Here is a 72,089-nt window from a genome sequence, read left to right on the forward strand (position 1 = left end):
GACCTTTTCTTCTTCTTTGTTTCTCCGGCATGATAATTTTACTTCAAGGATGATAAACAGTATCTGTAAAAAATAAGCATAAATAAGCATTTATTAACAACTCAAAAAAATTATACTTTTTTATTACTATACAAACACTTTTCATTTAAATTCTGACAAAAGAATTGTAGGCCTGAAGCACAACTGCGAAGGTTATAAGAGCACTGCATACATAGTGCATAGCAGTTTGAAGCACTCCATAACACTAAAACATGAAGCACTGTATGAGTACATGCATATTTACTAAATGATCACAATACTATAAGGAAAGACACTGAGTGAATTCATATTATTTTATTAAATACATTACTACATGGTACATAAACAGTCACTATGGTTTTGCAACAATATAGATTTAGAATTTAGAGTAGTGCAGTGTTGTTTGTCTTGTGTAGGGAGTCGTGCTGAGGTACTGTTCTAGGGTAGTGCAGTGGTATTTCAGTAGTATAGGAAGTCGTGCTGGTGTAAATTTAAGGTTAAGGATAGTGTAATCATGTTTAAATAGTGTAGGGGATCATGCTAAGGTAGTGTTTTAGAGTTTAGGATACTACCCTGTGTTTTGGTAGTGTAACAGGTTGTGCTGGGACAGAATTAAGGTTTAGGGTACTGCAATGGTGTTTGGATAGTATAGGGGGTCATGCTGGGATACTCTTCTAGGATAGTGCTGTGGTGTTTATGTAGTGTACCGGGTCATGCTACGGATAGTGTTTTAGGGTTTAAGGCAGTGCAGTGGTGTTTGTGTAGTGTAGAGGGTCATGCTGGGGGTAGTGCAATGGTGTTTGAGTAGGGTAGTAGGTTGTGCTGGGGTAGAGTTCTAGGGTAGTGCATAGGTGTTTATGTAGTGTATGGGGACATAATAGGGATAGTGTTTTAGGGTTTAAGGTACTGCAGTGGTCTTTGTGTAGTGTATCAGGTCGTGCTGGGATAGTGTTTTAGGGTAGTTCAGTAGTGTTTGGATAGTGTAGGGAGTCATGCTGGGGTAGTGTTCTAGAATACTACAGTCATATTTGGGTAGTGTAGGTGTGCTGAGGTAGATTTAAAGTTTATGGTAGTACAATGGTGTTTGAGTAGTGTGAAGGGTCATGCTGGGTAGTGTTTTAGTGTTTAGGGTAGTACAGTGATGTTTATGTTGTGTAGTAGGTCGTTCTATGGGTACATTTAGAGGTTAGAGTAGTGCACTGGTCTTTGTGTAGTGTAGAGGGTCGTGTTGTCGTAGTGTTTTAGGGTAGTGCAGTAGTGTTTGGATAGTGTAGGGGGTCATGCTAGTGTAGATTTAAGGTTTAGGGTCGTGTATTGGTGTTTGGGTACTGTAGTGGCTCGTGCTGGTATAATGTTTTAGAATTTAGGGTAGTATAGTGGCGAATAGGTAGTGTAGGAGGTTGTGCTGGGGTAGTGTTCTAGGGTAGTGTGGTGGTGTTTATGTAGTGTACAGTATCATAGTAGGGATAGAGTTTTAGGTTTTAACACAGTGCAGTGGCGTTTCTGTAATGTAGGCGATCGTGCTGTGGTAGCGTTCTAGGAAAGTACAGTGGTGTTTGGGTATTGTAGGAGGTTGTGCAGAGGTAGATTTAAGGTAGTGCAATCGTGTTTGGGTAGTGTAGTGAGTCATGCTGGTATAGTGTTTTAGAATGTAGGGTAGTGCAGTGGTTAATGGGTACTGTAGGTAATCATGCTGGAGGTAGATTAAGGGTATAGGCTAGTACACTGGTATTTCTATAGTGTAGGGAATGATCCTTGGGATAGTGTCACTGCAAGAGTACATGTATTTATTTATCTGCAAACATATAAAGTAACAAAATCATTCTCTCAATTTTCCCAAATGGACACTGACTCACAGTGTGATTCAAGACAAATAACAATATTTCTTATAAATGGAGTAGTAGGGTAGTACAGTGGGGTTTGGGTAGTGTAGGACATTGTACTGGGTTAGTGTTCTAGGGTAGTATAGTGGTGTTTATGTAATGTACAGGGTAATGATACGGATAGTGTTTAGGGCTTAAGGTAGAGCAGTGGTGTTTGTGAAGTCTTTTGAGGTCTTACCAGAAATCTTTCTCTTTTTAGCCACATTATGTTGGTCTTCCAATACTTGTGGTTGAGTTTTTTTAAAGTAAGTATCCTTTTTTCGACCTTTTCTTCTTCTTTGTTTCTCCGGCATGATAATTTTACTTCAAGGATGATAAACAGTATCTGTAAAAAATAAGCATAAATAAGCATTTATTAACAACTCAAAAAAATTATACTTTTTTATTACTATACAAACACTTTTCATTTAAATTCTGACAAAAGAATTGTAGGCCTGAAGCACAACTGCGAAGGTTATAAGAGCACTGCATACATAGTGCATAGCAGTTTGAAGCACTCCATAACACTAAAACATGAAGCACTGTATGAGTACATGCATATTTACTAAATGATCACAATACTATAAGGAAAGACACTGAGTGAATTCATACTATTTTATTAAATACATTACTACATGGTACATAAACAGTCACTATGGTTTTGCAACAATATAGATTTAGAATTTAGAGTAGTGCAGTGTTGTTTGTCTTGTGTAGGGAGTCGTGCTGAGGTACTGTTCTAGGGTAGTGCAGTGGTATTTCAGTAGTATAGGAAGTCGTGCTGGTGTAAATTTAAGGTTAAGGATAGTGTAATCATGTTTAAATAGTGTAGGGGATCATGCTAAGGTAGTGTTTTAGAGTTTAGGATACTACCCTGTGTTTTGGTAGTGTAACAGGTTGTGCTGGGACAGAATTAAGGTTTAGGGTACTGCAATGGTGTTTGGATAGTATAGGGGGTCATGCTGGGATACTCTTCTAGGATAGTGCAGTGGTGTTTATGTAGTGTACGGGGTCATGCTACGGATAGTGTTTTAGGGTTTAAGGCAGTGCAGTGGTGTTTGTGTAGTGTAGAGGGTCATGCTGGGGGTAGTGCAATGGTGTTTGAGTAGGGTAGTAGGTTGTGCTGGGGTAGAGTTCTAGGGTAGTGCATAGGTGTTTATGTAGTGTATGGGGACATAATAGGGATAGTGTTTTAGGGTTTAAAGTACTGCAGTGGTCTTTGTGTAGTGTATCAGGTCGTGCTGGGATAGTGTTTTAGGGTAGTTCAGTAGTGTTTGGATAGTGTAGGGAGTCATGCTGGGGTAGTGTTCTAGAATACTACAGTCATATTTGGGTAGTGTAGGTGTGCTGAGGTAGATTTAAAGTTTATGGTAGTACAATGGTGTTTGAGTAGTGTGAAGGGTCATGCTGGGTAGTGTTTTAGTGTTTAGGGTAGTACAGTGATGTTTATGTTGTGTAGTAGGTCGTTCTATGGGTACATTTAGAGGTTAGAGTAGTGCACTGGTCTTTGTGTAGTGTAGAGGGTCGTGTTGTCGTAGTGTTTTAGGGTAGTGCAGTAGTGTTTGGATAGTGTAGGGGGTCATGCTAGTGTAGATTTAAGGTTTAGGGTCGTGTATTGGTGTTTGGGTACTGTAGTGGCTCGTGCTGGTATAATGTTTTAGAATTTAGGGTAGTATAGTGGCGAATAGGTAGTGTAGGAGGTTGTGCTGGGGTAGTGTTCTAGGGTAGTGTGGTGGTGTTTATGTAGTGTACAGTATCATAGTAGGGATAGAGTTTTAGGTTTTAACACAGTGCAGTGGCGTTTCTGTAATGTAGGCGATCGTGCTGTGGTAGCGTTCTAGGAAAGTACAGTGGTGTTTGGGTATTGTAGGAGGTTGTGCAGAGGTAGATTTAAGGTAGTGCAATCGTGTTTGGGTAGTGTAGTGAGTCATGCTGGTATAGTGTTTTAGAATGTAGGGTAGTGCAGTGGTTAATGGGTACTGTAGGTAATCATGCTGGAGGTAGATTAAGGGTATAGGCTAGTACACTGGTATTTCTATAGTGTAGGGAATGATCCTTGGGATAGTGTCACTGCAAGAGTACATGTATTTATTTATCTGCAAACATATAAAGTAACAAAATCATTCTCTCAATTTTCCCAAATGGACACTGACTCACAGTGTGATTCAAGACAAATAACAATATTTCTTATAAATGGAGTAGTAGGGTAGTACAGTGGGGTTTGGGTAGTGTAGGACATTGTACTGGGTTAGTGTTCTAGGGTAGTATAGTGGTGTTTATGTAATGTACAGGGTAATGATACGGATAGTGTTTAGGGCTTAAGGTAGAGCAGTGGTGTTTGTGAAGTCTTTTGAGGTCTTACCAGAAATCTTTCTCTTTTTAGCCACATTATGTTGGTCTTCCAATACTTGTGGTTGAGTTTTTTTAAAGTAAGTATCCTTTTTTCGACCTTTTCTTCTTCTTTGTTTCTCCGGCATGATAATTTTACTTCAAGGATGATAAACAGTATCTGTAAAAAATAAGCATAAATAAGCATTTATTAACAACTCAAAAAAATTATACTTTTTTATTACTATACAAACACTTTTCATTTAAATTCTGACAAAAGAATTGTAGGCCTGAAGCACAACTGCGAAGGTTATAAGAGCACTGCATACATAGTGCATAGCAGTTTGAAGCACTCCATAACACTAAAACATGAAGCACTGTATGAGTACATGCATATTTACTAAATGATCACAATACTATAAGGAAAGACACTGAGTGAATTCATACTATTTTATTAAATACATTACTACATGGTACATAAACAGTCACTATGGTTTTGCAACAATATAGATTTAGAATTTAGAGTAGTGCAGTGTTGTTTGTCTTGTGTAGGGAGTCGTGCTGAGGTACTGTTCTAGGGTAGTGCAGTGGTATTTCAGTAGTATAGGAAGTCGTGCTGGTGTAAATTTAAGGTTAAGGATAGTGTAATCATGTTTAAATAGTGTAGGGGATCATGCTAAGGTAGTGTTTTAGAGTTTAGGATACTACCCTGTGTTTTGGTAGTGTAACAGGTTGTGCTGGGACAGAATTAAGGTTTAGGGTACTGCAATGGTGTTTGGATAGTATAGGGGGTCATGCTGGGATACTCTTCTAGGATAGTGCAGTGGTGTTTATGTAGTGTACGGGGTCATGCTACGGATAGTGTTTTAGGGTTTAAGGCAGTGCAGTGGTGTTTGTGTAGTGTAGAGGGTCATGCTGGGGGTAGTGCAATGGTGTTTGAGTAGGGTAGTAGGTTGTGCTGGGGTAGAGTTCTAGGGTAGTGCATAGGTGTTTATGTAGTGTATGGGGACATAATAGGGATAGTGTTTTAGGGTTTAAAGTACTGCAGTGGTCTTTGTGTAGTGTATCAGGTCGTGCTGGGATAGTGTTTTAGGGTAGTTCAGTAGTGTTTGGATAGTGTAGGGAGTCATGCTGGGGTAGTGTTCTAGAATACTACAGTCATATTTGGGTAGTGTAGGTGTGCTGAGGTAGATTTAAAGTTTATGGTAGTACAATGGTGTTTGAGTAGTGTGAAGGGTCATGCTGGGTAGTGTTTTAGTGTTTAGGGTAGTACAGTGATGTTTATGTTGTGTAGTAGGTCGTTCTATGGGTACATTTAGAGGTTAGAGTAGTGCACTGGTCTTTGTGTAGTGTAGAGGGTCGTGTTGTCGTAGTGTTTTAGGGTAGTGCAGTAGTGTTTGGATAGTGTAGGGGGTCATGCTAGTGTAGATTTAAGGTTTAGGGTCGTGTATTGGTGTTTGGGTACTGTAGTGGCTCGTGCTGGTATAATGTTTTAGAATTTAGGGTAGTATAGTGGCGAATAGGTAGTGTAGGAGGTTGTGCTTGGGTAGTGTTCTAGGGTAGTGTGGTGGTGTTTATGTAGTGTACAGTATCATAGTAGGGATAGAGTTTTAGGTTTTAACACAGTGCAGTGGCGTTTCTGTAATGTAGGCGATCGTGCTGTGGTAGCGTTCTAGGAAAGTACAGTGGTGTTTGGGTATTGTAGGAGGTTGTGCAGAGGTAGATTTAAGGTAGTGCAATCGTGTTTGGGTAGTGTAGTGAGTCATGCTGGTATAGTGTTTTAGAATGTAGGGTAGTGCAGTGGTTAATGGGTACTGTAGGTAATCATGCTGGAGGTAGATTAAGGGTATAGGCTAGTACACTGGTATTTCTATAGTGTAGGGAATGATCCTAGGGATAGTGTCACTGCAAGAGTACATGTATTTATTTATCTGCAAACATATAAAGTAACAAAATCATTCTCTCAATTTTCCCAAATGGACCCTGACTCACAGTGTGATTCAAGACAAATAACAATATTTCTTATAAATGGAATAGTAGGGTAGTACAGTGGGGTTTGGGTAGTGTAGGACATTGTACTGGGTTAGTGTTCTAGGGTAGTATAGTGGTGTTTATGTAATGTACAGGGTAATGATACGGATAGTGTTTAGGGCTTAAGGTAGAGCAGTGGTGTTTGTGTAGTACAAAGTGTCGTGCTGGGGTAGTGTTCTAGGAAAGTACAGTGTGGTTTGGGTAGTGTAAGGGATTGTTCTTGGGTAGGTTTAAGGTTTAGGGTAGTGCACTGGTGTTTGGGTAGTATAGGAGGGCAAACTGGGATAGTGTTCTAAGGTAGTTCAGTAGTGTTTCAGTAGTGTAGACTGTCATGCTGTGGTAGATTTAACGTTTAAGATATTTCAATGGTGTTTGGGAATTGTAGGTGATTGTGCTGCGGTAGTGTTTTACTATTTAGTTTAGAGCAGTAGTGAATGGGTAGTGTAGGAGGTCGTGCTGGGGTAGATTTAGGGTTTAGGGTTGTGTTTATGTATTGTAGGAGATTGTGCTGAATAAGTCTTTTAAGGTAGTACAGTGGTATTTGTCTAGTGTAGAGGGTTGTGCTAGAGCAATGTTCTAGGAAAGTACAGTGGTGTTTGAGTAGTGTAGGAGGTTCTGCTGGGGTAGATTTAAAGTTTAGGGTAGTAAAGTTGTGAATTGGAAGTGTAGGTGGTCATGCTGGAAGTAGATTAAGGGTTTACAAAAGTGCAGTGGTGATTGGGTAGTGTAGGAAATCATACCGGGGTAGTGTCACTACAAGACTACATGTACCTATTTGTCTGCCAACATATCAAGCATGCATTCCATATATTTCAGAACTGCAATTACTATTAATATTAAACTCATTTTAAAAACACATAACCAATGACTATTTTCTAATTCTACCAAAATGTGAGAACACAATATGTTTTTAACCAATTACATGTCAGGAAACACATGCATGACCAAACTGCTTCTCTCAGAGTGATTCCTAATTGCACAGATTCAATGTGTGATTCTAGAAAAATAACAATATTTCTTATAAATGCCGTAGTAGGATACTATATTCGTGTTTGGGTAGTGTAAGGGATGCTGCTGTGATAGATTTAAGCTATAGAGTAGTGAAATGGTGTTTAGATACTATAGGGAGTCATACTGGGGCAGTGCTCTAGCATAGTGCAGTGGTGTGTATGTACCGTAGGAGATCATGCTAGGGATAGCGTTTTAAGGTTTAAGGTAGTGCAGTGGTGTTTGTGTTGGGGGTCGTGGTAGGGTACTGCTCTAGTAAATAAAGTAGTGTTTGGGTAGAGTAGCAGGTTGTGGTGGGGTAGATTTAAGGTTTAGTGTAGTAATGTGGTGAATAGGCAGTGTAGGTGGTCACACTGGAGGTAGATTAAGGGTTTACAGTAGTGCAGTGGTGTTTGGGTAATGTGGGAAATCATACTGGTAAAAGTGTCACTACAAGACTACATGTACCTATTTGTCTGCACAAATATCAAGCATGCATTCCATACATTTCAGAATTGCATTTTACTATTAATATTAAACTCATTTTGGAAACACATAACCAATGACTATTTTCTAATTCTACCAAAATGTGAGAACACAATATGTTTTTAACAAATTACATGTCGGGAAGCACATGAATTACCAAAATGCTTCTCTCAGAGTGATTCCTAAATGCACAGACTCACTGTGTGATTCTAGAAAAATAACAATATTTTTTATAAATGCAGTAGTAGGATACTATATTGGTGTTTGGGTAGTGTAAGGGATCCTGCTGTGATAGATTTAAGCTATAGAGTAGTGAAATGGTGTTTAGGTACTATATGGAGTCATACTGGGGTAGTGCTCTAGCATAGTGCAGTGGTGTTTATGTACCATAGGAGATCATGCTAGGGATAGCGTTTTAAGGTTTAAGGTAGTGCAGTGGTGGTTGTGTAGTGTAGGGGGTCGTGGTAGGGTAGTGCTCTAGTAAATAAAGTGTTGTTTGGGTAGAGTAGCAGGTTGTGCTGGGGTAGATTTAAGGTTTAGCATAGTAATGTGGTGAATAGGCAGTGTAGGTGGTCATGCTGGAGGTAGATTAAGGGTTTACAGTAGTGCATGGAGTTGGGGTAATGTAGAAAATCATACTGGTGGAAGTGTCACTTCAAGACTACATGTACCTATTTGTCTGCAAAAATATCAAGCATGCGCATATATTTCAGAACTGCATTTTACTATTAATATTAAACTCATTTTTGAAACACATAACCAATGACTATTTTCTTATTCTACCAAAATGTGAGAACACAATTTGTTTTTAACGAATTACATGTCGGGAAACACATAAATTACCAAAATGCTTTTCTCAGAGTGATTCCTAAAAGGACAGACTCACTGTGTGATTGTAAACAAATAACAATATTATAAAAGCAGTAGTAGGATACAATAGTGGTGTTTGGGTAGTGTAAGGGGTTCTGCTGTGATAGATTTAAGCTTTAGAGTAGTGAAATACTGTTTAGGTACATTAGGGAGTCATACTGTGGTAGTGCTCTAGCATAGTGCAGTGGTGTTTTCTGTACCGTAGGTGATCATGCTAGGGATAGCGTTTTAGAGTTTAAGGTAGTGCAGTGGTGTTTGTGTAGTGTAGGGGGTCATGGTAGGGTACGTATCTAGTACATAAAGTGGTGTTTGGGTAGAGTAGCAGGTTGTGCTGGGGTAGTTTTAAGGTTTAGGGTAGTAAAGTGGTGAATAGGTAGTGTAGGTGGTCACACTGGAGGTTGATTAAGGGTAGCGGGTTCTGTTGGGGTAGTGTAAAGATGAGTCCAATACAGTATAGAAGATGGAAAAGCTTGATTTTAATAGGCATACATGAAGAGACCTCCAGCTCCTTCTCCAGCTTCTTCTTACTGGTCTTTACTTCACAACATAACATTCTGATATCCCAGCAACCCGCTCACTGTTCCATTAAGCATAGATCTTTACACATCTCCCCCATTACAAATACTAATAAAAATACAACATAACATAAACAAATTAGATTGCACTTTATATACACAATGAAAAAGAAGTCAAATAAGTAAGATGTAAACCATTAAGGAGCAGGACACTTTGCAACAATGCCACTACTCCAAGCAGAACCATCACTTAAGATAAGTACATTTCTTTTGACACATTTCACTTGTTTTGGTTGTGAGAATTTACTCTCCCCTTTAATCACTATACCACCCTTCCTAGTCACAACCCAATCCCCTTCCTTAATGTCACTCTCACGCACCCTCATTCTCAAATTATATGTCTGAGCAGAATCACTTTGCCGTTTGTCAACACCACATTTCACACCGAAACGATCAACCCAAACACACTCCTTGTTCCTCAGCCAACCCGGAACCTCCTTCACACCAGGTTCACGCCCCTTAAGAGAAAAAAAAGACGTGACACCTGTAACTGAATGTGGCGTGACTCTATAAGACCACACCATTTTTTTGAGTTTATCAGACCATGCTAAACCATTAGCAAGAGATAATTGAATATTTTCCATCAGCAATCTGTTAACTCTTTCCACAAGACCATTAGCCTGTGGCCTGAATAACGCAACTCTCTCATGACAAATTCCCATACCATCCAAAAATTCTTTCATCTCCCTTGAAACCAACTGTACTCCATTGTCCGATACCAAAGTTTTCGGAATACCTTCATTTAGAAATGCTCTTTCCATAAAACTAATCACTCTTCTGGTATCAATATTCTCAGTAGACTCTACCACAAACCATTTCGAGTGATAATCCACCAGAACCATTAAAAATGTATTACGAGCACCCAATTTAGAGATTGGGCCTAAAAAATCAATTGCCAATTTTTCCCAGGGACATGCCGGAAAATCGACACACGCAAGGGGAGGCTGCCTGACTACTTTTGTTTTATCACTACCAGCACACGCATAGCAATTCCTAACCAAATCATCAATTTCCCCATCCATGCCTGGCCACCAGTACGACTCACGAATCCTCCTCTTTGTCATGTTCCTACCCAAATGACCTTCATGCGCCAAACTCATAATCTTGGACCTAAGATTGCATGGTGGCACCAATCTGTTTCTTCTACACAATTTGCCTACCGAAACACTCAATTCACCCTCTACATGATGAAAACCCCTCAACCGAATGTCAGCACAAGACTCCTTAGAACACAACTCAGAGAAATTTTTTATAACCAATGATATCACCTGATCTTCAGACATGGCACATTCCCACTCTGCTTTGTCAAATGCTAAAATTTCATTGCAACTGATTCCTATGTCATCATTCTCCAACTCCTCAACTACTGATTCAACCGGCATTCTTGACAAATAGTCTGCAACTACATTTTTCTCTCCTTTGACATATTCCATATCAAAATGATACTCAAGTACAGACATGATCCTCTTAGATATTCTGGGAGTTACATTTCCTTCTAAACCTCTTCCCCCCTTAAACAAATGTACTAGGGGCTTGTGATCCGTCCTCACCCTGAAAGGCAAACCCCAAAGAAAATATCTGAAATGTTTGATTCCCCAGGTACAAGCGAGAGCTTCCCTCTCAATAACAGAATAAGAAATTCAGCTCCCTGAAGTCTCCTTGAGGCAAATCCTGTGATCCTCTCCACACCCTCACAAATCTGGGATAAAACTGCACCAATTCCCACAGCACTTGCATATGTGGTAACTAAAGTCTTAGCTTTGACATCAAAATGACCTAGTGTCGGTGCATGCAAAATTCCTTATTTAATACACTTGAACGCTTCATCACAAGCCTCATTCCATTTAAAGGTAACATCATTCTTCATCAACACCCTTAAAGGTTCCACTACATCGGAAAACCCCTTTATAAACTTTGAGCAATACTCGGCTAAGCCCAAAAGGGATCTAAGCTGATCTTTGTTGGATGGTGTAGGAGCATTGTTAATTGCAGAAATTATACTTTTCTTAGGCTTGATGCCAAGACCAGATATCTCATGGCCCAGATAAGTCACACTGTCTCGCTTCAACTGGCACTTTTCCTTCTTTATGGTCAAACCATTACTTTCCATACGCTCTAACACTTCTGTCAAGACCTTATCATGATGCTCACAATTCTTCTCAACTATCAATACGTCATCTTGGAAGCATAAGACATTCCGTATCCCAACTAAAACTTGTTGCATCACTCTCTAAAACACCGCCGAGGCAGACGCCAACCCAAAAGGCATCCTGCAATACCTAAACTCCCCCAGCAGAGTCACAAATGAAGTGAGATGTCAAGATTGTTCATCTAAGTCTATTTGGTGATAAGCTGCAGACATGTCGATCACGCTAAAAATCACACCACCACCCTTCGCACTCAACATCTCAGAAATGTTTGGTAATGGCTGCCTATCCACCCAAATGTTTCTGTTTAAGTCGCGCAAGTCCACACAGAGCCGAATCTTAGCTCCACCATCTTTGGGTGCGACTACAATGGGCGCGAGCCATTCTGAGGCTTCAATGGGCTCAATTATTCTCAAATCTAACAATTTATCCAACTCATCTTTGAGAGGGGCCCTCATTAAATGCGGTACATTTCTAACCTTATGAACTACTGGCACCGCATTCTTCTTGAGTATGATTTTGTGCGAAAACCCCTTTAGTTTCCCCAAATTCTCAGAGAAGACATTAGGAAATCTTCTCATAATGTCAATATCAAAACTGTCTACATTAAGGACAGAAAGTGAAGAAAGTGGTTCAGCAGCATTAGGATTTAACAAAATACCTAAATCCTTGTGATGACGCCAACCAAGTAAGTTAGAACCTTGTTTCTTCAAGTAAACTCGTCCAAATACCTTCCTGTTTGAGAAACTTATCACCATCCATTTGAGCCTGAGAATATCTATAGTCTTACCACTATAACCTACTGCTTTAATATCTGGCGCCCCCAGGAAGTAACATCACCATCTTCCCCCAAACTTCAATGTACATATCTTTGGATAATAATGTATAAAGGCTTCCAGACTCAATTAACATTTTAACATCTCTGGTTTAAGGATGCTTCTCATCACTGCTACCAAAATTAATCAAACGGTGCGGTTTTTCTAATTTATCTGTACTTTCGGTGGGTATATCAACAAAACATACAGGGTCCTGGATACCAACACAATTCTCATCATTGGCTAACCCATCAACACATAGTATCAATTCTTGAACACTTTCGCAACAATCGTCAACCTCATTGACATATTGTGTTTTAGCATTACAAACTTTTTCTAAGTGACCCCTTCTACCACACCCCCTACAAATAGCATTCCTGGCCATACAACGTGTGCTCGACGCGATATGCCTGGAGCTCCTCTCCTGTAACATTTCACTTGACGAAAATTCCCTTGTTGTCCAACATTACTTGGACGATAGCCAGGAAATGTATTAATAGATTTAAAAGCACATTTTCCAGCAGACTTAACCACTTTAGTCTCATCAACACTAGCTTGAACTTGAGTACACTTTTCAGTAGGTTCAGTCACTTTTACAGTATTATCTTTGGATACCACCAAATTAGTTCACTTGTCCATTTCTTTAATCCATAGGTCAGTATTCTCAAGACCTTTAGCAATTTGTATTGCTTCTTCTAAAGTACAGTCTTTTATAAGCAACTTCTCCTTTACTCTTTTGTTATTGGTGCATCTTACTATCTGGTCCCGAATTAGAGAATCACTTAAATCTTTAAATTGACAATTTAAAGATAGTCCCCTTAAGGCTGCTACGTAGCTTGCTATGTCCTCATCATTCTTTTGTACGCGACAAAAGAATGTGTGTCTTTCTAAAACAGTATTGATTTTAGCTACAAACCTCTTCTCTTTGCATACTCATCTCGTACACATTAGTGGGTTGACCATTTCCTATACCCAAAGATATCTCTGGTAAATCCTCGTAAAGTCTCCTACCTTCTTCTCCTAAGTTATGAAGTAAAATCGCCTGTTTGCGAATTGGTCCATATTTGTCTGCACCAGTAGCAAGAATATATGTTAAGAATAACTTTTTCCACTCTTTCAATGGCACAGTGGGCTCACCGGGTGTAGGTAGGAAGAAAGGAGGAGCAGCCAATGTTTGATCAGCCATATCTAGGGAAGGAAATACAATAACTAAGAAACCACAGCACTCACACCTCTGGTTATAAACAATATGTATCAGAAACCAGAAATATCATAAAAATTTAAGCACAAATAAATGAACAAGTTTTGCCGACTATTTCTTCACTCGATCGCTTCTCATGCTGATCCATTCCATTCAAGATCCATGCTGATGACAAAACGAAGCTGCTAGTCCGTAATTTGGGGAAGCTATCGCCTCTGTGAATCGCTGTGAAGAGTGGTCCCGCTGTCTGGAGTTACATTTCCCAGCTGTCTACCCACTGTTATACCTTGCTTAACATGCGGTAAACCCAGGGAGTTTCCGGACCAAAAGCTAAGATGGCCGCCAAGTACGGGTCACGTTTCCTACGCTCATGACCTCTCGTAAGTGATGATGATGACGCAAGAGGCTTCTCTCATGCGCATAGATCACACGGGTAACTTCTAGGAATCTCTCAGTGAGAAAGGATCTCCTGATGACGGTGGAATCCAGAGTTCGGAAACAGCACGCTCACATGGTTAGAAAGCGGTTTAAGATTTTAAAGAATGCGCATAGGTTGCGCAAATGACATTTTCATAAAAATCGGCAAAAACGAGATAAAGAAATCCATGAGTGGTTCCTTACAAGGAAGTAAAAGAGACAAACAATTCCACAATATAGAGTGTGAAGCGGCACAGTTCTTGGAAATTTTGTCTGTTTCTCGAAAATTCTCTTGTGAATGGGTAAATTGAAGAAGTAGTTCCAAATCCTCAGGACAGCAGAATAAATAAATGTACATTAAGAATGAATCCATATCCAAATCCAATGGAATTTCAATTGAAAGAGTAAATGTATACTACCAACTCCAAGTAGTATAATCCAGGGGTGGAGGTCAAAGGCAATCTGTCCCCTGCCAGAGTTTCTTGACCCTTGTCGCAAGTGTAAAGATGAGTGCAATACAGTATAGTAGATTGAAAAGCTTGATTTTAATAGGCATACATGAAGAGACCTCCAGCTCCTTCTCCAGCTTCTTCTTACTGGTCTTTACTTCTCAACATAACATTCTGAGCTCCTAGCAACCCGCTCACTGTTCCATTAAGCATAGATCCTTACAGGTAGATTTAAAGTTTAGGGTAGTAAAGTGGTAATAGGTAGTGTAGGTGGTCATGCTGGAGGTAGATTAAGGGGTTACTGTAGTGCAGTGGTGTTTGGGTAATGTAGGAAATCATACTGGTGAAAGTGTCACTACAAGACTATATGTACCTATTTGTAAGCATGGGCAAATTTTGCGGATCTCGCGTTCGCGAATTTTGCGGATTTGCGGATTCGCAATCCGCAAAATCCGCGAATTCCCGCGAATTTGCGGATTTTTTTTTGTGTTCGCCCGTGTTTCTGCCAGTTCGCGAGGGTTTTTACAATTTCACAATTTGCGAACTTACCTGTCGGGTCGCAAGTTTTGCGAACTTGTTGTTTCTACGTGTCCAGCCTGTTTGGGACACTCTTCTTCATCACTGCCACTCTCTGTCACCACTGCCACTCTCTGACTACTCATGCCACCCTCTGGCCCACCCATGCCACCCTCTGTTTCATCACCACACCCTCTGGTTGTCCAGTGTACATTATTTTCGGCAAAGCAAAGCACACCTTCCCTGCCTCAAGTGACCTGAATTAATTTGGGGCTGATTAATGTGTCACAGAATATTTTTTTAGCAGGCACCTGCTTCCTTAGTGCGCCCTGATTAGTGATCTTTTGCACTTGCTAAGTGCTTTCATTGTTGCAAAATTAGTTACAACACCTGCCCTGCCCCAACTGACAATAATGAATTAGGGGCTGATTAATGGATTTTAACTTCCAGCCTGGCTCCTGCTTGTCTCCCTTAGCTGTAATTCAGGACCTTTGTGGCATATGTGTAACTATTCTGAGGTTCAGAGCAGGGTCACATAATAGTTTCAACTGGCAACTGAACTCTGGAGGGGCCCCTCAGGAAGCACTACAGGAAATGGCTACTAATGATGAGCCTGAACTTTTGAACCTGGTAAGTAGTTACTTTCAGTTTTGCTAAGATCGTATTTCTGCAATTTTGCACTTATTCGCGGGGCGCAAACTCACGCGAACAGTGCGAGCAGTGCGAGCAAAATCCGCTGCTCGCGGATTTGCGGATTTTGCGGGAAATTCGCAAATCTCGCGGATTGCGGATTTCCCGAAAATCCGCAAAATCCGCGAGCGGAACGGATTTTCCGCCCATGCCTACCTATTTGTCTGCACACATATCAAGCATGCATAACATCTATATAACAGAACTGCATTTTACTATTAATATTAAACTCATTTTGTAAACATATAACCAATGACTATTTTCTAATCTACCAAAATGTGAGAACACAATATGTTTTTAATGAATTACATGTCGGGAAACACATGAATTACCAAAATGCTTCTCTCAGAGTGATTCCTAAATGCACAGACTCACTGTGTGATTCTAGACAAATAACAATATTTCTTATAAATGCAGTAGTAGTTTACTATAGCGGTGTTTGGGTAGTGTAAGGGGTCCTGCTGTGATAGATTTAAGCTTAGGAGTAGTGAAATGGTGTTTAGATACTATAGGGAGTCATACTGGGGTTTTGCTCTAGCATAGTGCAATGGTGTTTATGTACTGTAAGTGATCATGCTAGGGATAGTGTTTTAAAATTTAAGGTAGTGCAGTGGTGTTTGTGTAGTGTAGGGGGTCGTGGTAGGTTACTGTTCTAGGAAATATTGTGGTGTTTCGGTAGAGTAGCAGGTTGTGCTGGGGTATATTTAAGGTTTAGGATAGTAAGGTGGTGAATAGGTAGTGTAGGTGGTCATGCTAGAGGTAGATTAAGGGTTTTCAGTAGCACAGTGGTGTTTATGTAGTGTAGGAAATCATACTGGGGTACTATCACTGCAAGACTACATGTACTTATTTGTCTGCAAAACCATCAAGCATGCATTCCATATATTTCAGAACTGCATTTTACTGTTCATGCTAAACTCATTTTGGAAACACATAACCACATAACCACTTAACCACATAACCACATAACCTGACAGCCATCTTACTGCACCCTGATAACCATTCACTTGGGAAAGCTGATTTGGAGACTGAGAGCGCCACCCTATTGTCCAAACTTAGAGATGCCATTGAGGTGGTGGCACCGACCCACAATATCAGACTGGTAGACAAGGGTAAGGGGACACCCTGGTTCAATACTACACACAGGGAACAAAAACAAGCTTTTCGCCAATGTGAGAGAGCATGGCACAAATCGCATGAACCCAGTGCCCATTCCGCTTATGTACGGAAGTTCGCCGCATATAAAAAAGCCATCGGATTACAGAAGGCCGATTTTTATGAGGCTGCGATCGCGGAGGCTGCTAACCCTCACAAAGAAGTGTTTAGGATCCTAAACAAATTGAGGTTGGTTAGGGTGCAAAAATCTGCCTTTAGTCTAAAGGATTGTCATGATTTCCAATCCTTTTCCTGGGAAAGATATAGGATTTGATGACAGAAATCCGTCACACCCGAACTTTCACTGCTCAATTGAGCCTCCTCACCTTCCCCATAGGCTGACGACGAACTTTTTGACCACCTTGCCCTTTCTCACCAAGGAGCTTCTGTCCATCTTAGTGGGACGTGTGAAATTGGGCTCCCCAGATGACCCATGCCCTCCTAAAATCTTTAGGTTAGCAGGGCCGGGTATTGAGGACAAATTGCTCTCCCTTTTGAACCGCTCTTTGGAAATGGGGCTCATTCCCTCCAATTTCAAGGAAGCCTGGGTGACTCCACTTTTAAAGAAACCAGGCGAAGATCCTAAAAATTTAAAGAACTTTAGGCCAATTTCTCAGTTGTCTTTTTTGGCACAAATTCTAGAACAGCATGTTCTACATTCCCTTACATGCCATCTAGAGTCTAATCAACTCCTCGAGTCCAATCAGGCTCGTTTCTGAGCCCATCACAGCACGGAATTGGTCATGCTCTCCGTGCTGGATGGCCTGAGACTTAGGGATGACAGGAAAATTCTGTGCGCACTGGTACTATTGGACTTATCCGCGGCATTTGATACCGTTGATCATGGCCAATTACTATCACGGATGGGGATCTAGGGATTCAGGGTACAAAACACATTTACCACTCAACAAGACTTTAGGTGACTCTACATATTGCACAACATTTTCTACTACACATTAGTATAGAGTGCTTCTATCAGAATTATTCCTAAATGCACACAAGACTCAATGTGGGATTCTGGACAAATAACACTATCCGTTGCATTTTACAAATACACATTTCCTAGTCTAGAATGAATACTGCATTTGAATGTAGAAACTTGAGTCATTTTTGCAAATAAATAAAAAATAACTGGTTTCTAATTCTACCAAAACATGAGAACAACATAGTTATCCGTCTGCAAGCACATAAAATACACAAATGCTTATCTCAGAATGCTTTTTAAATGCACACACACACTCACAATAAAATTCTAGAGAAAAAAACTGTTTCCTGTACTTTAGCAGGACAAACACATTAGTCTGATTAAAATTAAAATGCACCACATACATTCCCTCACAAATTAATAACTCACCTTTCAAATTGTTTTGTAGAATAAGAAGTGTATCAGTCACAGATAAGATTTTCTTGTACAGAATCTCTGTTTTAAACACCTCTGAAGAGAACCAAATAATGGCACAGTTTCCCTCTCATTTTGAACACATATACACCTTCACATCAAATCACATTGCTTCCCTCATTAATTCAAAAGCAAACACACATTTCTATTGGTTACAGATTTCAACCCTTTCCAAATGACATACATTTCAACCCTACCCCCAATCTGCCTTCTGTCTGTTACCATAGAAACAGTTCATGGAACACTGAACTGAGCACACAGGTCAAAAGTTCATCATACAATGTTGCTAATGAAAACAGCAAGTGTGCTTGACTTCTCAATATACCAGCTTATCCTACTAATGTTCTTTTCAATCACTTTCTGATAACCAATAAGAATCATGCTTTTAAAAAACAGAAACATGCACCCTAGTTTTCAGTGTAGAATGTTGTCAAATGTTTTTCAACACTACATATTATCCACCATTTTAGAAAAATCTTAGGGGCATATTACCAAGCAATAGTGATAATTATCGCTATTGCTTGGTTAGAGACAAAAATTTACCGCTGAGCTGCGGCGATTTTTATCGCAGATAAACCTTGGTATTACCAAGGTTTATCAAATGCATGAATATCGCTGAAAAGTCAGCGATATTCATGCATTACCGAGCTAATGCTCTTAGCCATGTTATCCACCTCCCATTGGATAACATGGCTAAGAACTGCTCAGGGCAGGTGTTAGCTTTTGGAGATATTCGCGCTTAGCGCGAATATCTCCAAAAGTTGGTAATAGGAGATAAGGATGTTAGCGATTGTTTCCAGTCGCTAACATCTTGGCACGCCCACTTTGCATGTCATTAGTGATAAATATCACTGACATGCAAAGTGGGGCCCAAGATGGTTGCTATCTCCTACTAGCTGTCACTAACTGGTGTTAGCGACAGCTAGGTAATAGGTAGATAATTTTATCTCCGCTTTTTTGACTTTTAAAGCCAAAAAAGCAGAGATAAACCACCTTGATAATATGCCCCTTAGTTTTCAAACTGCCACTTCATTTACAGACACCATCTGAGTGCATCCAGACTTCCCTTCAAGATGCTTAGAGTGTGGATTGAGGGACACAGCTTTATTTTCTGGAGCCAAAGGTACACAGAACGGAAAGTAATTCACAAAGACCTAGGTTTACCAAATGTAGACATTAAATAGATTGGACAGAGAGGGTTAAAGTGGAACCAATTGATGCCATTAGTTAAATCATTTTTGAATCTCCAACACCCTTACCTCATAATTGTGCATTGTGGTGGCAATGACCTAGGCACTTTGACTGGGGTAGGTCTGGAAATGCTTATGAACGACACCTTAGGAAAATTGATGTCACTTTTCCCCCAAACGGCCTTTGTCTATTCTAACATATGCCAAATGCAGAAATGGAACTGGTCCAATCAATTTTGTCCACAAATTGAGAAAGCTAGAAAACATGTGAATAAATCTGTTTCTGCTTTTCTCCGAGACTATAGAATGAGGTCCATATACCACAACAATCTGCGTTTCAATATGCATGGCATCTATAGGAGAGATGGTGTACATTTTACAGATGAAGGGAACAGAGTCTTCTTCTTGAACTTCAGACTCTGCATCTGTATTTTTTGCTTGGAGTCGCGCACCCAACGCACTATAGTCATGCAGCCAACACGTACAAGTTGTGCACCATACGAGCTAGAGACGTGTACCTTATGGGTTAGACGCCGTGCTTCCAAAGCGTGCACAACAGGGGCCGCACTGAGCGCTGCGCTGGGTGTGCTACTCCTAATTTAATTGTAAAAAAAAAGAAATTGCCCCAATCAGTAATTTTTATTATCCCCATGGACCCCATCCCCCGGGGCTTATATAATACATTGAGGACTGTGAGGGGAGCCCCAATGCCCACACAGTCCAAGCCAGCTCTCCGCATCCTTCGGGAGCCGCCATCACTTTTCCTCAGGGGGGCAGCTAAGGTGCTGCTCCCCCTGAGGAAAATCAATCTGCTTTCTCTCTTCCAAATAGAAAAGCAGTTTGCAATAACAGTGTGGGAGCCGCGAGGCTCCCGCCCTGCCATTGCAAACAGCAGTGTCCCGGGGTTGAGCACCCCGGGACACTGCAGGAGCTGGCTCTGGGGTGTGGCAGTCCCCAGGGCCTTCTTGGATTCCAAGAGGGGGCCACGTGGCCCCCTCCCACATTTTTGAAAAGCCCCTGGGGTGATGATCCCCAGGGCTAGGGGGCCTCAGAGCCCCCCCTCAAAGAATGTTTTGAAGACCCGGGGGGGTAGCAGTCCCTGGGGCTGGGGGTGGCCTAAAAGCTCCCCCACCCTTTTTAAACAAGCCCCAGAGGGTCGTGGTCCCCGGGGCTGCAGGGGGGGACTGTGAGCCCCCCTGCATATATTAAGTTACAGCCCCAGGAGGTGGCGGTCCCCTGAGCAGTGCAGTATCTATATGTACTTTTAAATGTAATTTTCCCAGAAACTACAGAAAAGATCTACACCAAATAAACACAAGGCACGCGTTTGAACCAAGGACTACCTCTTTGCCAAATGTGGTGTAATTCCGTTCAGCAGTTCGGGTTGTAGCTGAGGCTAAAGGTCCCATGGGAAATTGCATGGGGAAAACGTGTTTTGGGACCCCCCTTTTTTTCGGCCCCCGCTTGACCAATCAGACCCAAACTTTCAGGGAAGGAGCAGAACTGAGCTGGCCAAAAGTTTGGAAAATTTCACATACATTCATCAACCGGCGCTAACGTTATTCCAAATAGAATGTTGCAGATTTCCTATGGCTAATAGGTCCTAACTATAACTACCTACTTGTGGCCGCCAGTAGGTAATATGTAGATTTCTTTCTGCAGCCACATGTAAATAGTTTGCCGTCTTACCTCAAAGACACTACAGACTTTGTAACAAGATCAATGATGTCATTTGGTGTTCAAATTATCATCTAGTTGAAATGGATATTGAATCCCTTTATACTAGTATCAATCATTGTCACAGTATTAGTGCCACCAAACATTTTCTAGATAATCGTGATCTGTCTATGAGAGAACATATCAAAATGTTGTTGGAAATCATTGAAGTATGCCTCACCACCAACTTCTTTCATTTAACAATGAGATTTACCAGCAGCTGATGTGGCAATGGGTTTGTGCTTCTCCCCCAGCTATTCATGTTTACATTTTGGCTGGTGGGAGAAGCATCTCCTCAAAACTGCCCACCAGTGCTGCTGGAACCTCACAGCACACTATTGGCGTTACATTGATGATGTTTGTCTCATATGGAAGGGGTCCAAGGACGAAGCCTTGAAATTTGTTGATGAAATCAATGCAAACAATTTAAATATCAGGTTTACTGCCACCATTGACAAATCCATGGTTGAATTCTTGGATGTATTGTTATATGTTACTGGAGGTGTCCTACAGACCATGTTGCATAGGAAATCTACTGCCGGAAATTCAATTCTGCATGCCCACAGTACACATCCTAGGCACTTGATTAATAGCATTCCGTATGGCGAGTTTTTTCACATACGTCATATTTGTAGCTCTGAACTAATATCTAGAAAGTGTCAGATGGAGGCATTCCAAAGATTTCTGACCAGAGGTTATACTAAAAACCAATTGACTATCTCTTTAAATAAAGCTAATGCCAGACAAAGGGAGACTCTACTTCAGCCTAAGTCTGATAAAAAGGTTGATATAACTGTTTCTGATAATATTGTACAGTCTATTCGGCTTATAACTACTTTTAATATTCAAGAGCAGGCAATCCGTAGAATTATTTATTCTGAATGGCCTATTGTTTTAACTGATAACATTCTGGGACCAATCCTGCCACACTTGCCAGTCATTACCTTTAGACGGGCTCCCTCTAAGAGGGATGCTTTAGTCAAATCAATGCCAGAGATAAATGCTAAAGGTACTTGGCTTATGAAAACTGTTTTTTTTAAGTGTAGTTCCTGCAGAGCCTGTACATTTGCTAAAAATTCTACTCACTAAGCTACAGCTTTCAGTGATAAGAAAATTGCTACTCAGGAACACCTAACATGCCGCTCAGAATACGCAATCTACAAACTGAAGTGCACTTGCAATTTAGAATATATTGGTAGCACGAAGCTTCCTGTGCACAAGCACATCCTTCAGCATGTTAGGGCAATTGTCAACTCAGACCATAACTATCCAGTGGTGAGACACTTCAGGTCAGTACACAATAATAAACGTAAAGACCTGGAGTACACAGTCTTGGGATCTGTCCCCATCCCCGGACGGGGAGGGAATCATGATAAGCTGCTTAGACAAAAGGAATTCCAATTTATTTTAGCTCTCGACACAAGAGTCCCTAATGGCCTGAATATGAATGAAGATCTTCATAATTTTCTGTAGAGTCTTTAGTAGAGCCCACTACATCTGTGCACATATACTGTGGCTTTTATTAGATTAGAATAATGACATAATCTACCACTGTTCTGATGTCATTCTTATTGAGTACCGTATTAACTTTGATACATGACTGTAGGCACATTCACACTTTAGGATTGCTTCGGCTTAAGCAATCCAGGAAGTTTTTTTTCTCTGCTGCTAAAATGAATATTTATTTGTTGCACATTATACACTTTTTTGTACAGCACTGTTTTGCACACATCAGACGTTTGGCACTTTCTGATCATTTTTTTATATTTGTTGGATAATTGTAAATAAGGCATTTTAACTATTTATTGTGGTCTTTTATCAGCAGATATTTCCGTTTTTAACATCAGTGATGTTATCTCCAGACATATATGAATTAATTATTGACATGATTGTCTGGAATCTGCACTTGCAGCTTATATATATATATATATATATATATATATATATATATATATATATATATATATATATATATATATATATATATATATATATATATATATATATATATATATATATATATATATATGTATGTATGTATGTATGTATGTATGTATGTATACACGCACACTAGGACCATTCAGGTAAAGGCTTCTTTATTGAATAAAGCACCGCAAGATCAAATCCATAATAAACAAACATTGGGCAGTCTTAAAAACTGATGGAGTTTTACGTGATCTAACTCCTGACAAGCCTACAATTACATTCAGGTGTGCGTATAGCATGCGCAGTAAGCTAGCACAATCTAGCCCTGAATTGTCTAGGATAGATCAATGGTTTGGAAGAAAGGGATTTCACAAATGTTTCTCCTGTCGGGCGTGCAAGTTTGGACAAAATACCACTCATTACCGCACTCCGTTTTCTGATACTGAATTTTCAATTCAAGGTAATTACAACTGCCGTACGGAGTTCGCGGTTTATGTCCTAACTTGCACCTGCGGCCTACGTTATGTGGGCAGTACCAGTGCACAGGTGCATGTCAGAATACTGCAGCACCTTAGAGCCATAGTCAATCACGACGGGGCATACCCGGTGGCGCGTCACTTTAACAGCAGGCATGACAGGGATCTGTCATGTCTTACCTACTATGTCATTGACGCCGTTGCCCCCTTGAGACGAGGGGGTGACCGTGACAAACTATTACGCCGATTAGAAACGCAGTATATTATTAAACTCGACAGCAAACAACCGAACGGGTTGAATGCGACGGAGGACCTGCACAACTTCCTGTAGGAACCCAGATTTTGTACACACACTCTGCAGATAATTCATATAGTGGATACAACGTGAGAACAATTAAAGAATTGTATATAGTTTGTATATATATGAAATCCTGTATTCCAGCACCTATTTTAGGTATCCTGTAGTCCTATCTCTTAAAACAGATCTGTCTGCTTAGTTTTCTGAACAGCACAGTTTTTTTAAACAAACACTTGGGAAAGTTCTTTTTTTGGTGATTTCGTTACACTGTACATTTGCTTGAGCACTCTTTTTTATACACATTTCTGCTGTAAATAGTTCTTATATATTTATGATATTGAGAAAAATGAATAATATAAAATTTCTTTTTTGAGAACATGTATATAGGACTATACTGTATATATGTGTGTTTCTTACACAAAGGTGCTGTTGTTGGTGTCACATGTCAATATTTTTGGTTGTTTCTTGCTAGAGTAACAAATTACATTGCACCGCTATGATTTGCATCTTTATATTTATGTTTCAAGCCCTGGTTAGTCAATAATCCTATATTCTAAATGGAGTTCTGTGAAGTTTAAAATGCATTCATGCATATTATTATTTTCAGGCAAACCCCATAAGATATTTGCGCATTCATGCGGCTATTTTTGACATTCAGCAACATGCTACTGTATATATAATTACCTGTACAGAATCTTTGGTTGATTTATGTAAGCACACCAATAGGCTTGCATTATTGTTTCTATTTAGGATGCATCAATGTTATAAGAACATAGCGTCATAATGCACTGTTCCTTTAAATTAGGATTGTTTCTGGCTTTTTTTTGTGTTTCAACCATGTGACTCACGTTTGGGAGGTGTGGCCCGGAAGGGTGTGTCCTCACTGCATAGATAAAAAAGTTTCCGTCTTGTGCAATGTGGTGTGTGAACAAGACTACGTCAGTAGTCGAAACGTTGCATTTTGGAAGGCACAAGGATTAAATAAACATCTTGCCTGGAGAGCGTGGGGTCTGTCTCTTCTTTCGCCGCTGTGAGTGGAGGTTTGAAGACTTTGCTGATATATATATATATATATATATATATATATATATATTAACGAACACCTTCCTCCACAAGATAGAAGCAGGAGCCCGAGGGGAACAAGTAAGACGGGTTTAATTGGCAATTGGGCAGTCCCAGTGGCGGCAGATGCATTTTGGCGTGGTGCCTTCCTCAGTACCCAACACCATAACAACATATATATATATATATATTGTTAGAACTGGGGGACTCTACTTGGCTGAGGCAGGTACATTAGTCCAAATAGGGACCCTTGCTTCTAAGTCAGAGAAACGAAGGACACATGCTCAGATAGCCCCTGACGTGATGGTTCCAGGTCTCTCCTTGGCAAAGGCAGGCTCGGACCGGCGGCGGTGAATCCTCACAGCTCCTCTGGGGATGCTGGTCCGGGCCGATGGCCTTAACAAATGTAGCACTTCAGGTCATGCTGTCGATCAACTCAGAGAACACGACTGCTCTGGGACACACCGTCACCGGGTAATTTCTCACGAAGGTCTCAGGCTGCAACAGAGCACACACACACAGCGTCGCTTAGACTCACTGGAGCTCTGGGTGCACACGATCACAGGTCAATCGTCACAAATGTCTCAGGCTGCACAAAGTACACGCACGTAGCATCGCTGAGACTCACTTGGACTCCGGGTGCACACGATCACAGGGCAATTCTTATGAGGGTCTCAGGCTGCACGAAGCACACACGCCCAGTGTTACTGAGACTGATTTGGTCTCCGGGTGCACACAATGACAGGACAATCCTCGCAGAGGTCTCAGGTTGCACAAGGCACACGCACACAGCGTCGCTGAGACTCACTTGGATTCCGGGTGCACACGATCAAAGGACAATCCTCATGAAGGTCTCCGGCTGCACGAAGCATACACACACAGCGTCACTGAGACTCACTTGGACTCCAGGTGCCCACGATCACAGGGAAATTCCTACAAGGGTCTCAGGCTGCAAAAAGCACACCCACACAGTGTCGCTGAGACACACTTGAGTTCCGGGTGCATATGATCACAGGGTAATCCTCACGAAGGTCTCAGGCTGCACGAAGCACAAGCACAAACCGTTGCTGAGACTCACTTGGATTCTGGTTGCACATGGTCACAGGACGATCCTCACGAAGGTCTCAGGCTGCACAAAGTGCACACACATATTGTCGCTGAGACTCACTTGGACTCCTTGTGCCCACGATCACAGGGCAATTCTTACGAGGGTCTCAGAATGCAAAAAGCACATGCACACATCGTCACTGAGACACACCTTGAAACTTGTGTGCTCTTAGTTTCCACAACAGGGAGCCTGCTCTCCTTGGGCCCTTGGGGATAATTACTTCCGGCACAGCACACAGCAAAGTCCTTTCAAGCAGGGAGACACAGCATACAGCAAAGTCCCTTAGCCTCTCCTTGGTTAAATCAGCCAACTGCAGGCCATCCCCAGAACACACAGCCGGGGTCAGTCCTTTCCTTCAGTCTCTTTAGCTGTTTCTTCCTTGACAGAAGTTCCTCTGGACCACAAAGTAGTTTCAATCCTTTTCAGTCTTGAACAGTTCCATTCCAATGTTCAGGTGCTTCAGCTCTCATAGTTATACCCCTAAATGTCTTTGAAGTCTGTGTGTGTTCAGGGGGGCACTGACCCCTGTCCAAACCAGTTCTGGGTGTCTCCATGCCAGTGACACCTTCTTCCTTTGATAGTGGGGTCTGGATCCTCAATCACTCAGCAGGAGATGGAGCCATTGTTTTATGCCAGCAGCCCAGGCCTCTTCACCTCCAGGGGCTACTCCCACTCATACACTTTAGATGGAGGTCAGCCGGTTGCTGACTCACTCCTCCCCTTGGTCAAGACATTCCCCAGAGCCTATCACATTCAAATCCAAGCAGTCAATACACAACCAGGCAGAGACACACAGAAATGTTAGAACACAAAAAGCAGACACTTCTAAAAGAGTGGCTTCTAAACACACAATGCAAAAACCACCTTCACAAAAAGATGAGCTATTAAATTTTGAGTTCAAGCACACTAAACTTCACCTCTTCATATTAATTTATGGGAAGACATATTACACAGCACTCCCCATTGTCCTATAGGCAAGATGGCCTTGCAACAGTGAAAAACAAAATGGAGAGTATTTCACTGTCAGGTCATGGCACACACCTTAGTACATGTCCTACCTTTCACATACACTGCACCTTGCCCAGGGGGGTACCTTGGACCTACCATAGAGGTGTCTGGTGTGCATAAAAAGGGAAGGGTAAGGCCTGGCTAGTGGGTGCACTTGTCAGTACAACATGGCAGTTTAATAAACTGTGCACAGGCACTGCAGTAGCAGACCTGAGTTCTCTCTTTAGGGCAATTAGTGCTGCAGGCCCACTAGTAGCATTTGCATTACTAGCCCTGACACACATAGTGCACTTTACTAGGGACTTTACTAGTAAGGCAAATATACCAATCATGGACAACCAATTACCAATATACTTTACACAGGGAGCACTTATACTTTGACACTGATTAACAGTGGCAAAGTGTCCAAAGCATCTAAGTTGGCAACACCATGTCAGGAAAAAGGTCTAGGGGGAAGGCAAAACGTTTAGAGAACTTTAGCCAAAAAGAGTCAAGTCCAACATATATATCTATATATACATATGTAAAATATATGTAAAATATGCATAGGTAGACATGATGTGGGTATATGGTTACAAACATCTTACTGAAAAATACGGGGGAACAGACCATATAGTGTACACAGCAGACTACCATCAGAAAATAACCTCAGAATTATCATCAGACAATATCCTGAGATTACATCCCTCACAAATACTTGACAGAGGACTCATAGACTGATAAAAATTCCAGACCATAAAATTCTAGACTGCCCCTTTGGTGAAATGAGGACATCAGATGCTGTGTGGGGAAGAGGTCAGTTGGCCCTTCTGGAAGGAACAGAACATAAATTCCATTGATTACCTAGTTGCTGGAGAATTCATTAATATATTTCACGGTACCTTTCACAAGCACAGAAATAGAAAAACATTCAGTTGTCACAAGTCCTAAGACAGAAGTTAGTTAATTCCCCCATTGTTGTAGAATATCGAGCATTTACACAATTCTGATTGATAATATCTTTTCGCATGGGTACTCGATTACAGTTTGCGTATGGTGGGATACGTGATGAATGCTGGCCCAATTTAAGACAAAGATTGGGATGCACTGTTGGAAGAGCATACCAAAGGTGTTAAAGAAGCAAACCTGAAGTTTAGCTAATTAAGATTCTTTAGCGGTGGAACTGAGCACCGGTTAAATTGCAAAAAGTCAGACTATGTCCAGATTCCTGTTGCTGGAGATGTGTAGAGAGAGAAAGTGAAATATGCATATATTATGAGAATGTCTTGCACAGCAATTGAACTTAATGCCAGAATAGAACTTTGAACAATACCACAGACCTTAACCACTGGCTTTTCAAGGTAAAATGCTGGTGACCCACATCGAAAGGGGTGCCAAAAATGTACATTCTGTGGCACTAGAAAAAAGTCACAGTTCCGACTCTCCAAAATTGTTTGGAAGATATGCACGAAATAGCAGCTCTCGAAAAACTCATCTACAAAATTAATGACCCAATGCCAAAGTTTTAGGAAAATCTATGTATGATCTTTATAGGGAAGCTCTGGGGAAGCATTGTGAGGGGTGAAAACATTCACATATAAAAGTGAAACTATTAAAAATGGCAAACACTATGCTGACTGAAGAATACTCACCTGGAAAAAGATTGATAGCTATCTCTTTACTTAAGAGTGTAGAAATGAAAAAACAATTACTACTGAACAGGCAGGAAGTAACACTAGATTATTTTATAGATTTAGGAGGTGTTTAATAAACCTGAAGAACCAGGTGAATGCATTGTGTGCTTTTAAAGTACAAACCTACACCTGGGATGATAAAGAAGAAGGCCATGGACGGGGAAAGCCTGAATAACAGATGTATCATGAGGGGTGGCAAGACTGGTAAATCTAATTTATTATGGATATTAGAGAAATGCGCATATATATATTATGTCACAGAAGCTAAAAAAAGTTAAGGGGGTGAGGGGGATTTATCCATTGGAAACCACATATCGATATTTAACCTATGACTGTTTATAAAAAGTATGAAAAGGGGTGAGGATGCACACTGCCTGGCATAGCAACACACTGTTCTCCCAGATACATTCTGGTAAAAGTAGTTTATGATACCACTCACTTTAGTGGAAAGTCTTTAGTATTCACCATTGTTGGTGCAGCCAGTGCTGGCTAACTAGACGTGTTTCAGGATATTTTTCCTTCTTCTATAGAGAGTAACACTTAAATTTAGGGGGTGCCGACTTTTGCTTCCCACAGTCTTAGGCTTCTGTTCCATTCTCAGAGTGCAAGTGCCTCCCGATGAGCTCCCCAGCCCAATAACACAAAGGCGCCAATCACAAAAAGTGACTTTTTGTTAAGAACAAAAAGTTTCCTAGGACTTTAATTTTGGTTGATAACATTTTATTTGTATTGTGATTTGAATTATGTTGAACATTTCAATGAAGATTTGATATACCAAAAAACAGGGGCGGCTTCTCTCCAATGGCTGAGGAGCATCGCCCCACTGGCTCATAGCCAGCAGGTGAAAAATAAAGCAATATACTATAATTGTTTTATCTTTCATTTGCCTCCTCTTTGCCAGCACAGGCAAGGAGGGGTGGGGCCGGGGCATGTCAGGGGGAGGAGGGGGTCTTTGTGCCACCTCTGGCCAGCCAAACACACATGCACACATAGGTTTCTCCAACCCAGCTGTATTGAACAGCCAGGCTGAAGAAACAGCACAGACTGCCTATCCTGAGCGGAGCATCTTTTCAGTTTGCTCAGGTCAATCCTTACGCTGCTCTCATAGCATGAGAGCAGCACAGGTATTGCACAGGGAGTCTGATGCTGCCACGGTGCCTTCTTCACATGTTTGTTTTTAAATATTATTGCCCCCTTCTCTCCCTCCTGCTCCCCCTACACCCACCCAACACCTCTTAATTTAGTCAGCCGCCACTGCAAAAAAAAAGGATGACGGGCTAAGTGGATTTGCTAAGTGGATACTTTAGTCCACATAACTTTGAGATCAAAATGTCTGGTTCCATACAGTATCTTTCTTAGCCCTCAAGTCTGTCAACAGTTATTGATAGGGATGTGGTGTTAAAGTATTCTCAATAGGTTGAGTTTTCTTGTCTGGTTTTAACTATTAATCCATATCTGAATAAAGAGCTAAATACATTGGCAAAAACTGCATCACATCATCTCTGTCTGCTTAAGAAAATTCAAAACATCCATTCCTCCTTCTTAATTCAGGGCAGCAGTTCATGCCCTAGTGCTTTACCACCTTAAATGAGATAATGTTCTTTTCGCTGGCCTTCACAAGACCACTAACACATCCTGTCATCCCTCATGCTAATGTGCATCTGTATTACAATGCAAAACAAGCATTGTCATAGCCAATAGGTCTCACCCATGGCTTTGCAAATCTGTTTTTTTGTTGTATATTTGTGTGATTTCTATGTAGTATGTTTAAAAGTTTTTGTGCAAAGGGGTGTTAGGTTAAGTTTTGCAAACTTGAGTAGAGTGTCTTTTTATGGAGTGGTGTGTAGTGTAGAGTTGAGGTGAGTGGTAAAGTGTGGTATGGAGTGGCGTGTTGTGTTGTGTAATATAGGGCATAGTGTTTTATAGCTGAATGGTGTAGTGTAGAGTGGAGTAGATTGTTAGAGTGGAGTTTCGTTTTTGAGTGCATTAGAGTGTTCTTCAGTTATATAGAGTGGCGTGGAGTGGTATTGAGGAGATTTGTGTGGTGTAAAGTGTGTTGTGTAGATTGTAGTAGAGAGTTGTAGAATAGAGTGGCTTAGGGTGTAGTAGATTGTGATTGTGAATTGATATATAGTGGAGAGGTATGGGGTGGAGTGTTTTAGTAGAGTGTAATGTTATAGAGTGGGGTAGAGTGTTGCATGGTTTTGTGGATTTGAGTATAGTGGAGTGGTGTAGACTGGATTTGTGGGGTGGATGTCTGTGTTGTATATCAGAGTGGACTAAAGAGATAAGGAGTGGTATAGAGGGAGTTTTGTATAGTGTTGTTGAGTAGAGTAGTCATTTATTAACATGAGAATTTCAATCCATGAACCAGCCCACTTCTCAATTGTTTCTTACCATGTTTTGTTCTTTGGTAATTTGGCGAAAGCATTGCCTCATATTTCAGTCTTGAGCTGAGGGTCATGCACAGTTGTTGAATATTTTGACCTAAATGATTGGGGAATGTAAGTATTTCCCTCTTTAATTACAGCTGGTTTTGTTAGATGCATATTAATAATAGCAGGCATGCAGAAGGGGTAGGTATGTATTTGACCTACTCTTTTAGTTGGGTGAGAGTTCCAGTGTCATGGATGGCCTCAACATTTAACAATACTGGTTCCTGTTGTTGCTTGAGCTGTGCTGACGATTGCAGCATGTGCAAGACACCTAGTAATGTACAGTGTTACTACTAATCACCTATTTTAAACGTATTTTTGTAACATGCTCACTGACTAGCGCCTCAGTATACGCTGAGATGCTGTAATAATACAGACATGCACAATTTCTTTTGGGGCAGAGATTAAACAATATATATAAAATTAATATGTTGAACATCTGACTCCACCCCCCTTTCTGCATCACACTGTGACCCACAATTAATGGGATTCTATCGTGCATTGTTCCCTTTTTAACGCCCTGTGTTACCATAACCCAAAAAACAAGGATTTGTCCCAAAGAGTTTGAAACCTGACAGCAGCAGAAGAGCAGAGCAGTTTCGAGAGCTCGTAAACCAAGCTGTAAACCAAGTTTTCAGTTTCACTGCACAGGAATAACAAAGTGTGTATGCAGCATGCAAGACACCTTAAACAAACTATATTTCAATAAAAGCTTTGTTGTCAAAACACTTGCCACATAAACCATTTTAAAGTTTGATAGTAACACAATTCACTATGCACTGAAAAGTTTCAGAAGAATTCACACTAAAGACTGGTGCCACTTAAAGGACACATTTTATTTTAGTAGCTACACACCATTGGTCTGAGGAACGGGATGGTTTGTGGCTTCATCTGAAGATACAGCTGTAGCAGACCGCAGCCCGTGGCAGCTGGTGCACCTACTCCTTACCCGTTAGAGCCTGCTGATTGGGTCTAAACCCTGAACGCAGAGTCCATAAGCAGGAGCACAATATCGAGGCATGGCTACCGAGTGTCTGTGTGCCCCCTCGAGCCCAACTTCACATCTAGGAGCCGTACATACGAAAATTCGATATGGGCCAAGGGGCAAACAGTGTAGAACTGGTCGTGGCTGGTGTGCTCCCTCCCAGTGCTTCGTATCCTCAAACGGGGAAAAAATCAGATCTCAGAAACCTCTCAAAATTGCTGCAATGCTGAAAGATAGAACTTGGAGATGGGAAGCGGGTGCCGTGCTGAGCCAGGAAATCAAAACACTTATGCAAAGTGCTAGTTCACATTTTAAAGGAAAGATCCTGAGTCAAGAAATACAATGGTACAAGTGGAAGGGTGAAAGTACTACGGTGCTGCTCCTTGGATGTAAGACAATTGACAAAAAGGTGGGACAAAGAGGAAACATTAACCAATTACAAGCAAGGATTTTCAAAGGACACTGACATAAAAAATTAAATGCAGTGGCGGCCTATAAGCCCACAAAGTGTAGTCAACATGTCTCGAAGAGACAGCGCAAGCGCTGACTAGGCTAGACCTAAAAATCCAGTCACCTCACCACAATTCTTAATCAGCTCCCCTAGTTACCTTTAGAAGCACACATCTGCTTAAATCAGTCTGTATAGCACACAAAGCTCTGCACTCTGGACTCCTGCATTACCTCTAGAATAAACTACAGACCACTAAAAGAGAAAAACTGACAAGAGATAGATACTTTCAACAAAAAAAGAGCAAGACATGCAAACAGACCTTCTCCTATTCCTTTATTAGACTCTGAAACCAGGTGCCAGAAAATATCGGACTGAATTCTAATCCCCCACTTTTAGGAAAACAACAAACGATTGTATGCGTTCTCAATCTACAGGATTAAATAGCCTTTATCCTTCGATTAAATCCCTAATCATACTCTCATCATATCATTGTGTTCAAACAGTACTATGGTGACTTAACTCACAATAATTCTACTGTTGATATGTGTAATGTATAGCACTACATTGCACATGGGCTAGGTCCAAATAAAATAGAGTTCTATTGTAAAATTCTGTGGACCTTCGTTTTATGTTTCCTTTAAACTCCTATAAATAAATCTACAATTAATATGTTTTATAAATCTGCAGCCTTATGGCGTTCTAAAATATTGATAACTCATGAGACTACTTCAGTCCTTGCGATTAAAGGAAGGAGAATTTTCCAGACACCCTATGAGATCCAATGCTCTTCTCTGACTACTGTGTAAGTAGATATTCTGTATGGAGGTCACTGACAGGCTACAACATTTGGTGCATTACTTGCTGCAGTTTTAAAGTAAGGTTGACAGTGTGTTGACAGAACTTTGAAGCAGTGCATACAGTTTGTAGGTAGAGTAAAGTTAGGCACAGCTGCGCATGTAGCATCTTACCACCTTTGTGCAGTGATTGGCGTATGAATGCTGCTGTTAGTAGTGTTTGTATAATTCACTGGCTGGCCACTAAATTGGGCTGTGTATGATTCTATGTCAGGACCTGAGGCTTCGGATTATGCCATTCTTTCATCGCTTTATTCTCTACAGCAGCAAGAAAAAATATATCACAAACTACTTTTCCCATGAACATTCGGGAAAAAACAAAGTCAAACATGAGTCCTATCACAGTGTCCATGCACCGGCGGCTCCCATCATGCTCCGCTGTTCTTGCCTCCCGCTCTTTCTTCGCTGCTCGCAGCAAGTTAAGTTGTTTTTTCCTTCTCTCCTGGGTTTTGGGTTCAGTGTGGTACGCTTGGGCCTTTGGCCAAATGTCGGTTCTGTTATTTCTTCACAGATTCCCTTCTTCGGTCGCGGGACGCCTAGTGCGCTCCTTACGCGATTCTGGTGCCCAGTAGTGTGCGGTGCGGTGGATTTGCCGCTAGGGGCCGGTGTCTCGTCTGCTGAAGGGCCGTTCCCAGGTGCTTCCAGAGTGTTCTGGCGCGGTCCTGTCACCAGCGGGTAGCCCGTGCCCAGCCTCCCGGCTCTGACACCCTACGGGGTCGCAATTAGGTCTTCCCTTATTTCTTGATGCCCTCTGGGTTGTATTCTGCTCTTGAACACTCTTCGGGGTCGTAATTGTGCCGTTGTTCGGCGTGGGAACGCTTTGCCAGGGGGTGCCCCAGGATGCTGAGGGCTGTAGCGTTTCCAGGGCCAAGCCCGTTAATAGTGTGCCTTTGGCCACCCATATCGCTGGGACACCCCCAGACCATAGAGTGCCCTGTGGAGGGTCATTTTGGTTTCCTTACGTCCTCTCTACTCTGAGCCTAATTGACCTCGCCATGCAGAGGGACGCGGACCAGTACCCAGAGGAGGACCCTCTGAATTACGTCCCCTTGGATGATGATTTTTACCAGGCGGTCGATGACTTGATTTACCGCGCGGTGGACCAGGCTATGGTCCCCCTTGAGCAGCGACTCTCGGCGCGCCTGGATGAAGCGTACGCTAAGCTTGCCGCCCTTATTCCTGCGCCTGCTCCGGCCTCCGGCCCGGACACATCCCCTCCCCCTCCACCTTCGAAGAAGCCTTGCACTGAGGGGGTTGACTCGGCGGCTTTCGCGCGGGTGAAGAACGCCTTCAAGACCTTAGAAGACTCGCAACCTCCTCAACCTCTTTCTTCGGCAGTTCCTCCTCCTTCACCCCGTACTATGTCCCCGGACCCCCAGCAGGACGACGACTCTCCGGACTCGGAAGAGGAGGCCTGTTCTTCCCGGTCGTGGCTGCCGTCGCAGCCCTCCTCCTCCGCGGGTCCGTCCGACATGCTGGATCCGGACGACATCGTCCACCCCAGGTCCTCCGAGTGGGTCCCATGTGACAAGGTGGCCCAATACGTCGCGAATCGCCTGAGGAAGCCGGTGGATAAGGATCCCCGAAGCCGCCTACGTGCGGAGTGTCCCCGGCCCTTGTTGGAGGGTAAAGTGGCCATGACCCCGGATATCGACCCGAAGATGGCGACCTTCCTCCAGAAGTTCGTCAAAGATCCCCGGAAAGGGATTGACAGGTCCTGGCGTACCTGCCAGGAGAAGCTTTTGGACGCTATTGGCCCCATGACTAAGATCTTGGATATGGCGGAGGAGGCCAAGGTGTCGGGTGACGTGATCTCCCCGGAGGTGCTGTCCAACTGGGCCCAGAGGGCCATCATTTTCTTGGGCAACGCTAATCAAGAAGGTTTTCGCACCTCGTGTTTTTGACAAGACCGGACAAGGCAGGGGCCGCTCGTTCGGTCGGGGCACCAACTCAGACAGAGGACAAGGCTCCGGACGCGGGCCAGTATCAAGAATAGGCCCAATTCAACAATTTCTACCCCACAAGAAGGCAGAAGTTTGAAGGACGTGGTGGACAGCGAGGCCAACAGCAAGGCGGTGGTCGAGGTGAGTGTGCTGCCTTCCGCGAGCTTGCGAGTGGGAGGGCGGCTGGCACAGTTCTTTCCAGCATGGGCCTCCCTTACCAGCGATGCTTGGGTGCTGCAGACGGTGCAGGGCTTCCAATTGGAGTTCCATGGCCGTCCGTGTCAGCTACAACGTCCTCGCCCCATTTCCTTTTCCCAGCGCGATGCGGCTTTGGTGAGCGAAGAGGTCGCATCCCTCCTCCAAAAAGGGGTGATTTGTTGCGCTTGCGAACACCCCTCAGGTTTCATCAGCAATCTCTTCTTGGTGGACAAGGTCGACGGGGGCAGGCGCCCCGTGATCAATTTAAAAGAGTTCAACGAATGGCTGGTGTATCGCCATTTCAAAATGGAGGGGATACATCTCTTGCGGGATGCTTTACGTCCGTCCGATTGGATGGTCAGGCTCGACTTAAAGGACGCCTACTTAGCGGTCCCGATCTTCCCTCCAGACCGGCGTTTCCTCCAGTTCAGGTGGGACGATCGGGTCTACGAGTTCACCACTCTACCTTTCGGGCTATCCTCGGCGCCATGGTGCTTCACAAAAGTGTTGCGTCCGGCGGTGGAGGCCTTGAGGGCTCAAGGTGTCAGAATGATAGTATACCTAGACGACATGCTACTCATGGACCAATGCCCCAGGCGGCTGCGGTCTCAGTTGCAGTCAGCGGTCAACCTTTTGCAAGGCTTAGGGTTCGTGATCAACGAGAAAAAGTCTCTTCTGGTTCCCGCGCAGTGCGCAACCTTTCTTGGCTTCAACATAGACTCGGTGTCTTCCACCCTAAGTCTGCCAGCCAGGAAGATGTCGAGGATCAGACACGAGTTGCGCCAAACTTTGGCGAAGCAGTTGATATCCTTGCGTCGCCTGGCGCGGTTAGTGGGCCTGTTGTCGTCTTCGATTCAGGCTATCTTCCCAGGCCCCCTCCATTATCACGCCATGCAACGCTTGAAGGCGTACCATCTCCGGAGGGGACTGACGTACTCCCAGTTGATTCCTTTATTGGACGATGTGAGGGACGAGATGAGGTGGTGGCACACGCACATGAAAGCCTGGCATGGCCGCGCGATTTTCGGCTCGGCTCCCGACATTGTGATAGAGTTGGACGCCAGTCGTTCAGGCTGGGGTGCCAGATGCAGAGATTTTTCCACGGGCGGCGCCTAGTCCGCTTTCGAGCAATCCTTACATATCAACTGCTTGGAGTTGCTAGCAGGCTCCTTCGCAGTGCAATGTTGGACCAAGGATAGAGTACAATCTTGCGTCCTTCTCAGGATGGACAACGTGTCGGCGGTCCATTACATCAACCATCTGGGTGGTACCAGGTCCAAAATGTTGGCGGACCTCGCCAGGGACTTTTGGCACTTTTGCCTGGACCATCAGGTGTCGGTCACGGCAGAGTATTTGCCGGGACGCCAGAACGAGGTGGCCGATTGGCACTCCAGGAATGTCATGGACGCCAGCGTTTGGAAGCTGGATCCTCTTCTGTTCTCCAGGCTCTCGGACCGGTGGGGTCCATTCTCGGTGGATCTCTTTGCATCCCGCCTGGACCACCAACTCCCGAGATATTTCAGCTGGCGCCCCGACCCTCTGGCAGAGGCGACAGATGCGTTCCTCCAGGACTGGTCGGACGTGCAGGGATATGCTTTCCCACCGTTCTCGATGATAACGCGCGTGTCGGCGTTGCTGCACCGTCAGTTAGCGCAGGTGGTGATGATCACTTTGTGGTGGAGATCGCAAGTTTGGTTTCCGGTTCTACTGGAACTTTCCTGGGATTCTCCAATCCTACTCCCCCAGTCTCCTCACATTCTGCGGAATCCAGAAGGAGCTCCCCATAGGTTAGTCCAGGAGGACTCGCTGCGCCTGATGGCGTGGAGGCTCTCAGGCGTCGCTGGACGCTGCCTTGCCTTTCGAGAACAGCAGAGGAATTGCTTTCCAAGGCTTGGGCTGACAGCACGACCAAACGCTACCGATCAGCATGGCATAGGTGGAGCCGTTGGTGTGTGCGACGGGGTTTTGATCCCGTGGGGGCAGCTGTAGTAGATGTCCTGAATTGTTTGGCCGACCTGGCTCACCAAGGACTAGCTTATCGATCGATCAATACTTTCAGGTCTGCGATCTCGGCGGGACATGACCTGGTTCAGGGTTCCCCAGTTGGTGAACACCCTTTTGTTTGCAGGCTCTTGAGAGGTATACGGCTTTCCTTGCCGCCGGAGCCTCGGTATAACGCCCTGAGGGACGTGAACAGGGTGCTGAATTTGTTCCTTTCATGGCAGCCGAACAGGTTCTTATCTCGTAAAGAGTTGGCGGCTAAATTGGCCATGTTGTTGTGCCTTGTGTCATGCAGGCGAGTCTCGGACGTGCGAGCGCTAGATATCACGGCCAGGGTTTTTTCTCCGGAGGGAGTTTCTTTTACCATCAGCAGGCGGACCAAGACCCTTATTAGGGTTATTTCCTACCCGGCCTTTCAGGACTCCCCCAAACTGTGTGTGGTGCAGTGCCTCCGTGCTTCTGAAGCTATGACTGAAGATACTCGCCCTCCGGGTGAGCGGCAACTACTTATTGCCCTACGAAAACCGTATAACGCCCGCTGGGTGCGTTGGGTGATGCAGGAGGCGGAGATTGATACCAAGCAATTTGGGCCTCACTCGGCGCGAGGAGCCATGGCTTCTAATGCTTTTGCCCTTGGGGCTCGACTGGAGGATTTGATGAGAGCGGCTGATTGGTCCTCGGACTCCACGTTCAAGAGGTTCTATTTCAAGCCAGTTATCGAAGTGGCTCGGCTGGTGGTCGATAAGCTTTGAACTGGCATAATCCGAAGCCTCCGGTTCTGACATAGAATGAGAATTTGCCTAGCCTTGGTGCTGGTAAGTTCCAATTCTATTAAGGACTCGGAGGCAAGGATTATCCCCCCCAGTGACTTCATGGAAGTGGTCCCTCCCTGTATGCATAGTAAGTAAAGCGTTTATGTTCCTTTATTGGATGTGCGGCTATTGCTCTGCGATGTAATGCTCTTCCTTTTTACTGCTGACGTTCTGTTGGAACGGGATAGATCTGATGGTGTGTTCTATTGCAGGTGCAGATAATTCAAAACAAGATGCGTAATTGGATTGAGGTTGAAGCTTCAGGCGAAGAAAGAGGAGGAGGCAAGAACAGCGGAGCATGATGGGAGACGCCGGTGCATGGACACTGTGATAGGACTCATGTTTGACTTTGTTTTTTCCCGAATGTTCATGGGAAAAGTAGTTTGTGATATATTTTTTCTTGCTGCTGTAGAGAATAAAGCGATGAAAGAATGGCATAATCCTCGCCTCCGAGTCCTTAATAGAATTGGAACTTACCAGCACCAAGGCTAGGCAAATTCTCATTAGCAACATAACATAATCAGGACCACTAGAATAATGCAGAAGGGAAGGGATAAATTATGCTGCAGGGTTGAGTAAATTATGAGGCAAGAAAAGCAAAAATATGTGGAGTAAGTCGCCACAATTTATGATTGTACTGCTTCATTATATTGTCTTTTTTTTATACTTGTTAACATTGTCTGGGCATTGGTTGCACCTCTTTAGTAGAGGTTAACACCCATATGTAACAGTAAGCAACAGGACAGTGACCAGTCAAGCTTTGGAAGTGGCCTTTGACTATGCAGCATCATGTGTTGCTGCGCTTTTAGTAACTTTTGAACCGTTTGACCAAGAGACAAAATCTTCAGATTATGCAGCAAATAATGGATTATGTGGCAAATGCAGCAAATCTATAACTATGACAAAAACGCCATGGCCACGCAATTGCATAATTCCCGTGAGCCTGAACATAACCCTCTATGATATTGACATCCAAAGCAGTACCACTTGGCTACATGTAAACGAATTGGCACTACCCAACTCAACTTGTTGTCTAGATGGTCCAGATGGTATCATTAGTTTGTTTCAGGAAATATTTGAGAAGTTTGGTCTTATTTTGTGAAGTTACAAGTTTGCATTGCCCTTCTGAATTATAAATGATTGCTGATCCTTGTTGTTGGGTAAGGTATTCAGCAGCGGCCGGCACAGGTAAACACCTTGGGGTGAGGCGGGATGGGGCAGGGTGCGAGGGGGGTAAGTTGACAGACGACGGGCATTTGTCATGCCCTATAAAGAGTTCATGGGTGCAGTCTAGTTTTGAGATCATTAAGGTAGTTAAGGCCTGTACCATATGAGGATAGCCCGGATAGGGAAATATTCTTTGCAGAGTTTTCATTATGTTGAAGTTGATTTTTTTTTACAATGTTGACCTGACTCTCAAGTGAGAATTTGAAGCCAGTTGTCACACCCAGGTGGGTAGATTAGTCAGTTATTTGGATTGAGATTTGCTGAGTAGCACGTTACTCTGGAACCCATAAAGGATTAATGTTGAATTAGTAAAGTGAAATATGAAAGTCATTTGAGTGGTGGATATGTTAGTCAGATATTTGGATTGAGAAGGGTAGCGGAGGGAGGATAGAAGAGGGGAAAAGGTTTGCATTTATATAACGCTTGTAACCCCTGATGGGGTGTAGAAGCACTTTTTTGGTAAATTGCACGCTACTACGGAACCCATAAAAGATTAGTGTATAACTAGTATCGTGAAATATGAAAGTAATTTGAGTGGTGGATATGTTAGTCAGTTATTTGGATTGAGAAGGGTAGTGGAGGGATAGAAGAAGGAAAAAGGTTTGTATTTATATAGTGCATGCTACCCCTGATGAGGTGTTGAAGTGCTTTTTCGGCGAGTAGCATGCTACTCTGGGAACCATAGAGTATTAGTAGTGAATTAGTACAGTGAAATATGAAATTTGAAAATGGACATGTTAGTCTGTTACTTTGCGTGAAAGGCTAGTCGAAGGATAGAAGAGAGAAGGATTTAGATTTTTTTTTCTTCCTTTTGTTTGTTTTGGAGGTCATAGCAAAAGGCGGAGGCTTGGGATGAGTAAAAAGGGATGTGGAGAGGAAGAGTCAAAGGGAAGAGTTTAGAAAGGATTGTTTTGGGGGATTGGTATAGTAAAATAGGTGTTGGATGATGCAAGGAGGGGTAGAGTAGGGGAGAGTCTTGAAAGGGTTATTTTTGGGTTCATAATAGCGGTATGGGGTTTGGGATGAATGAGAGAGTGTATTTAGACGATATATTGATAAAAGTATAGGGTGAGAAATAGGTTAGAGCATTGGAACGATTAGTAGAAAGATGTTTGAGATGAGTCAGAGAGTTGAGGTAGAAGATATATTGAGAGAGGTATAGGGTGAGAATATGGAGGTGCACTGGATATGCTGAATTAGAAGAAAGTAATAAATATATAGTTCCATGCGTACATGGAAAGTATATAGATGCATAAAGGAAGTAACTATATGTAGATTAAAGATATTGATAGAGGTATAGGGTGAGAAATAGGGTAGTGCATCAGAAAGAGTAGTAGATAGAGGTTTGAGATGAGTCAGAGGGTTGAGGTAGGGGATATATTGAGAGATGTAAAGGGTGAGAAATAGGGTATTGCATTGTATGCTTTTTTAGGAGAAAAGTAATAAATATATAGATCCAAGTACATGGAAGGCATATAGATGCATAAAGAAGGCAAGTATATGTAGATTAAAGGTACATTAGATAAACTCCGGTTTTCAAGTGTTGTTTTTTTTAAATATAATCATTCTACAAGTTTATACAAAGCAATACACATATATAGGTACATATCTATAGTACAAATAAATGATTATATACAGAGGTGTGTGCTGTAAATTTCTGTTTGCATATGGTGCTTATGTGGGGAAGAGCCAATTCTTGAATAGTTTTCAGAAGAAAAGGTGGTAGTCCATGGATCTTATGTTGGGGGGGGGGGGGTAAAGAGTACCATAGTTTGGCTGCTTGAACAGAGAAGGATGTGCCACCCATGTTTTTTTCCTTATATCTTGGTTTTTTGAAGCAAGGTGCCACTCTAATGCAAAAGTTCCTTTGTTGAATATGTTTGGTGATTTTATTCCTGATGAAAGGCGGTCCCATTCCATGTATTGCCTTGTGGATGATACAAAGCGGCTTGAACGTGGATCTTTTGGCAACCGGTAACCATCATCATCATCAAAAAACATTTATTACGATCAGCAGGATCCGAAAAAGCACACAGCACAAGTATAAAAGCAGGCAAGTAAAGATTTGAGAATAAATATATTAAAAACAATTTCATTAAATAGATGTGCAAGGAGCAAAATGCAGCAATTCCTAGAACAATAAAGGGCTTCATGCAAGTAGCTGCCCACGCCTGATCCACAGGGCATACCAGAACCTTGAGAGGCCAAAGACCATTGATCTACGCGTGTCAGCACACAATGTTCTGACTACCTCAAGATAGTGTCCTGGACCAACAAGTCTACACAATGGTAAAATCCATTTTTTTCTCAGAGATACATACTGGCGGCACAAGAGAAGTAAACGGACAATTGATTCTTGGCAGGACATCAGAAGAAGCGCTAGAACGCCACTTAGAGCAAAGTAATCTGGTGGGCAGAGTCTTATAACGGAACTGTAAAAAAAGTTTGAGCGCCTTTGTTGGAGTGATTTCACCTATAGTTGACTCAAACAATGGGATGGATTAAAAAGCAAAAAAAAAGGCAACCGGTAACCAATGCAGGGCTTTCAAGACAGGGGAGATGTGGTTCTGCGGTTTGATATGTAAGAGTAGTCAATCAGCTTTGTTCTGAATCTGTTGTAGTCTTTTCATGGTCGTTAAAGGTGATCCGTTGTTGAGGCTATTGGCCTAATCGAGTTTGGACAGAAGAAGGGAGATGAACATTCTTTGGCTTTAAGCCACCTTAGATATTTATTATATCACCCTTAAACCTCTGAAATACCAGTTGAAACAATTGACAGCTTTAATTTGCCCTCAATAAGTTGGCTAAACAATTTGACATGATGACTAAAACATAACATACACTAAGATCACATGCAACTGAAACCCCATCTTGCTGACTGACATCTTGACAACCTGAAAGTGTTGCTATTTGGGGCAGCTTAACATAATTTTATTTTTAAAATAATATTCAAAAGAGAAATATCATATGCATTGTATTATTTTTTTACAGTGTGGTTTATCGGAAATTTAGAAAACGGACCCAAAATAATAAAAAGGTGCCTGGGGTAGATTGCTGCTGTTCATAGCATTAACCAGAAAAAAGGAGCCCCCGGAGAGGGACAACCAGTCCATGGTTGGAAAGCCAACGATCAGTCTTCTCAAGTGTGCAATGAAAATATGGGCCAGTGAGTTCAAAGCCTTTGGTCCTATTGCGCCCTGCTCTCGCTAATTGTCCGTACAGGCTACATTTCTTTCTCTCTCTCTCTCTCTCTCTCTCTCTCTCTCTTTCTCTTTGGCTCTCCCTATCTCTTCCCGTTTTTCCTCGCTCTGTCGCCATCGTTTTAACTATTTGTCTTTGTTTTTCGCACCCCCGCTTTCTCTTTTTCATTTTCACCCTATTTCTAGGTTTTCCTCTTTTGCTCTTTCTGATGGTAAGCTTCTCACTCGATGCTGGGGTTTCTAAAGATCCTAGTGACATACTGGACTGGCACAACACATTTAAAGAGAATACATGTTGTCAGTTTGGGCATTTCAACTAAGTAGTGAAAGCAATTCGCTAAATAGCATATAGCCGTTCATACAGACTAATACACAATTTCAGTCTTAGTGATTTTACAGCTTTTTATAACTATATTTCAGCAAGTTTTATCAATATGATAAGAAAATATGTCGTTTGCAAGAGACAAATGCTGTAAAACTCCAAAGTGACTGATTAATGCCCAGAAATGTCTTCTGCGTTCGACACGGTAAATCATGAGGCACTTCTGATCAGGCTACAGGACAGGATGGGATTATCCGGAAACGTCCTGAGTTGGTTCAACTCTTTCCTAAGTAACAGATCTCAACGATTCATGGTTAACCAAGCAATCTCCGCCCCATGTCCCAACGCAATTGGGGTCCCGCAAGGCTCAACACTATCCCCAGATCTATTCAACCTGTATGTCGAACCCCTCACAGACATTCTTCGGAATTCAAAGATATCCTACCACATGTATGCCGATGACACGCAAATATACCTAAAGATCGCCTCCCTTGAAGACATAGATCTAATCAATGAAACACTAAGGATGACTGTACAATGGTTAACTTCGAATCATCTGAAATTAAATGCCCAGAAAACCGAATTCTTGCTAATCTCACCTCCAAGGAGCCACCCAGAAATAAAGGAATGGACCAAATTGGTGACTGCGCTAAACTGCACACCTACCCTAGTCAACTCTGCCAAATCACTAGGAATCACATTAGATGAGAAACTCGACATGAAAGCCCACATTAATTCAATGGCAAAAAGTGCCCGCTTCCATCTGAACTACCTAAGAAAACTAAAACCTTTCATCTCAGAAGCAGATCTAAAACTAGCTATACAATCCCTAGTAATATCCAGGATCGAATATGGATGCTCTACCTTAACTGGCCTACCTAAAACTTCCACAGCACCACTAAAAGCCTGTCTCAACGCTGCGGCAAGACTCATCACTGGATCTAGGAAATTTGATCATATATCGCCTCACCTAAAAGCACTAAACAGGCTACCTTATGAGGCTAGAGTTCAAATGAAGATAGCATGTATTACTCACAAAGCGGTGCACCATAACACCCCAGGATACCTAGCCAAGAAAATTAAGCTATCGGGAGGAAACAGACCAGGGAGAAGCGCCAAGGAACTGCTGCTGAGACCAGCCTTCTTCCGAAAGAAAAAGACTTATGACCGAGCATTCTCTGGAGCTGCCCCCAGAGTCTGGAATTCACTCCCCCCTAGCATTAGGAAGATTCAAAATATTGTACATTTTAAACGTGAAATGAAAAGCCTAATGATGAGTAAATACCTCGCATAGGGAAGCCGATAGATCGTTGGTATGAACTGTTTCATTAACGGAAGGGTGGCCTCCACATGAACATTATCGCTGACAGGAGACTGACCCCACACACAAGCCTCGGCTATATCCGCCAAACTATATAATCTATATAACCTCTACCTCAACTTAGCGACTGATCATGGTCTCTATCACTTCTTTTTACCAATTGCACATGTGTTTGGAATATATATAGTTAGACATTCTCTATAGTCATAGTCTCTGTTATATCTTATTTATCTGTTGTATATTGATACCGAATTGGAAATGTATAACCTTCCTCGATGTTAAGCGCTCTGATACCCACGGGTCTTGTTCGCGCTATACAAAACTCTAAATAAATAAATAAATAAATAAGAATCCATCAACAAGCGGCATCGTGGGCTCTAAAAACTATCACAATCAACAAGTGCCAGATTAATCTTGAACTCGCTCTGAATAATGTATTATGTTGTATCATGTCATGTCCTACGTGTAGTTTAATATTGTGAAATGCTAATCTTTATGGGTGATTTATTTTTTGTCTGTATGTTCAGGTTTAGTGCTTAAGAGTACAGTTTTAAAAACGGCTTAACATCTTATTGTTCGTATTTTAGGACATTAGTGACTGTGTGCGACTTTTCAAAAGGGCACTTGTATTTTTGGATGTATCGCAAGTTATGTTTTAATTTTAAGGATTATATATAATTATGGAATCACTATTTTATATGTGTTTTTTATTTATTATTTCAAAAGGTGAAAATGCACGTTTGTACTTTTATCAAAACGCTTAAAAATCATTGAAATTAATTAAACTTAATATCAGAGTTACTTTAAATGTAAATAAAAGTAAATATGTTAGACAGGGTTGAAGTTTTTTTATAAATGTTTCAATTATTAATTAAGAATTATTATTTATAAATTAAGTGTGGTATGAGGTGGTTGGTATCGGTGGAAGGGGTCCCTATCATTTCATTCATGGTGCTGGAAAATTATATGCTGAGCCTGCAGAGACCTGGCCAAGGGAATTGTATTACTCTATCTCTTGCTCTCACTGTCCCACCTCCCGAGCCCCATCCGCAGCCTATACCGGACCCCTGGTGAAAACACAACTGCACTTTGTGTAATAGACTCATGTGAGGTACCCGGATTCTCTACTTGCTCTGACGCCTCACAGACCTTATCTATGGCCCTCTGCCCCTGCGACACCATGCATGCCAACAGAGACCATAGGGACCCTTCAATCAAGCCTATGCTTTTCGTGCAGTGTATCGGTTGCGACAAGGGAAATACATTGACTGGCTCTAAGAGATCTTCTAGAGAGCAGCAAGCTTGGCACTCTCACCCCTCTTAATAAAATACTTTCTGTAACAGTTCTTGAAAGAAATTATCATGTTGGCACAATCAGGGCTGACCTGAAGTCCGGCCTTACTAAGTTGCAGAAGAATTCAGCAACAGAGTAGACATTTTGGAGAAGATGATGCCAAGGAGCCGCCCAAATGGGCTCTCTGGAAGAAAAGAATATTGAGTTGCTGCTGATGCAAAAGGACCTCAAACACAGGACATAATATAATAATTTAAATGATGCTAGTAATTCCCAGAGATTCTGAGAGGTCAGACATTTTAATCCTTTGCCAGAAGTCTTCTCCACTCTATTCAAAGTGGACCCAAGGGCATTTCGATTGACATGGCTGTAAACACAGGGCAGCTGGATGGGGCTGCGAAGAAAAGCTTTACCAGACTTTTTAATACATGTACACTTCTTCGAAAATAAGATAAGAAGGTAGTCGTGCACTTACGTGCACCAAGGATGCTATAATCTTTGAAGACCAAAGGCTCCAGCTCTGCCATGATCTGGTGACTTTCTCTCTGAGCAGGAGAACTGTGTTTAGACAAGTCACAGAGTGCCTGCATGATCATGAAATCTCTTACACGTGTGGTCATCCAGTTCACTTGATTCATCTGGGACAATAAAACACATTTGCATGAATTCTTATTGAGCCACGGTTCATCTTAGTCAATTGGGAAGATGAGAATGGAAGTGTGGTGACCTCTAGCCTGCCCTGTCCGGTTGAGTGGAGACAAAAGTAGCAAAGAGTGTGAAGCAAATGGAAGGGCAAATTTCCATCTAAGAAAGGGATAAAAAAAAGCCCTAGGCGAAATCTGGAAAGAGATAGAAGAAATATTCAGCAGATATTGCTGAAGCAATGATGGCGGCAGAGTCAGACGGCACAAGAGCCTGGTGACCTTTTTCCTCATATGATTGCAGTATTCCTCCTGACACACTCTTTAGTCTGGGTGAGAGCTGCTGAACCAAAGCCTTTCAGGACACTTCATCAAAGTCTGTGTATGGTGCGGCCAGAAGAAGCTCAGATATTCTGTTGTCATTGCTATTGTCTACCTGTATATTGATGCACCCTATACACTCCAATCAACAACCAGGCACACCTTCTTAAAACTTTTATCTCTTACATATTCACTTATGCAGAGGGAAGGTAGTCCTTGGAAGTGATCCCAATATAGTCATGGGCTACAACTGAGATCACGTCTGCTATATTTGTGGGGGAAGTAGCGTGATTTCTCCAGCTTTTCAGGAATGTTTGGCCTCTGTGGTTTTGGTGATGTCTGGAGAAAGATCCATGGAGAGAAAACTGATTTTAGTTTTTAATCTAATACTGATGATTCATATGCTCAGCTAGATCACTTCCTAATAGGAGCTGACTCAATCTCACATGTCCAAGTGACCACTATTGGACATATTGTCCTACCTGACTTTGACCCAGTCACCTTCACACTGGCCCCAGGTCAGCATGGAAAGTTAATGACACCCTTTTTTCATTATTCGGTGTTCCAGAAGCAAATCATGGAGGCCAGCCATAACTTCATGATAGACAATGTTAAAGACGGTCTGGAAAGGTCTTTGATTTATGGTAGGCTTTGGGCAGTCTTAGCTGAAGTTTCTCCGCTGTTCCAGCACAATAAAAGATAATACAAGCTAAGACTAGACTAGAGCGACCCAAGAACAACCATTGCAAATTCTTGATGCTAACCAGAGACACACTCAATTGATGAAGACATGGCACAAGATTATGAAACCAAGGGGACAGGTTCAATCATTAGATCTTGACAAGTTGGAATACAAACTCCTTAGAACTAAACCGAAGTACTATACCTCTGGAAATGGAAAATGTAGGCTACTGGCAGACGGTTGAAAGTGAAGGGGGCTATTGAGAGAGTGCATAATTTAGAGTCAGAGAGGTTAAAGCTAAGACAGAAGAAAGGGTAATAGCTGATGCTTTTTGAGCAAATATCACAGTTGCATGATGAAGACCCTATGGAAGTTGGGGTCTGTGAGGAATACCTCAGCAGACTTGTTGGCCGGAATAAGTTCTCGGTTTAGACAACAAGCTCCTCACATGAGTTTTGGCCTCCCGGCTCGGCCCTCAGATACTGGATGCTAATTAGTTGTGTTTTGTCCATGAGTGACAATGCCCAGAGAACTAAGAGACATTTCTTGATCTTCTCACTGACCACCAAGAAGGCATTCATTCATAAGAGTGAGTTGGGCAGTGTGATCTACTTGATACTCAAAATGAGATTTAAGACTCGCTTTCTTCAATTGCTACTTGCTATCTATCAAAGCCAGCATGGTCCTCCTGCCGGTATCCGAGACAGCAACATGCCTGCCCAAGGCCGCCCACACAGACCGAAGCTGGAGGAAGGTATTCCCACTCCCCGGAGACTGAGGCATGGTGGATAAGAAAACCCTCTTGGTATGTCATGCAGCGTCTGACCTGCATGGACAGGTAGGTCTCAAGCCCCAGGTTAAGAACCAGTCTCTTACAAAGGCATCTGCTTCTCTGTATCTAGTCTTCACACAGACCCCACCCCTTCAGTGGGTTCAACCCATCTTGGTACCTACTCATCCCAAACTTGCTCCTGCTAGTATGATCTCCAATGAAACCCTTTCTAACCCTTTCCATCTTCTATCCCTCCACTATTCTGTTCAATCCAACTAACAGACTCTCATATCCACCACTCAAATTAATTTAATATTTCCCTATATTAATTCACCAGTAATCATGTTTGTGTTCCAGAGTAGTATGCTACTCTTCAGAGCGTTTTGATGCCTCATCAAGGGTTCCAAGCTCTATATAAATGCAAACCCCTCCCTCTTCTATCCCTCTACTATCCTTTTTTTTTTTTTTTTTTTTTTTTTTTTTTTTTTGAAAACCTTTATTGAGCCTTCACAGATTAGTACACAGCTCGTCGCCTACAACCCAACCGGGCCGGCCGCTAATAGAGCGTATAAGCAATAAATATGCATTAACACAGTACATGCGGTCGTGAGGACTTGAGGATGAAGCACCAAAAGGAAATTGTGAAGAAGGAGTTGCGAATGGTCCATGCCAAATTATGAGGTTTTCGTTTTCTGTTTTGTACCTAAAAAAGGAAAACATTCAAACTTCGGGAAATCACGTTGCCATCGACACAGGAAACTGAATGCCATTCAGGTGGAAGTGTGCCTCTGAGTCCATTCAAATTGCGCTTTGCACATCTTGGTAAATACCGTAGCAATCGCCCCATTCCGTTATACCGCCCCCCACCCAGTGTAGCCCCCCCTCCCACCATCATGCCCTCCCCTCACATTCACTCGTCCTCATCCGACTCCAGTGTGTCCCCTTCAGGGAGTGGCTCACAAATCTCACCCCGGTAAACATTCCATGGGGACCAAACTTTGTTCCACTTGGCCGGGCACCCCCTGGATAAATACACCGCCCGCTCCGTGACCATGGCCCTATCCATATTCACACACCATTGGGAGGCCTTCGGCAGATCTGCCACCCCCCAGCGCTGCGCAGTGTCCCTCTTCGCCATCATCATACCAATCGTCACCCAGAGGCGGCCATGTCGGGACAGGTCAGTTGGTTCCCACACATTGAGAAGACAGCGACGTGGCTCTGGAAGCACGGAGACCTTCAGGACTTGTGAGACGGTGCGCATGACCTGACACCAATATGTTTGTATAAGAGAGCAGTCCCAGAGTGTATGGAGTAGTGTGCCCTCCACCCCGCAGCCGCGTAAGCAGAAGGGGTCAGGGGCTCGCTGTATGTGATGAAGCAATGTCCTGGTGTAGTATGTCCTGTGCAGAACCTTGAGTTGGATGAGTCTCATTCTAGAGGATATGCCCGCCTCTTTAGGGGATGCCAGTGCCTCGTTCCATTCGTGTTCATCCATCTCCCCCACTTCCTGCTCCCATTTTCCCTTAAGAGGCACTAGCGGGTCTGGGGAATTATTCAGGAGTTTCCGGTAGGTAAGGGAGGTGGCCTTTTCCACCATATAGTCAGTTAAGAGGCGATCCTCTAGCGGGGACGACTCTGGGAGAGTTGACCCCACCGGAATAACCGCCAGTAGAGCATGATGCACTTGAACATACCGATAGGTTTCATGTGGTCCCATTTCGTAGAGTTCCTTCAGGCGGTCGAGCGTGATGACAGCCCCATGGTCCCACATGTCTCCCACTGTTGATATGCCAATGTCGTCCCAGCGGGAGAACCCCTTGCTGGTCCGGAGGTTGCCCAGAGCGCGTGAATCCCAAAGCGGGGTGAGCTTAGTGATAGTATCTTTCCAGCCCAGCGCAGCGGTGGCTGCGTGCCAGACGGATACCGTGATCTTAGTGGGCCCCTTCAACAACCTGAGTTTACGCTTGTCATAGAGCGGGGCCAGCAGGGTACCCGCCCCTAGCTGGGCCCGGTCCGCCTGGAATGCAGGGTCCGACTGTGATGCGTGCAGCCATTGATTAATCGGTCTAAGCTGAGCCGCCCAATAGTAAAGTTGAAGGTTAGGGAGTGCGATGCCACCCTCGTACCAACCTTTACAGAGCTTGGCGTGGGCTATCCGTGCCGGGCGATTGTGCCATAGCAGACCAGAGACCACCGCCGCCACCTTTTTGAAATACCTGGGGGGCACCGCAAAGGGGGTGTTGTCCAGAATATACAGAAAGCGGGGCAGGGATTTCATCTTAAAGAGGGCTGCTTTTCCCAGCATCGTTAATGGTAACCCTGCCCAGAAGCTCGCATCTCGCCTGAGGCGATCCAGCGGCGGCTCCAAGTTCAACTTTTCGAATTCCGTCGGGTCACTCGTAACATGAATACCTAGATATTTAAAGGACGGGCCGGCCAATCGCAGGGGGCAGTCAGGGCCAACCGCGGGTGGGCTGCCCGCCAGGGTGTATAATTCAGATTTAGTCCAATTAATGGTGTAGCCCGACACCTCCCCGTGGGCATTGCAGATACGTAAGAGAGCCGGGATGCCATGGTCAGGGTCCGTCAGGTATACAAGCATATCGTCCGCGTAGAGCGAAATGCGGTCCTCCCAGCCCTCCCTCCATTGAATCCCCTTGAGCAAGGGGGTGGTCCTAATGCGGATTGCCAAAGGCTCTAGCGACAGTGCAAATAACAGGGGGGAAAGAGGGCAGCCCTGCCGAGTGCCGCGTTTGAGCGGGAAGGAGCGTGAAATGTGGCCATTCGCCACCACATGCGCTACCGGCATGGTGTACAGCAGTTTAACCCAAGATATGAAGACAGGGCCGAAACCCATGTACTGGAGAACCTCGAAGAGATAAGCCCATTCCACCATGTCAAAGGCCATCTTGGCATCTAGGGCCAAGATGGCCGCTGGTTCATCGAGTTCATCCGTTTTGGCCAACACCCCATGCACCCGTCGTAGATTGAGTGAGGTGTTCCTGTGGGGCATGAACCCGGACTGGTCCGGGTGAATTAGATCAGAGAGGTGGGGCAGGAGACGATTTGCCAGCAGTTTCGCCAGAATTTTACTTTCTGCGTTAAGTAAGGATATAGGGCGGTAGGAGGAGCAGTCCTCCGGAGGTTTGCCAGGCTTGGGGATAGCCACTATCGTGGCCGTTCGTTGGTCTAACGGGAGTACCCCCGCAGTACGGCACTCCTCATACATTCGGAGCAGGTATGGGCTAAGAACGGCAGTGCGGTCCTGGAACCACTCAATTGGGATGCCGTTTGGTCCGAGCGCTTTGCCCGTATGCAGGGCCCCAATGGCGATCCGCAGTTCGTCAGCAGTGAAAGGCGTCTCGAGCTCAGCCGCCGCCTCGGGCAACAGTGCCGGGATGGGCAGATCATACAGTGCGCTTTGGGCCGCAATGGCCGTGACGTCCCGCTCCGGGGTGTAGACTTTCTCGAAGTGGGCAGCCAACTCTTCTGCTATCCGAGCTGGGTCCGTGTGAATGTTCCCCAGGTCATCCCTAACCTGTTGAATCCCCTTGGCACTCCCGCCTCTTTTGTCTAGCCAGGCCAGCATTTTCCCTGCTTTGTCCCCCAAATCATACACTCGGTTTTGTGTGTCAGTGATGTGACCTTGTGCAACGTGTCGAGCGTGGTCTGTATAGAGACGCTGGGCCAGCGTGAGCGCATGCAGTGTGTCGTCAGTGGGGTCCGTTTCATGGGCAGCGGTTGCGTCACGCAGTCGTATCTCGAGCGCCGAGTGTTCCGCCGCCTGTTCTCGCCTATACGAGGTTATGGAGCTAACGGCATGCCCCCTCAGGACCGTCTTATAGGCCTCCCATAGCACCTCAGCCGAGGCTGCGGTAGGCTCGTTCTCCATGAAGTAATGTGTTGTGGCGGTCTGCAGTGCCTTCCGGACCTTCGGTACCTTAAGATATGAGGCATGCATCGGGAAGATGCGGTGGCGGGAGCGTGTTTGTGAAGTGATGGTGAGAGTCAGTGGGGAGTGATCCGAGATGCCCCTTGGGTGAATGAGCACCTCTTCTACGCGCTGCAAACCATCCCCAAGCGCCAAAAAGTGGTCAATGCGGGACAGGCTATTGTGGACGGTGGAATGGAAGGTGTACTGTCGTAATGTAGGGTGGACGTGCCGCCATATGTCTACCAGCCCCAACGCCTCAAGGAACCTTTGGAATCTGGAGGGACCCCCGGGGAGAGCGGGTGCGGGGAACCTGTCGAGTAGTGGGTCGGCAGGGGAATTGAAGTCCCCGCCTAACAAGGTGTCACCCTCGGGGAGGGACAGTAGGAAATCGCCCAGGGCAGGCAGCATCACTGAGTGCAAGGACGGCGGGATGTACACTGATACTATTGTCAGGGGCGCCCCTCCCATTGACCACTCACCGCCGCAAAACAGCCCTGTGAGTCGGTTTTTGTGCTAATGGTGATAAAAGTTGAGGATTTTCTAAGTAGGATACCCGTGCCCCGGGACCCAGTGGAGAATTCGGAGTGGGCCAACATTGAATACCCTCGCCTGTCCAGGGCCTTGGTGTCGGTACCCGTTAGATGGGTCTCTTGAAGGAGTATGAGGTCAGGTTTATGTCGCTTGACCTCGGACAGAACAAGGCCTCGCTTCACTTTATCACCCAAACCACGCACGTTCCATGCCAGAAGCTTGAGGGAGGAGCTGCCCAGTGGCGTCTCACCCGCCTGCATCACGTTAAGCCGCTCACCCACCACCATCGAAACTCGGGGGGCAGAACCCTCAGCACATGGCCCACCCTCCCAGCATCGTTCCAGTAAACAGCACCGTACATTCTACATTGTTCGATCGATAGCATGAATTTCCCGTAAAACCAAACAAGTCCCCCCCCCAACGGCCCCCACCCTGCCTCCCTGCCAAACGGACTCAAAACTGCCCGCCACCCCAACTTAGCAGAGCGCTTAACCCATAGCTGAAACAGAGTACTTGCACGTCGGGGGAGAGTGTCCCCCAAAGCAGGCGGTCCCTTTGCAGCCCTCGGGCGTCCGGGCCAGTGTCCATTAACGGCTCAATGGAGAATCAGTGGGAGTAAAGTTCAGGAGTAACTCGGTAGTCCCTTGTGGTCTCTTCATTTGCCGCCAGCCGCTCCCAATTGGTCCTGTGGTGGTGATCCATTCTCGCTGTTCCTGGATGGGGAGCGGGAGCCCCGCCGGCTCGTCCCCCCCGATCTGTTGCGTCGACGGTTAGAGGTGCGGTCCACTGTGCGCCAGCCATCCAGCCATTCCCTGGCAGTCTCTGCTGAATCGAAAAACCAGACCTTCTTATCCGCTACCACTCGTAGCCGGGCCGGAAACAGCATGGAGTACGGCAGTTCTTGGTCGCGAAGCGACTTTTTAACTTCGAGGAAAGTCCTCCTCTTATGGGTGACCTCCGCCGTGTAGTCGGGGAAGAATGAAATCCTTGAATTCTGGATTTGGATGGGCGGTGCCACCCTAGCGGCCTGTAGGACTGCATCGCGGTCTCGAAAGTTGAAGAGTCTCGCCAAGATGGGGCGCGGAGCGGCACCCGGGGTAGGCGTCCCGCCCGGGACCCTGTGGGCCCGTTCTACTGTGAAGAAGTTGGATAGTCCCTTCGGGGCCAGTTTGGTCTTTATAAGGTCTTCAACATACAGGTCCATGGCCCCCTTTGTTTCAGACTCCGGGACCCCCAAAATGCGGACGTTGTTGCGTCTGGAGCGCCCCTCCTGGTCATCCAGCTTACTTCTCAAAAGTTTATTGTCCGCCTGCAGCCTCTCCATTGCCACTTGCAGGTCCGAAACGTCTTCTATTAAAGATTTGGTCACCACCTCCACCTGCTTCACCCTTTCGCTCATTTTCTGGAGGTCGGCTCTGATCAGGGTAACCTCCGCCGCGGTCGAACCCACCGTGGCCTGCACCTGCTCCAGCGTCCTTAGCACGTCGTCCAGCGTGGCCTTTTTGGCGCCGTCATTGTCAGCGCCCTTCCCCAATGATTTGCGCTGCTCAGATTGTGTGGCCGACTGGCCCTCGTAGGCGTATTTCCCAAGCTTCGCCTGAGCAGCATTCTGCCGTTGTCCCTTCCCCGCCATTGCCGTCCAATGAGACAAAGTCTAGGCTGGAACGAGCCGGAGGTCCGTCGCTGTCCACGGGGGGGGGGGAAAGGAATGCAGGGGGGTTCAGAACTGGTGGGAGGCCAAAGTCCGCTGGTGCTATGCAAGTGTCGCCGGCCGCCGCAGAGCTGTGGCGGCCTCGGCCAGTTCAGCAAAATGGCGTCTGGTGCCGTGCAGGACCTCCGGTCCGTGCCGAGCGCAGCCAAGGGGCACAGATGCCCAGCGTCACCGTGTACTCCACGGGAGGGGTAGAGCAGCCGGCGGGGAGGATCGCTAGCCAAAGGTGTCGGGCGATGGCGTCGTCGGCTACTTCCGGATGGTTACGCCGGGGAGGATGAACTTCCGCCCGGCCTCAGGATTCACTTGACACCGATGCTCGCCTCGTGTCACCAGGCCCGTCTCGCCCAAGGGACGGAGATGAAGTTTCGCCCCGAAACCGGGGTCCAGGCACTCCCAAATTGTCTGTGCCGGTGCCGCTCGGTCACCGCACCCAGGACACCCTCTTCGGACTGAGTAGTGCGCGGATTGGCATGCGGATTGTTGCGGGAAGCCGCCTTGCTACGGGAGCCTCTCTAGGTTGCTGCCGCCATCATCGGCTGCTAGCCACGCCCCGGCTCTACTATCCTTTTGAACCGAAATAACACTCACATGTCCAACACTCAAAATTATTTCATATTTCCCTATACTAATTCACTACTACCTCGCCAGGGATAGTAAGCACTATATAAATGCAATTACCATGATATTTAAAAGCCCAAGTGAAGGTCAATGGCACGGTATCCTCAAATATCGCTGTCATGAGCAGAACACTGGGCTACCAATCGAATTGGGAAAAAATGTTTAACTTCATCAAGGCCAAACATTGAACAATTAATGTTGCTGTTACCTACTCTGATGTATGAAATATCTCTATTACAAAGTTCCATAGTAACTATGGCCTATCCTACCCTCCTTTTCGAAAATTACTCACACTTAAAAATGTTTTCCTGAAAGCAGTAGTGTAACTTAGTTCCAGCTTGAAAGTTCAAATAATTTGGGGCATATTACCAACAAGTAGCGATATTTATCGCTAAATAGGCTTAGGGACGATTTTTTTTTATCGCTGCCTATCGCTGGATATGTTAGCGGAGAAAACATGCTATTAGCAACGTTTTTCTCCATTGTGCTAAAATATCCAGCGATAGCGGCGAAATGCGTGAATATCGCTGAGAATACAGCGATATTCACGCATTAGCGACAAAATACTTTGGAAACATGTCTAAGACCTGGTCTGGGCAGGTGTTAGTATTTGGAGATATTCGTGCTTAGCGCAAATATTTCCAGTGCTACGCCTGCCTTGCTAATAGGCGATAGCGACGTTAGCAACTGCTTTCAGTCGCTAACTGGTTGGGTACGCCCACTTTGCATGTCATTAGCGATAAACATCGCTGACATGCAAAGCGGGCCCCAAACCGCTCGCTATCGCCTAAAAGCTGTTGCTAACATCAGTTAGCTACAGCTTAATAATAGGGCGATAAAATTATCGCCGCTTAGCGGCCGAAAACGGCTGCTAAATCGTCGTTAATTGCCTATCGCCCCCCTTGGTCTTTTTCACCCCACTTTTGATAGAATGGCTGGCGTACGAGGACTATGCATGTTCGCTGCCTTTGCCACTGTGCCCACAGTGGAGATATTCAATTTCTCCAATTGTGCATGCATGCATATCACAACCTCAGCTAACCAAACTAAATTAACGTCTTACTAAACAGGACCATTTCTCTTGCGATGTCTGCCCTTTTCTTGAGTGAGCTTCATCCTTTGATTGACATACTATTTCACTGATATAACTGCATTTTTAGAATCGTTGTACCCACGTTACCATTCTAGTCAGGGGCTGTGTCATATCATTATAATGTTTACAAAGAAAACACTTTGCAGATTCAGGCCACAATAAGCCCTAAGACAACTATCATACCTTTGACTTTTTCCAAATAAAGTATGCATTTTTGTGAAGATAAATAAGACATTCAAATTCCTAAAGTGGACATGTCACCACAGCATATAGAGAAGCATGCATCCACTGCAACACATAAGAAAAAATGCAATAGTTGTTCTGGCTGCATGAATGGCAAATAGAAACTTAAAATATCTGGGTTCTCATGCATGAGAAGATGTTCGTGACTAGCATTAGGATATGGAGTATGAAATATGATGTCATCAGGCCCTGATTGTTGGCTTCTGTTCGCATCTTTCGCTCCTGCACATTGTCACTATTCTCATCTGCAGGAGGGAAAGAACAGAGGAGCTATTCAAGAAACCTTCAAAAATGACAGAATACAGGAACATCCTGGACATGCTTCCTTGACAGAACACAAAATATTTAATTGCAGATGAAACACCTTTTTGGATGATTTTACTGAAATGGAAAAACACGCAAGCATACAGAGAGAGACAGGGAGAAATAAACATGCAGATGCAACAATTGTCAATGCACTGCCAGGCTACCTGAACCATGACTAAATTAGACATTATTTCTAATTAGTAAAACTCTCCCACGTATTGATTGGCTCCCCAGCACCAGTTAAAGATCAACAACACACACTTTCCCTCTCCTTCCTGTGATACAGAAGAAATAAACACTTTTAAATTGTTCTAAAGCAGCGGTTCTTAAGCTTTTGACCTCAATGGACCCCCAATAAATTAGTGCTGGAGACCGGGGACCACCTTCATAAGCAATTTCTACAATTTAATCCTCAAAATACTACTCCAAAAGGTATAATCATCAAAGAGATAAATTATGAAAATTCTTTAACGCACAGCCAAAAAAAACGTAAATAAAGATTGTAATTTTAAAAGACAAGTTGGAACTTTCAAAATCGAGTTTTAGTTCTAAAATATGAAGCCATATGCTAGACTTTATCATACTCTTTGGGGCATATCAGCAACTGACGTCGATAAATATCGCAAAGTGCGCTTAGCGTTTTTTTTATTTATCGCCGGCTATCATTGGAATTTATCACCCGGTTAGTGCGTTATTAACAACGCGTTTCTCTAGGGTGAAAGAATTCCAGCGATAGCGGCGTTGTAGGAGGGGATATCGCCGGAAATCCCGGGATAAGTCCACAGGAATGGTGAAAACGTTGTTGATAGGCCAAAGTGCACTCAGCCTGACAATCCACCTGCCATCGGATAATGCAGGTAAGTAAGGTTTTCAGCAGATGTTAGATTTTGGCGAAAACCACGCTTAGCGCAGATTTTAAAATCACTAACCGTGTTGTGGACCGCCTTGTAAATATTGGGATGTGCACATTGCGATAATTTACATGGTATTCCAAGAGGGGTGTGCCCAGTGACGCCCACTTTCCATCTCATTAGAGATGCAGAGCGAGGCATCAGGAAAACGGCTGCTAATATGCGGTAATGCATGTTAGCACCGCCTTGTATATAGGGCGAAAATATTATCTCCGCTTTTTTGGCTTTTGAAGCCAAAAAAAGCGGAGATAGGGCCCTTGATAATATGCCCCTAAGTCTTTTTTTTGCTACTATATAATGCTCTCTTTTTGTCGACTCATACTATTTCTGTTTCAAATGAGCCCAGTAGTAGTCCACACTAGATTCCATATGCTGTATTAACTGCTCCACAAATCAAAATAATGATACTAGCTTAATTTTTAGCTTTCAATTTCAAATTTCTTCACATATACTGAACATTTAAATTCTCTATCCTTTGCAAATTAACTAATCCATAACGTACTTCGCTTTTTTTTATTATTCTTTTTATTGATATATAACAAATGAAACAAAATTAACAAATGCATTGGGGTAGATCGACGTTATTTCTGCAGTGCTCGGAGCAGAGGAAGTCTCGCAAAAAGATTATGATACACCGAATGGTATAGAACATAGAATCAAGGGGAGCCCTGAGTATCCGAATCAGACCGTCTGGCTGTGGGAGCACAAATGTCGCCACGGTAAGCATTCCACGGCCCCCAAACTTTTATCCACTTTTCAGGGCAGCCTCTCGCAACATACACGGCACGCTCCCGGAACATATACCAGTCCAGATCCTGGGCCCATTTAGTGTGCTGCGGTGGTTGGGTTGCTCCCCAAAGCTGTGCTATATTACTCTTCGCAATCATGCAGGCCAGTGTAACCTATTGCTTATGGTATTGATTAAGATCCATGGGTTCCCAGATATTCAAGAGACACCTGCGCGCTTCCAATCTCACCTCACAGCCCAGGACCTCGTTCAGTGTGTCGTGAGTGGCGCGCCAATAATTCTGAACACTATCACAGTGCCACAGTATGTACAGAAACGTTGCAACCTCTCCATAGCCTCTCTTGCATTCGCCATTCATACTCCATCCCATCTTCACCAGACTCGGACCCATGACATACGATCTATGTAAGATCTTTAATTGCACCAGACGCAGCCTCATCTGTATCGCTACTACTCTAGGAGAGGACACAGCTTCAATCCAATCCTCATCATCTATCTCCAATCCATCAGCAACCCACGCAACCCTGAGTGACCCCAACGGGTCTTCCATATGATTAATCAACTTTCGATAGATCAATGAAATGGTTTTCTCTGGTATGTGCCCATCCAATACACGGTCTGCAAGAGGGGAGGCCTCGGGGAGGGCTTCTCCCGGTAGCAGATGGGAGAGGAGGGCATGCCTGACCTGCAAATAGCGAAACCGGTCATTGTTATGAAGGTGATGCCTCTGCTGGAGCGCTTCGAAGGACTGTATTTCCCCTTTACCCCAGACATCTTTAATCCGATACCAATCAACTCCCACTTGTCAAAGCCCTTGGTGGTCCACAGATTGCCCAATTTGGCGGAGCTAAAGAGAGGGGTCGTGAGAGACAATCTCCCTTCCCATGCCAAACTCCTGTTAGCCGCATGCCAGACCTTCACCGCATGTGAGGTGGGGCCCGCGAGCGAAAACCGTCCCGGACGATTATACAGGGCCGAAGGAAATCTCCCCCGGGCGATTGACTACGATCCATAGAGTATCCATGGTCTCCAGGCAAACCTTAAACTATATGGTTAATAGCCACCAACTGGGAGGCCCAATAATATTTCTTCAGATCAGGAAGCCCGATACCTCCATCATACCAGGCCAGGGTGAGTTTAGGATAAGCGTTACAGGATCTACTATCCCATAGAAGTTGTCTCTGAAGTGTCTCTTTCTCAAATATTTAGCGGGAACAGGGTCCATAGCATTTTGGAGAGCATATAAGAACAGAGGAAGTGCCAACATTTTAAATAATACTGCCCTACCCAGGAGAGACAGAGGCAACGCCCTCCAGCGCTGAATGTCAGTGCGTAATCTTGCCAGCGGAGGCAACAAGTTCTCCACATATCTCGTCTTGGCATCCAAGGCAATATAAATTCCCAAATACACAAAGCACGTGGTAGTAATTTGAAGGGGGCAGGTCTGTGGAATCACCGGCGGGTCTCCCGACAATACTAACATTACAGATTTCGCCCAATTAATAGAAAAGCCCGAGAACTCACCAAACACTCTGAGAATGTCGAGAAAGACAAGCAAAGAGGATCTAGGCGAAGTAAGATAAAGAAGCACATCATCAGCATAAAGCGAGATTTTGTCTTCCCAATCCGGGGACCACCGCAGCCCACGCACAGACCTATCCCATCTGACCCAATCTGCCAATGGCTCCAGCGCCAACGCAAACAGAAGGGGCGACAGAGGACATCCCTACCGCGTCCCCCTCTCCAAAGCAAAATCACATGATTGACAGTTGTTCACGACAACGCGAGCCAAAGGGGGAGTGTATAGCAGGTGCACCCATCCAATAAACTCAGGCCCGAAACCCAGCTTCTCCAACACAGCGAATAGGTACGACCATTCAACCCGGTCAAAAGCCATGGTGGCGTCCAGGGACACCAACACGGCTGGTTGCGACAAATCTCGGGCCCTACCCAGTACTCCGTGTAAATGCCGAAGGTTCAACGCAGTGTTGCGGCGTGGCATAAAGCCCGACTGGTCCGGGTGTACCAAAGGGGAGATCACTTTTACCAACCTGATCGCGAGTACTTTGGCCAAGATTCTGGGTTTCGCGTTAAGCAGAGAGATGGGCCTATAGGAAGAGGGGGAGTTTCGGGGCTTACCTGGCTTGTGAATAACAACTATATTTGCGATCCGCTGATCATAGGGGAGGCTACCAGAGTCTTTACTCTCAAGAAACATGGCTTTAATATGCGGCACAATTTTATAAGCATTCAATTTAAAGAGTTCAATCGGAATACCATTGGGACCTGTCGCCTTTCCCGAGTTAATACTCTTGATGGCACCCGCTATTTCGTCATCCGTAATCTCAGAATCCGTATATTTCCGATCTTCCTCAGACAAACTAGGCATGATAATGTCTCTAATCATCTCAGCTTGCTCAGCGCCAGTATATGCGTCTGAAGAAGCATAGACACTCTGATAGTAGCACTGCAGCCAAAGGAATCAGCGATCCTCTGAGGATCCGTAAGAGCCTCAGGACCATCACTCTCAAGCTCAGGTATCAATCGAGAGGCCCGTTCTCCACGCTCAAGACACGCTATAGGTTTGCCAGCTCTATCACCGTGCTCATAAATCCTACTCTAGACATCGTTATGTTGCGTTACTGCCGATTCCCTGGACAGCCTGTGGTACTCGTCCTGCTTGAGGTGCAGCTGATGTTGATTCTCAACCGAAGCACCGCCAGCAACTTGCTTCTCCAAATCAACAACCTCCGCTTTAACAGTAATAATCTCCGCCAAGAGCCTCTTTTTTTTCCCCACGATGAGAGACAGTGCTTCTTTTTTTTCCCAGCGATGAGAGACAGGGCCCCTCAGCGTAGAACAACTTTATACGCCTCCCATAACATCCCCGCAGAATCCACCGTACCCTGATTATATTGAAAGTACTGTTCCGAAGCCCTACATATTTTTGTCCTAATGACGGGGTCTCGAAGGTGCCAGGGGTTGATAGGCACCACTCTACCCACCGTAGGCTTTCCCATTTCAACACGAATCCAAACTGGGGAGTGATCGGAAACTCCTCTACCCAAATGACACGCCTCCCTGACAGTGTCCGCCATGGCCGCCGTCGCTTTTTATATTTAGAATTTTAGCACAGTATTAAATTTGCATTCCCCGCAGAGGCATTAGATAAATCATTATCCTGGGCCCGGTTTCGGGGTAACAACCCTCATCAGCCAGGCTAGCTTGAATCCAGTGGCAAAGTGAGCAAGGGGCCCATTTCTGAGCATACTCTGCCAACTAGTTTGTTTGTCTCTACTGTTGTGTTGTGATTTTTACTGGGAGGTGGGTAAAATATTTTTGGGTGATTTAATTTTGTATTTGTTCCTTTGTGTGTTACAAAAAAAATTAGCATTTTGTATGATGCCTCTTTATATATAAAAAACAGAAAATAAATGGTGACCGCCTTTATTGATTAAAGCAGCCTCAAGTGAATTTAACATGAAGTGATTGGTCATGTTTTGGCATAGTAGGTGTTGTTTCCTTGTGGCTCAGCCTAACTGACTTTAGGAGCCCAACCCCTTTGTTTAGTTAAACGTTTCTAAAATGGCATTTTCAGACATGCGATTTAAAAACCAACTTCACTGAGATGTTTTTAAATTGTTAGTCCAGAGACACCAAACGTCACTTTTCTATCTGCTCACAATTAGAAGGTACACTTGTAAAAGTGTTACAAGGCAGCTCCAGTGCTCACCTATGGAAGAGATAGGTCTTGTTTAAGTGGAAAACGATTTGGCAGTGTTTCACTACCAGGACATGTAAAACTTGAAAGTACATGTCCTACTTTTTAAATACACTGCACCCTGCCCATGGTGCTACCTAGTGCCTACATTACATGTAATAATCCAGAAGGTTTAGGCCTGGCAAGTAGGTGAATTTGTCAGGTCGAAATGGCAGTTTAAAACTTCACCCAAAGGCTCTGCAGTGGCAGGCCTCAGACATGTTTGATGGGCTACTTATGTGGGTGGCACATTCAGTGCTGCAGGCCCACTAGTAGCATTTGATTTATAGGCCCTGGGCACATGTAGTACACTGTACTAGGAACTTAGTAGTAAATCAAATATGCCAATTATGAAGAAACATATCATACCATGTTTTAGAGGAAAGACCACATGCACTTTAGCACTGATTAGCAGTGGTAAAGTGCCCTACATCCTAAAACCAATAAAGAGAGTGTCAGAAACATAGGCAGGGGAAGGCAGAACGTTTCGGGATGACCATGCAAAATGGGCCAGATGCAACACTTTGGAATTAGAGCTCTGAGAGGAGTAGGATGACCGGAAGAGGCAGCAGGGTGGGCTTGCATTGAAATGGGAGGAGGTGGAATGGACGAATGCCCAGTCCATTTGTCACGTAAAGGGGAAATAATAAATAAATAAAAAGGGACCGTGTCAACATCATTTATTCTCCATGTGTGGTACTGAAAATTCTGGACTCGTGTCATAAACATCGTCGTATCATGACGATTTTGGTACTAGCAGACCGGTAATGACTTAAATACTATACATAAGCATTTTCGTCATGTTCGAGTGACGAAATCACCCTGAAATCGAAGTTTTCGTCCTGAACCCTCGGGTTCCATTTTGTGAGCTGCAGCCATTTTGTGATTGCCCTCACATAGCCAAATAACTAAGGCTAAATTCGATCTGAAGGACACGTATACCTTCGCTGACTCCTCTGTGACCTGGGCGAGCTGAGTCCACTGCCTGAAGCCAAACCTGTTCGGCCAGTTCCTTTCCCAGTGGCCGAATGAGATTAGTATGAAGGCGCAACATGTCATAAACCCTTCATCCCACACAAACCATGCCTAATCTTACACACACCTGTCCCTGTTTCTTCTTTATGACCTGCTTTACGAGGAGGAGGTGCCTGTTTTTATTGGGGGTACGTCAATATCTGATGAAAGTTCTGTGCCTTGCCGGGTAATTGATTGTGGACTGGACAAACTGAAATGTGGTCTTGTCATCATGACTCTGCTTTTTCTTTGTAGTGAAAATATGTGAATGGTCAACTGTAAAATAGGGAATGTTTGCCTAAAGCATAATATTTTGTATAAAAGGAGAAGTCTGGCTTTGTAAGATTGAGCAGTCTCCTAGGAACATACATGCTGTTGTACTTCTAGGATACCTGTTACTGGCTGCAGCTAATAAATACGATCTTTGACTTCACCAAGAAGACTCTGTGTTTCTGTAGTCTGAAACAGGAAGGACTCAAAGTCTTTGGGTGTTCTCCCTGGCACCGCTGGGTTCTTAAAAACCCGGCACCTCAGTTGGCGTCCAACGTGGGGCGGTATCAGCGGTACCGATCCAAGCCAGAGGTTCGTGAGGACCTTCGTGTGAAAATTCTGGAGGAAGGCCAGCCACTTCATCGACCCCTGTATGTCGACGTGGTCCGAAAGTCTTTGCTGCGAGGTTCCCCACGTCCCGACGGCTACGCAGGACTGCTGCCCTGACTATCGCCCTGTTTTGGACCCTTGATGATTGGTAGAGCGAAACGATAGACGAGTCTTCTGGTGACGTCATAGATACCTCAGTTAAGTATAAGTGGAACGTCTCCCAGTCCTTAGTTTGGTTCTTAGTTTGGTATCCCTTTGGGATCGCTTTGATTTGGAACTTGCAAGTGCCAAAGCCGAAGGACTCGTGTATTCACGAGACTATTGTATTTGATAATCCTTTGAAGTTTGAAGCTAGACTAGAGAGCGAAGATGCCTGGTCTTAGCAGACTTGGAAATTTGTTTTGTCTTGGTTGTAATAGGGATTCCCGGTTGGAGGACTCGTGTCCGGTTCCTCCGATTGGAACTCCGACCTATGAATTATATGTGAAACATGGCGTAGGCCCAATTGCATATAAGGAACTAAGGATCCGATACACCAGAAAGGATGGTGTTTTAAAATGGCCCCAATATGGTAGTTTTGACACAGAGATTTTGGATAATCTAGAGGTTAAACTTTTTAAGAAGAAAGCCCGGCCGGCGATGTTTGACTCTTTTCGCCTATGGCGCAAAGAAGCCAAACAGAAAGAAATTAAATTAGCGAAGAAAAATAAAAGAGAACAAGGTATGTCAATGGTACAAGCTGCTGTTGCATTTAGGGATAACAAAGAAGAGCAAAAAAGCGAACAGATGAAACGAGTAAAGAAGTTAGCGGTAGATAAATGCTACCCAGTTTTGCCAACTAAAGAACAGGAAGCAAGGAACGATCTTGAAAAAGATCCTCTAATGTCACACTTGTTGAGCTCGCCACCCCCTTATGCACAAAATGCTACAGCACCTCCGCCACTAGTTATGGCCGTACAACCTCCGAATGTTGTGCCACCTGTGATTCCTCCACAACCAGCTCCTTTTCCGCTGGTCACCGTTCCTTTGGCGCAGCCTCGTCAGGGGCCGCCAACTTTGCCTTTGCCTGCTACTTCTATGTCTGTTCTTAATGCTCCTCCAGCTCCGACTCTGAATTCTTCTACTGTTATTCCGTCTTCCCTTATTCCTTCTTCTTTCTCCTTCTACTAGACAGCGAATAACTGCTGCCTCTTCTGGTTTCTTTTCTCCTTAGTTGGGACAATTGGGTATGTCCCCTGCTACAGAGCGTAGACAGTCACGCAGTCAGTTGCCTGATTCTAGAGAGAAAGAGATATTGGATCGTTTGGCACATAAATGAGTTACAGACCCGATCCGATATGACTTAGAATCTATTATGGATGTCTTCCATCAGTGGGAAGGATCGAAACAGAGATACGTTTTTGAGAAAATGTGTGTTTTCCTTTGCGAGGAATTGGAGGAAAATAATTTAGAACCCAATATGTCTGAGTTGTATCATGTACGGTTCGAGTTTGCAAAAGGCACAATTGTAGGTTCTGATGTTATGAAAGCAGTTGCGAGTTTGTTGTCGTTTAGGAGTGAGAGTGTTTCTCAGTCGTTGTTTGAGTCTGAGGTTAAGCAGAAGGCAAGACAATATCCCATGAGAGAGGTTCCCCCAGTTTGGAGGGAAGGAGACGCAAATGCTAATCCCGCCATCCCGCCACATTTTCAGCGTGTGTGGGTACATGTTCCATGGAAGCGAGCTGAAGTTTTGGCCCTTAAACAGACATTGCCTGATCCTCGTAAAAATCCTGCAGGATATTACAAGGAATTATCACAGACTGCAGGCTCCTGCATCATGAATTTAGCCGATATAGACATGTTGTTTGGAAATGTTGTCCCACCGCCTTTATGGGGAAAGATTCGTCATGCGGATCATGATCAAGAGTTAGGCAACACATGGGTTAATATTGCTGCTGCTGATGACAGACAAGTTGGTGGTGCTAAGCCCGAGCCTTTAGTAGCAGAACTTCCTGGTAGGATTATTACGTATATGAAGACTTTAATGCCCGAACTGCGTGTTAATTGGGACAAGTTGTCTGCGTGCAAACAGAAGAAAGATAAGACTGTGTCTGACTTTTTCACGCGGTTTGAAGAGACTTTTGTAGATCATAGTGGTCAGGATATGGCTACTGAGGGTGGTCAGAGATTGTTTGTTGACAAATGTGTACATAATTTGCTTCCTGAACTATGTAACAAGTTGAAGGATTCTGAGAGTGCTTGGGCTGTTTCCACGTCAGCACAGATTTTAGCTACGGCCCAGTACTATGAAAATAGGCGCAAAGATGAGTTAGAGAAAGCAGATAAAACGACTAAGGAATTAAAGACTAAAGTTCTTCTACAGCAAGCGTATACACCACGTACTACTAATCAGCACGATTATCAGCAACCTCAGCAATATTCGAGGAACTCGCAAAGAAACGAGTCTTCTTAACAACGTTTACCGTATGGACCCAATCAGTGTGCGTATTGCAAAGAAGAGGGTCATTTCAAGAGTAGTTGTCCGGTTTTGTTACAGCGTACGAATGGTGCTTCTGGTGCAAGAGGTCGAGGTGTTCAACAAGCTCCTAGAGGTAGGAGACGTGGAAATTTCCCCCAGAACGCTCGTTCCTTCCCGCCTCAGAATTCGATGAATAGTTTCGACCAGCAGAATAACACGTTTGGTAGGACGGCTCAGTACTATGCTGATGACTACTATGCAGAAAATGAGATTATGGAAGGTGATGATTGCTAGGACAGCCATGGACAAAGAGAGGGAGTTGTTTCAGTTCCAGTAGATCAGAGTGGGCCTTATGTTGAGGTGATTACATCAGGTGTGTCAGAGCCTTTTCTGTTGGACACTGGTGCTACAAAGAGTTCTATTATGCACTCAAAACTCCCTGGCGCACCTTTGTCTGGCGAAAAGAACGTTTCAGTAGGTTTTTCTGGCGCCCCGGTTAGGAACCCGATTTCTAGCCCTATGTCCCTTTCTGTTGGAGCTTGTGAATTCGAAGCACCCCTTATTCTTACAACAGGTTGTGGTGAAAACTTGTTGGGATTGGATCTGTTGAAAAGATGATATGCGACTTTGTACGCTCTCCTTCGGGAGTACAACTTACACTGGGTAAGAAAGTGGTTTCCCCGATGTATTTGTCGAAGGATAAACTTCCAACAGAATTGTCTTCTCTTCCGGATATTCTTTGAGCTACTGGACCTAATGATGTGGGTCTCTTGGAAATAGCGCCATATGTTGTAACATTGAAAGCCAATGTTAGAATGCCCAATATAAGATCTCTAGCAAAAGTGAAAAGGCGTTGTTAGTGATCATTTATGATCTGATTGAGAAAGATGTAATTGAAGAGACAAGAGGCAACGTTTGTAATAGTCCTGTTCTGCCGGTTTTGAAGCGCACTGATCCTTCCCAGCCACATGTTTACAGGTTTGTGATTGATCTCAGGGAGGTCAATAAAATAGTTGTGCCACAGTTTCCAGTTGTCCCTGATATCACTGCCCTATTGACTATGATTCCAGCTTCAGCCACTTGGTTCTCAGTGATTGACTTGAAGAATGCTTTCTTCAGCATCCCGATTGCCGAGGAGAGCAGGGATATTTTTGGCTTCAGTTTAGGAGGCCGAAGATTCCGCTTCCAACGCGCTCCTCAAGGCTACTGTGAAAGTCCATCAATATATAGTCAGGCTTTAAAAACACAGCTTTATACGATTGTTTTACCTGACGGCACTACCCTTATTCAGTACGTCGACGATTTGCTAATCACTGCCGATACTGAGGAGATTTGTAAAGAAGCCACATTATCGTTGTTGTGTCATTTGTGTGATCTGCATCACAAAGTCTCTCTTTCAAAATTGCAATATTGTCGACAAGAAGTGACCTACTTAGGTGACCTCTTATCTAAGGAGGGAAGGAAACTGACCGCAGAAAGAATTCAGGCAATTGCAAAATTGAGTGTCCCAAGGACACAGAGAGAAGTGCGTGGTTTCTTGGGTATTACATCATATTGCAGACAATGGATACCGAATTTTTCCTTATTGGCCAAACCTTTGGTGGCATTAACTTGTAAAGATACACCAAACCCCATTCCATTGTCCGAAGAGTGTCAGAAAAGTTTTTCCGAATTGCGTGATGCATTGTGTTTGGCTCCTGTGTTGGGTACCCCCGACTACAGTAAGCCCTTTACATTGCAAGTCCATGAGAAAGAAGGTTGTGCATTGTCAGTTCTGACACAATCTTTTGGGGACAAACAGCGTCCATGCGCGTATTTTTTGTCGACTTTAGATCGGGTAGCTAAGGCGTTGCCGAGTTGCTTGAGAGCGACTGCGGCAGCAGCTGTTTCTATTCGACAGTCTGCTGGGTTAGTGATGAATAACATGTTAATTGTGATGGTCCCGCATGCAGTGGACACTCTGTCAAACAGAACAAAGACACAGCACTTAACTAGTGCTCGATTGTCAGGTTATGAGCTGACACTGTTGGCGAGTCATGTGCACATAAAGAGGTGCAATACGTTGAACCCAGCCACATTGTTGCTGATTTCAGTTGAGACAGATGATGATAGTGAAGAACAGCATGACTGTTTTCTGAGAACCGAAGAAGAGACGAAAGGGAGAGTAGACCTTAGGGACACTCCTATTCCTGAATGTGATGGTACTTTGAGGGTTGATGGTTTGTGTTTCAAGTTGCCGAATGGTGATACGACTGCAGCATATGCTGTGACGACTTTGCATACGATTGTTGAAGCTGCACGTATCCCACACAATTCAGCGCAAGCAGCAGAGTTGATTGCACTTACAAGAGCGTGTGTGTTGGCGAAAGGAAAACGAGTTAATGTTTACACGGACAGCCAGTATGCATTTGGTGTGGCTCACAGTTTTGGACGATTGTGGAAAGAACGTGGGTTCCTGACTTCACATGGAGCTAAGATTCAGAATGGTCAGTTGGTGAATGAGCTTCTCGAGTCACTGACCTTGCCGTTACAAGTTGCGATTGTGAAATGCAGTGCACACAAAAAGGTTATGGATGAAGTTGGTCGTGGGAATGCGTTTGCGGATGAAGTTGCGAAAGAAACTGCAAGGAATGTAATGAGTCGAATGTATGTTGCAGCCCCCTGCAAGATGGGTTGGTGACGTTGGTATGCGTGAAGATACGATTGAGAGCGTGAAATCCATTCAAGCTGAAGCCACAGAGAAAGAGTTGAATGAATGGAGAGAAAGTAAGGGTAAATTGGATGCGAATGGTTGTTGGGTTGAATTGTCAGTGCATCAGCGATGGTTGTTACCCGATGCATATGTGCTTGCAGTGGTGACAATGGCTCATGGAATGGCTCATATCAGTGTGAAAGGGATTTGTAAGTTGTTAGCTCCAGTATGGCAAAATGCTGGAATTCCTAAGTGTGCAGAGAATGTGGTCAAGAATTGTATGGTGTGTCTGAAATACAATCCTGGTAGGGGAACCCCAACTCCAGCTGGTCATTTTGCGCCTCCAACGTATCCGTTCGAGGTTTTTCAGCTAGATTTCATCCACATGGAAAGGTGCAACAATTTGAAATACGTCCTCGTTGTTGTTTGTGCCTTTTCAAGATGGGTAGAAGCATATCCTTTAAAGGACAATACTGCCTTATCCACAGCTAAAGCCCTTGTCAAAAAATTCTTTCCCAGATTTGGAATGCCGAGAATGGTCTGGAGTGATAATGGGAGTGAATTTGTGGGCCGAGTGATGACGAAAGTATGTGAGGGGCAAGGCATCCACCAAAAATTTCATGCTGCAAATCACCCCCAATCAGCTGGACTAGTAGAGTGCTACAATGGCACATTAAAACAAAAATTGACCAAAATCCAAGCTAGTTCTGGTCTTAAATGACCTGACGCTCTGCCTTTGGCACTCCTATCAACGAGAATGACTGTGCATTCACGTGTAGGACTTAGTCCCTATGAAATCGTGTTCGGCCGCCCGGCCAACATATTGGGAGTGCCAAGGCTGACAAAGTTTAGCGAGATCGAACACCCTGTACTGCTTGATTATTTGTATGAATTGACAGCTAAATTGCGTGTTTTACACCAACAGGTCCACGACACTCTGCCTCAGGCCTCGGAAGCTCCAGGACATCCGATCGATCCTGGATCCTGGGTGCTATTTAAAATTTTTCAGCGAACAAAGAACGGCCAGCCACGGTGGACCGGCCCTCATCTAGTCCTTCTCTCAACAAGATCAGCTGTTCGAGTGGAAGGGAAGAAACACTGGATCCACGGCATTAATTGTAAGAGGGTCCCACTGCCTCTTCCGTATGACAGCGTGGTCCAGGAGGGGATCACTGACTCTGAAACTGAGAACGTGCCTCATTTTCTACCTTTTAGTGATGCACGTGTAAAAGGAACAATTTCTTAACAGGAAAGCGACAACATTTTGCAAGAAGCTGTGCCTCCGTCAATTCGATTGAACACTACAGAGCCTGAACTTTTATTCCAAGACCAGACAGCACCTGGAAGAAACCGTTACAATTTGAGGCCGAGAATTATGACTATGGACAAATAAAATATTTCTTTTGACTTTTTGATTGTGTAGCTCTCTCATCTGAGAAACGTGCTCATTTTTGTTTTTCCGAACCGCCATCCGGTTCTGCTGCTAGGGTCGCGGTTGCCCAAGTCTTTGTAGTGCAGCTGAAGACGTTAGGTCAACAGTTCTGGTTGGTCTAAGGGAGTTGCCCTGGACTGACAGAAGCACTCTTTAGGAGAAACACCCTACCACCGCGGGCAGCAAATGAGAGAGGATGGAGTTTTTCAAGATGGAGAGACCTGCCAAACAAATGAACTTTAAAGACCAAATGTGTATATTGATGACAAAGAAAAAATCTTTGATATTTTGTATTTTCATGTTGCTTGGTGTAATGACGTTTTTAATAGGATATGTTTTATTCACCTTTCAGGTGACATTTGCACCCACTGCACAGCCCATACCTCCTCCTACTGTTTCCTGGCACTCTTTTCACCCTCTGCCTGAACATGAGTCCTCTAGAAGATTAGAGCTTATTAATAACTCTTTCATTCAGCTTTTACACCAACTAGTAGTAAACACGACTAACTGCTGGGTGTGTGGTCTTATGCCGCATACGACAGACAAGGGTATCCCATACTTGGTCTTACCATTTAGCTACAATGGTTCTTTATGGGCGTTTCAGAAGATGTTCATATTTGCCATCGAACCATATCCCCCACGTTCCACAAAAAGTAACTCAAGCAACAAAGCATTGGTAATAGGAATTGCAAATATGAGCAGAACAATTGACTCGTACAGAACGATTCCTAAAGATGAGCTGCAAGCTTACGTTAGATTTAATATAGCAAAATATGGAGTCGCTTTGAGTGAGAACCAGCGAGCAAAGAGATCCTCCTCGATTGGGATTGTACCCCATCAGGGTCACCTGTGTCTGCAAGGTAATGGCAAAAATCCCAGAGCTCAGCTAGGGAAAAGCGTCTGCACTGAAACATATGTTTTTGCATCTCGAAATTCCCCTTCGTTCCTAGCAGCTAAGGGTACTTATTTCATCTGCCATGATAGGGCCTATACATGGTTGCCCCCCGACTTCTCGGGCACATGTTTTGTCTCGTTCCTGTTGCCTCCCACCTACACGGCCGCGGCAGATTACCATAGGACAAGGATGGTTAGAGGTGTCATCAGTAATGAAGACACTGCAGGACAAGAAATCGGAGATTTTGTAAAGGGTTTTCTGCCGTTTTGGGGGCCTATGGTGAACAGCAGGAACATAAGGCAATTGACAAGGGTGGTTGAATCCACTATAGTTGAAACTGCTGGTGCCCTTAGTAATTTGACTGCTGAGCTCCAGTCGGATCGCCTTATGACTCTTCAGAACAGGGTCGCGTTAGATGTCATACTTGCAGACCGAGGTGGGGTATGTAAAGGGATTCAATCAAGTTGCTGCATTTTCATCCCAGACAACGCTCCAACAGTATACCAAGCCATCTCCAAACTGCATAAGATCTCTGAATCCATTCACGTGGATGAAGGAGACTGGTCCTTGATGGGGTGGTTCTGGGAACTGATATCTGCCTGGGGATGGAAGATTCTGATAGTCATTGGGATGATCTTAGCCATTCTTTTCCTGTTCTGTCTCTGTATACAGTGTGCTCCTGTAATATGTGGCCTCTGTGCTACATCGTGTGTAAGGAAACCTGTATCAAGAAACGAACTAAGTAATAGGATGATGCTACAGCAACATCTCAATGACTTTATGAATATAGACCTGGACTCAGATTAGCATGAGTATAGGTTATTGCCTATGTAAGGGCAAAAGGAGGATCTGTGGTACTGAAAATTCTGGACTCGTGTCATAAACATCGTCGTATCATGACGATTTTGGTACTAGCAGACCGGTAATGACTTAAATACTATACATAAGCATTTTCGTCATGTTCGAGTGACGAAATCACCCTGAAATCGAAGTTTTCGTCCTGAACACTCAGGTTCCATTTTGTGAGCGGCAGCCATTTTGTGATTGCCCTCACATAGCCAAATAACTAAGGCTAAATTCGATCTGAAGGACACGTATACCTTCGCTGACTCCTCTGTGACCTGGGCGAGCTGAGTCCACTGCCTGAAGCCAAACCTGTTCGGCCAGTTCCTTTCCCAGTGGCTGAATGAGATTAGTATCAAGGCGCAACATGTCATAATCCCTTCATCCCACACAAACCATGCCTAATCTTACACACACCTGTCCCTGTTTCTT

Source organism: Lissotriton vulgaris, chromosome 2_1 (genome assembly GCF_964263255.1).
Source record: "Lissotriton vulgaris chromosome 2_1, aLisVul1.2, whole genome shotgun sequence".
NCBI classification, from domain to species: Eukaryota; Metazoa; Chordata; class Amphibia; order Caudata; family Salamandridae; genus Lissotriton; species Lissotriton vulgaris.